The sequence below is a fragment of the Lithobates pipiens genome, unplaced genomic scaffold (assembly GCF_037356315.1).
Source record: "Lithobates pipiens isolate NorthernLeopardFrog02 unplaced genomic scaffold, aLitPip1_a1.2 Scaffold_8, whole genome shotgun sequence".
NCBI lineage: Eukaryota > Metazoa > Chordata > Amphibia > Anura > Ranidae > Lithobates > Lithobates pipiens.
The window spans coordinates 550,297,610-550,369,698 of record NW_027507903.1 but is presented as its reverse complement, the minus strand read 5'-3'; the positions used below and the strand labels follow the sequence as shown (position 1 = coordinate 550,369,698).

Below are 72,089 nucleotides of genomic sequence, written 5' to 3'. Positions count from 1 at the left end.
TTATATTGCATTTTTTTCAAAATTGTCGCTCTTTTTTGTTAAAAAATAAAGACCACAGAGGTGATCAAATACCACCAAAAGAAAGCTTTATTTGTGGGGAGAAAAGGACGTCAATTTTGTTTGGGAGCCACGTCGCACAATTGTCAGTTAAAGCGACGCAGTGCCAAATCGCAAAAAAAACGCTCCGGTCTTTGGCCAGCCAAATGGTCCGGGGCTGAAGTGTTTAAATGAGTGTAGTGCAGTCTTGCCGTGATTGTGATGCCATTTATCGCAGCAATCGCAGCAAATTGAATCGAAGCTTGTCGCCCAAAAAAGATGGCAGCAAGCTTTGCATGATCCAATCTGGAACCTGAACCTGCGTTTGTGATTGTAGTGCGGTTTGAGCTCGAGGGCAGAATTGCAGCGATCCCAAAATGCCTAGGTGTGAATGGGGCCCGAGAGAAGCAGAGGAAGTCCAGGGCAGCAGCAGAGATAGTATCTCAGTCTCTGCTGCCAGGTAGAGCAGCACTGGGGTCCTACACATTTGTTTAACAATGTCTTGCCTATAGCCTAGAAAATGGCCAGAACTGATTTGTTACATTCGGCTCTCATTGGCTTCAACGGGATTCTTCAACACGCTGTAATGTTTTACAAACCTACCTAGAATTGAACCCAGGTATGATTGACTCATCACTACTGATTAGCAAAAATGATTTACACTTGTGCCATCTCCCCTCATTCTGTAGTGAGAATGTAACACACTTTATTCAGAAATACATTGCTGTTATATTGTATTTACTACTGTATGTTTCATTCATCTGTAGATTAAAGTGCATGAACTTTGATCTGCATACGATGTCAATTAAAGAAAGCCTACCAGTAGAAAAAAAAAACAACCCTTACAGTTAGCTGTAATCAGCCTTAATTAACATCTTCTTTCACCTCTTCCCGTATATAATATACAGTATATATATATATATATATATATATATATATATATATATATATATATATATATATATATATATATATATATTTATGGTGAAGAGCCCTCTGACCGACACGGACAAGGATGATAGACAAGGACAACATAAACTCGCTACCTGAAATGGACCTGAAAGTGTGCCCTGGTCTAACGTACGGTATACCAAAATAAGGGGGCATACCCTAAAATGAAATGAATATGAAATGGGTGAAATGAGTACTCATATGAGGAGTATGCTAGAGTGAAGGCCTGATAAAAGGGGACGGGTGGGCGGGTATCGCGCACCGGAACCGACGAGGAAGATGGGCGGACGGCTGGTTATATACACCACCGGGCTCCTCCCATAATTTCAGGCCACCATACTGGCCTTTCTATTTATGGTGAAGAGCCCTCTGACCGACACGGACAAGGATGATAGACAAGGACAACATAAACTCGCTACCTGAAATGGACCTGAAAGTGTGCCCTGGTCTAACGTACGGTATACCAAAATAAGGGGGCAAAACACTCAGGTAGGGGATGCATTTTATTGAACCAAGATTGTTACTGGGTAAGTTTGACAAAGGCCTGAGCCATCTCAACTTGCGCATTGGGTACATAACGGGCAAAACAGAAGGACTTCCATCTACCCAACTTTTTGATGACGTGGACCGGGACCCCTTGGCGGGAGGCCGTTGAAGCTGCCCCGATGCGAAACGAATGTCCCGAGTAGTGCGCAGGATTGAGGTGAAGGATGCCCAGGAGTATCCTGACATGCTCCATGAACTGGGCTGCGTTGAGAGGTTTGGAGTGAAAGGGGAGAAGTGGGCCAGTCCCTGGTTGATCGGCCAAAAGGGTCAGCAAGCGGGTGAGGACAGCGACCGGACACCAGCGGTTGTGGGTCTTATAGAGATGTATGTCCGTACCTGGGCCAAGCTGCTGTGTCTTTGAGACCGCTAAATGTAGGATGAAATGGTCCTCAAACCTTACTAGATGGTGTTTGCACAGCATACGTGCCGAGGGGCTACTGCAGGTAAACTCGCCTGGCCGCAAGAAGCCGTAGAAGGCCAGGTGTATGGCTGCTTGCAGGACGACACTGACATGGAGACCGAAAGGTGAGGAGGCCAGAATGTCTGACATGTCCCTGAATACTTCGCCCGTGATAGGCAGCCGTTTGATGCTGGAAACCGGCCGACGTTTCTGAATGCCGCGCATGAGTGCCCGGACGGCGTGACAGGTGAATAAGGAGGGCTTAGTAGGGTCCTGGAGGGATGTGAAGTGTTGTACCCCGGCCAAGTACAATCGGATTGTGTTGAACGATAATGCCAAGTCCGAATGGCAGTAGGAAAGGAAGGCAAGGACTTGCTTGACCCGGGAGGTCTCTGTATTGTGGGATGATATGAAGCGAGTAAAGGCCCTCCAGGCCGACTGATAGGCCTTGCGGGTATTGTCTGAGAGGGAGTGATCAATAAGTTGAGTCGCTGCTGACAAGTGCGGGGCTAATCCAATGTCAGTTGAGACCAGTCCGGGATAGCTGCAGAAGTTGGTCCGGCTCCAGGTACCTGATCAAAAAACGAAACAAAGTTAAAGCGGGAGAGGGCATCCGCCGCCTGATTAAATTTGCCGGGGACAAAAGAACAATGAAGGTTGAACTGAAACAATAATGAGAGCTGGGTCAGTCGCCGCAGGAAGGACATAATCTGTAGAGATCTGGACCTGCCTTTATTGACAATCTCCGCAGTGGCCAGGTTATCTGTAGAAAAGACCACCGTCTGGCCTGACCAGCTGCGGCCCCAGGTGTGTGCAGCGGCTACAATGGGATATAGCTCAAACAGGGAGGACGTCTCAGTGAAGCCAGGAATAGCCAGTATCTGTGGAGGCCAGGGGGCTGCGAGCCAGAGGTTGCCAAAAATAGCCGCAAAGCCCGTGGAGGCCGCTGCGTCGGTCACCACCCGAGGTGAAAGGGCGGACACGGAGGGGACGAACAGGGACACTCCGTTCCAGGAGGACAGGAATTCCTCCCACATGGCTAGGTCTGCAATAGCCGCGGAATCCAGGTTGAGTACTTGCTCCGGGTCCTGAGAGTGGGATAATAAGGCCAGCAGGCGTGACACGAACGAGCGCCCCTGGGGGATGATGCGCATAGCAAAATTGAGCATACCAAGGAGGGACTGGAGCTGTCTCTTGGTACAAGTCCTGGCATGAGTAAAGTCCCTCAGGACCGACCTGATGCGGGTCAGTTTATCCGGGGGAAGGCTGGCCTGCATGGTGTTAGTGTCTAGGCAGACCCCGAGAAAGGTGATAGCCTGCGACGGACCCTCCACCTTGTGCTCCGCAATGGGGACATTAAGGTTGCTGAAGACTCCCCTCAACTTAGCCAGATCTTGTGGGGGAGAGCCGGGCGGCTCTATCAGCAGGAAGTCATCCAGATAATGAATGACTTCCCGACACTGGGCTACATGTAACAAGATCCAAGCAAGAGCCTGTGCGAAGGTGTCGAAGAGCCAAGGACTACTCTTGGACCCGAACGTGAGCTTAGTGGCAAAGTAGTACTGCTGCCTCCACTTGATTCCATGCCAGCACCAGAGGGAAGGATGGATAGGAAGAAGTTTAAAAGCATTTGAGATGTCGGCCTTGGAGAGCCAGGTACCTGTGCCTGTCTTAAGAATGGCCTGGATGGCCATGTCTACTGATGCATATTTAAGGGAGAACTCCTCAGAGGGAATAAGGGAATTGAGACTGGGGACCGTAGAGGAATGAGGCGCTGACAAATCATAAACCAATCTGAGTTTATTAGAGAACTTGCCCTTGACAAGCCCAATAGGGCTGACTCGCCAGGTGACGAATGGGGGCTGTACGAAAGGGCCGATGACAAAGTCCTGATCTAGTTCAGATTGCAGCAGTTGGTCGATGGCTAGCTCATCCGTGGCTGCTGAGCGGAGGTTCTGGCACTCGTGTGTGACGTGAGGAAGAGAGATGAGTCCAGTGTGAAAGCCTTCCGTGAAGCCCTGGACGAGGAAGGTGGACAGTGAGGGGGTAGGGTGGCTGGATAGGTAGACGCTAAGCCACGACACATTGAGCCGGCTTAGTCAGGACCTTTTGAGCTGCTTGATCTCGCACATGAGCCGGGGGTGAGCTCTATGACATTGGGTGCACACATGGAGCAGCCTACACTGGCTGAAATTACACGACCCACTGTTATAATTATTGCAGATCGAAGCACCGCCCATGGTCTTAACTGGGCGCCCTAGCTTATCGGTCTGTGGCGGGCGAGCTGGCACTTGCAGGCCCTGAGCGGCCCCCGAGGTAGATGGGCCGACGAAGGGCGGGGCTGCCACTGAGGTAGCGCACCAGGCCGCAGTATGTGTTGCTGACTGGCAGATTGTACACAGAGGGGACCGAAGCCCCGCGAAGTGGCGGCAGAACAGTTCTGTGTCCATGGTGCTCCAATCCGTAGGGGTCTGGAACTGGGAAAGCCTGGCGGCTGCTTTAGCGGAGAAGGATCGGTGGTAGTCATAAAAAGAAGATCCGCCGTATTTGTAGCCCAGGTCAACTACCACATGGAGGTACCGATCCAGCTCCTCCCTCCTGCCAGGGGAGGCTGAGCAAATGATGTCCCTCATCATGCCAAAAGCTAAGGTAAACTCAGTAACTGAGAGCTTCCTATCTAATCTAGAGTCCTTAGCTTTGAGGACCACTGATACGTCCCCCCAAGTATAGGCCTTATTCTCTGCCAGCTCATGAATTGAGATCAGCAGGGAAGCCAAATTGACGTCCTTTCCCTCTAAGATGTCCTTCCTGATGTTTGCTGACACCATATGAGATGGGTACACTATCGGTGCAGCTCCGGGGATACCTGCAGGAGGGCTCACAACTGGTAGGGATGCTGGTACAGGCGGAGAAACAGAGGGTTGGGTCTCGAGGAGGGCTACTCGGCCCTGCAGATCTGTCATCGAGGTCGTGATGGATGACACCAGGGTGTGGAGCTGGGAGATAGAAGAGGCGATGGAGCCTAAGGAGGCCTGCTGAGTAGAAGCCTCCACCGCCGCGGGAGGAGGAAACAGGAGCCGGAAAAGCTCTGCCTTTCTGGCTGTTGCTGGAAAGGGGACACCCCTGCGTCTTAGCTCGGCTGTTAGCCTGGGAATGGTCCAAGCTCTGAAGGCCCTTTGGCTGCCATTCTCTGAACCGGATGGAGACAATGGAGCCGTGAGGTCCTCGCTGCCGGCCTGGGACATGGTGGCGGAAATTGGGTCTGACGAGGCCACAAGCCCTCTGATGCGATTCTTTCTCCTAATACGGACCTATAAGGGGTGAGATGGATTACAACTGGTTGGAGACTCCTAAAGAAATACCTGTTTCAAAGAAGGCAGCTTTGCTGAAGGGCATTTCCCCGCTAGATGATTATGCTTACCTAAGAAGGCACCGTCTGACCAGGTGCAGGCTGGACCTACTGAACTCGACTGACCTGAGGAGATGAAGGTGAAGTTTGTTTGAGACTCCCACCTGACGAAGGCTAGCTAACAGTGGAAGTGAGACGTCACACACGAGATAAACGACACCAAAGAAGGAAATAAATTTTCCTCTTTCCCACCCCCCTGAATCGCCCCCCCCTTTTTTTATTTTTCTCTTTTTCCCCTTTTTTTTTTTTTTTTTTTTTTCCCCCCCCTTTTTTTTTTTTTTTTTTTTTTTTAGTGAAATGAGGCTGATGAGCAAGGCCCCCCGATAAGAATCCAACGTTGAAGAATCAACTGGACTAGAAGCGGGAAGTAATACGTGACCGTGAAATGAGTGAATCTGCCATGACAGAGATCCGAATCGCCATGCCACAAACTTGCGACCGAGCACGAAACGGAACCTGGAGCATGTACTGAAATGAGGCCAGTCCTGGGGCACGCCGGAACGAATTTGGTCCATGAACATGACTATTCGTACCGGAACGTGATAGGTGAAATGAAATGAAGCCCATGACAAAGACTGGAATCAGACGACGAGCCCAAGCACCTAACAAATGAATCCCATCTTTGGAGCATGTACTGAAATGAGGCGTAGCAGCTGGGCACACCGGAACGAATCGGTGCATCAAATAAATGCAACGAGATTCGAATCGGAGTGTAATAAGTGACAGAAATGATATCCCATGACAGAGACAAGATTCAACGACTGGACTGACGGTAGCAAATAATGAATCCGTCTCTGGCGCATGTACTGAAATGAGGCGTAGCAGCTGGGCACGCCAGAACGAATCGGTGCATAGTAACATGCGACAGGATTCGAATTGGAGTGTAATAAGTGACAGAAATGATATCCCATGACAGAGACAAGATTCAACGAGTGGACCGATGGTAGCAAATAATGAATCCGTCTCTGGCGCATGTACTGAAATGAGGCCATTCCTGGGGCACGCCGAGACGAATTGGTCCATGAACATGACTATTCGTACCGGAACGTGATAGGTGAAATGAAATGAAACCCATGACAAAGACTGGAATCAGAAGACGAGCCCATGCACCTAACAAATGAATCCCGTCTTTGGAGCATGTACTGAAATGAGGCGTAGCAGCTGGGCGCACCAGGACGAATCGGTGCATAGAGGAATGCGGCAGGATTCGAATTGGAGCGTAATAAGTGACAGAAATGATATGCCATGACAAAGACAAGAATCAGGGACCGAGCGTGAACCTGCAAGTGATTCAGTCTCTGGAGCATGTACAGAAATGAGGCCGAACCCTGGGGCACTTCAAAGCGAATCGGTGCACCAGCGGTGCGACAGGATTCGCGACGGAGCGCGACTAGTGACAGAAATGATATTGGAGCAGCAGAAATGACTGGGACTGAAATGTTTGAACGAGGTGAAATGAGACACATAACATAATTGCAAGAAATGAAGAGACACATTCGAACTGGAGCAGAGCAAGCGAAACGTGCGGACTGATTGCCTTGTCGTAACAAGCAGTCGGCTGTGGGTCGAACGATTCGACCGCTACAATAGAAATGCACGGGCAGTCGAACGGTTTCGAATGCCGTAGCTGCGAATGAATCGCCTGACGTGGCGTAATCGAACGTGTCGAATGATGACAACACCTGCGTCGAAAGTAGCATACAGTGACAAGCGTACGAGGCCACCGAAACATTCGATATGACAGAACAGAGCGGCTCGTGCGTACAAGCAAAATAACGGTACATCGAAAACGTAATGAAAAGAGGGTGCCGAAGCCCTACCTGCGACAGCCGGCCCGAGCGACAAATTCGATGGGTATAGCGACGACGAATCTACGGCCGCTGATGGACGAGACGGGATTGTCGAATTGAAGACGAAAACGCGGGAACCGCCGAACAGGCTCGCTGCGTCTGATCTGGATAGTCGGCCCTTGATATCTGACGTATCAGGTATCGCGCACCGGAACCGACGAGGAAGATGGGCGGACGGCTGGTTATATACACCACCGGGCTCCTCCCATAATTTCAGGCCACCATACTGGCCTTTCTATATATATATATATATATATATATATATATATTCCCCTGCTGGTTTTTTTTTTCTTTCTTTCTTTTTTTTACCCATTATTATTCTTTTTTTTTTTTTAACCATAATTTGTCTTGTTTGTTAATTTTTTATATCTTATTCTATCTAGATTTGAACAAACAAAATAGGTTTTAGATATACTTTAAAGAGGAAGTAAACCCTGATGAGTTTACTTCCTCTTTCATTCCCTGTAAAGGCAAAGCATAATGGACTACTATGCATCGCATAGTAGTCCATTATGTGTCACTTACCTGACACAGGAGCCAGCGAAGTCACCGCTGTCCCCTGTAGTTCCGAGCGTCCATCTTCTTGGTGGGTCTCGCTGCTCTGGCGCTGTGATTCGCCGGAGCAGCGATGACGTCACTCCCGCGCATGCGCACGGGAGCCGAGACTCGCGGCATTGCCGTCATCGACGATGCCCCTCTCAGTGCACCTGCGCGCCGCTGTCTACGGCGCATGCGCCGTAGATAGCGGTGCCCGTCTTCGGGCAAATATCTCCTAAACCGTATAGGTTTGGGAGATATTTTTTGGACCTACAGGTAAGCCTTAATCTAGGCTTACCTGTAGGTCAAAGTGGTTTGTAAGGGTTTACAACCACTTTAAGTTGCAGAGGAGGAGAGGAGCTGCATGGGGTGAATTGGTATGGGGGTTTACGCATGAATTATTGATTAAATACTTTTGAAAAGTTTTTAAATACTTTTGCCCAAACTAGAAACTTGTGCAGTGTTTTTCCCTGATATTCATACATCTTAATATATTGTGAGCATTTCTTATTTTTCTGCTGCACTCTGTAGATTGGCAGCTAGATGTCAGCAGTGCATCTTTCTATATTTTTTCAAAGACCATACTGTCCTAAGCTAGCATTTATACACTTTAAGGCTAGGTTCACATTGCTGCGATGCGGGAACGCCGCGAATCCGCGGCGTTTTCCCGCATCGCATACCTCCCGCCGGCAGTTCACACTGCCCTATGCGGACGGCTGGGGGTGTCAATGTTATGTTAATGACACCCCCAGATCCGTCGGCATATCGCAGTGCGATCTGCCGACTCGCACAGGAATCGGATCGCATGGTGTGAACCCCCATGCGATCCGATTCCGTTGCGGACCCAAAAAAGGGTCCCGTGCGAGTTTGCTGCGGGACCGCTGCGAGTTCAGCCATACTATCTGTATGGCTGAACTCGCAGCGCTACGGAGATCGGATGTGATTTGCTGTGCGAATCACATCCGGTTCTCCCCCCGCAGCGGTGTGAACCCAGCCTAAAGCAGAACAGAATTTTTTCCCCCATGTCTTTGTTGCTGATCTCCTACCTTAATTAACTTTGCCATCCATGTTTTTCTGAGCTCTGTAATTCCTCCTGTAATAGGCTGCTGAACTTGCTGAAAAACTGTTATTGCCTGCTGACTTCCTGTTTGTAAGACCTCTAGCTTCTATCCCTTTCCTAATCTCAGCCAGCGGTCTGACATGCCCCCTTGTAGTCCTCTGATAGGGCAGGGAGGAAGCTGACATGTTGTGGGCGGAAGGGGTCTCCCAGCCCGCCCGGTCTGTGCTGCCCATGGAGGGCGCAGTGCACTATCAATTATAACGGCCGGAGGCGGCACATCAGTGATCTATGTTCTGGTATACTATACCTGACACAGTGCAAGATCCCCATTGTATCATACAAGTGATTACTGATAATAATCCCTGCTCTTCACAGGTGGGACTGACATGAGGGACTGACATTTGGCTTTAGTGGTCCCTGACATTTGGCTCTGGTGGTCCCTGACAGTTGGCACTTGTGGTCCCTGATGTTTGGCACTGGTGGTACCCGACATTTGGCACTGGTGGTCCCTGACATTCAGCTCTGGTGGTCCTTGACATTCGGCACTGGTGGTACCCGACAGTTGGCTCTGGTGGTCCATGACACTCAGCCCTGGTGGTCTCTGACACTCAGCTCTGGTGGCACCATGACGCGGCCGCCAGGGGGCATTACCGAGACATACACTCAGTGTCTATGGACGCAGTGTGTATGAGATGGGAGCGCGCCCGGAAGGTAACCCCCTCGGGAGAGAGCTCCCGAGACAACCGCGATGGGACACCAGAACAGCAGGATTGGGGCCACTCTGTGCAAAACAAACTGCACAGTGGAGGTAAGTATAACATGTTTGTTATATATATTTTTTTAAAACGAACCTATACAACCACTTTTAATGCATCCTATGCATTAAGGTGAAAAAACACCTTCCAGTCACCAGCCTCCTAGCCCCCCCCCCATTTTATTTACCTGAGCCCCGAATTTGCATCGGCACATCCCCTCCATGGGTTCCCGGCTCTTGAACCTTCTGTTTTTTTCACCTTAATGCATCTCTTATGCATTAAGGTGAAAAAACATCTGATGGTTACCGGCCCAAAACCACCCCCCCCCCCGGTTTACTTACCTTCTCAGCTCTTCTTAGCCCAGTGTTCTCGGCTGTTGATTGGATAGATTGATAGTAGCGCAACCATTGGCTCCCGCTGCTGTCCATCAAATCCAATGACGTGGCCGCCGAGGAGAGGGGGCCTCTACAGACAATGAATGCTGGACTCAGGAGCACGCCCGCAAGGTAACCCCCTCGGGAGAGCCCTTCTCCTAGGGGGAGGAGCCGCAAGAGCCGCTGAGGGACCCCAGAAATGGATGTTCGGGGGCACTCTGTGCAAAAAGAGCTGCACAGTGGAGTTAAGTATGCCATGTTTGTTATTTAAAAAAAAAAAAGACTCCTTTAGCATAACTTTAAGAATTAATGACAACCTGTGCATCTGCTATGTAGCAGCATGATTGTGGTATGAGGCAGTGTTTATAAGAAAGAGGCGTGAGGTAATGCATGTAATATAGGGGTATGAGATTGGAGGCATGAAATACTGTGTTTAAAATAAGTATAAAGTAGTACATGTAGATAGAGAGGCACGAGGCCCTTCTATGTAACAGAAAGGAGTATTGGGTAATTTGTGTCATACATAGACATGAAGGGTTGAATGTAAGAATGTTTGTTTCTCAATTTTTGGACTCTTTGACTTGCATAGGAACCTATATTTTGTCGGGAAGTATAGGCCTTGGATTACCTAGGAAGACGCACTTAAAACCTTAATTCCAGACAATATTATTTTTAATTTTTTTTTTTTTAGGTTTGTGGGGAAGATTTTTGTCTATGACTCTACTTGAGGAACATCCTGACTGCGACATCTATAAAACCTGTCAGGTCACCTTGAGGCGAGGTGACAGATGCACACCGTAAGGATCAGGAGTGCACCGCAAGGTTGTGGACCCTACGGCTGACTACTACGGACGGGAGACAGGTCCCACCGGGGTTAGAGCGTAAGATTCCCTGGGGCGCGGAGTCTAAGAGCCAGCAGGTGTTCACCAGAACCTCGAGTGGTGAGGATGGACTTGGCTGCAACTGGCTCCAGGTCGCGACCCCCAGGGTCCCCCAGCTCACACCCACAGTAGGAAACAGGAGGATAGGGATGGTGAGGGACAAAGCCAAGGTCGGGTCCACAAGCAGACAGGAATAGTGAGGGACACGCCAAAAGGTCAGGATCACAGGCAAACAGGGATAGTCAAAGACACGCCAAAGTCGGTAACAGAACAACAGAAAAGCACACGACAGGTAACAGGAAGCTAACACACAAAGGAATACACAATGGTTGATCAGCAGGGATGGCCTGCAGTGCACAGGTTAATATAGAGTTCCCTGATAGGAGCTAGGGTGGAGTCATGCCAGAGGATGGATTACAAAAGCAGCCAGGTGAGGGTCGGCTGGTCTCTAGAGATGAACACATGGAAACAGGTAAGCAGACCAAGTCTATTGCATAACCATGACACAACCAATAGTGGGTGGTTCTCATCGGTATAGGAAACCATGCCATAGACGTCAATACCAACATGTTTTTGCCTGTACTTTTATTGGAGATTTTCCACCATTTTCTGCCCTATACTAAGTATGGCAGTGTAGTACAAAGGGGAGGTATAGCGGAGGTATAGTACCCATTTACAGTGCATCCAGAAAGTATTTACAGCGCTTCCCTCTTTTTCACATTTTGTTATGTTACAGCCTTATTCCAAAATGGATTAAATTCATTATTTTCCTCCAAAATTCTACAGACGTACCCCATAATGACAACATGAAAGAAGTGTGTTTGAAATCTTTGCATATGTATTAAATGTAGCACCCTGATGTTTAGGCAAGGTTGTTCCTAAATGTACTTGCCAGGTATAGTTACCTTGGCTCATTGTTAGGGAAGAGTGATTTTACCCTAAGTCTAGGATTTCTGCACTTCTCTCTTCTGTCGCTAGGTGGCCAGGTACCTGGTGGCATTAGATAAGACAAGGACAAAATCCCAGCCAATGGTCAGGGGTTTTCTTGAATCCCTTGTCCTGCTGGGAGAACCTATATATTTGGATGGAGTCAGGTGATCAGTGTTCTCTGCCACCTAAACGGCTGTCTGGGTGGATGTGTGTTCTACTGCCCAGGCTGCTGGGCCGGAGTTTGGGCCTATCCCAGGTACATCTGGCTGCTAGGCTGTCTGTGGGCCTATCCAGAAGCAAGAGAGCAGCGCAGGGTTGGGATTGTGGCTTGCAGTCCAACCAGAAGTAACGGTTCTGCCGGCCAGAGAACCTGTCATGGTCAGAGGTAGAGGGGAAGGAGAAGCTGTTGCCACTAAGGGACCATCCACTTTATTAACAGGGACCACAGTAAGTAGCTGAAGCACGTATCAGAGCAGAATTCTCACCAAAGAATCTAGAAACCTCAGTGGGTATAAATTCAGGCACCCAGCCAGCGAAGGTGACTATTGCAGAGCAGCCTTGTGTGTCAAGCAAGGGACCGAGCAGGCCAGTGGGGCGAAGCTTGAGAAGTATCTGGAGTGCCTAGCCAGGAACCCAGCAGAGAAGCTGAGGTGACGCTTGAAGAAGATACTACAGTGAAGATTGGAAGACCTCAAGGGATTCAGTGGCAGTGAATCATCTAGTCTAGAGAGAGAGACTGGGAGCTTAGTGGGTTGAAGAACTACAAGAAGTGATTGTAATGGAAGTGACAGAACAGTTAGACCTTGTTTTAGAAACTGTTAAAGACTGTTGCCATAGGAGACGGCAATCCTACACATGCAGATGTGGCCTCCTGCCGGATGCCTTTCCCTGCATGGCTGTATACCTGAAGAAGTCTCGGAGTCTGCCAATTAACATTGCAACTACCTAAACATGTTCTCACCCTAACCCTCTCTCCCAAAGTTCTGTTTAAGAGAAATAAAATCTCTTTGCATTCAAGAAGTGTCTTGTATCTTTGTTTCATCAGACCAGAGAATTTTGTTTCTTATGATCTGAGAGTTCTTCAGGTGCCTTTTGGCAAGCTCCAGGTGGACTGTCATGTGCCTTTTACTGAGAGGTGGCTTCTGTGTGGCCACTCTACCATACAGGCCTGATTTGAGGAGTACTGCAGAGATGATTGTTCTTCTGGAAGGTTCTCCTCTCTCCACAGAGAAGCACTGGAGCTCTGTCGGAGTGACCACCGGTTTTTGGTCATCTCCCTTACCAAGGCCCTTTTCCTCCGATCGCTCAGTTTGGCCTTGCCAGCCCACTTTAGGAAAAGTTTTGGTGGTTCCAAACTTTTTCCACATATAGATAATGGAGGCCAATGTTCTCATTGGGACCTTCAATGCTGCAGAAATGTTTCTGTACCCTTGGCCAGATCTGTGCCTCAATACAATCCTGTCTCAGAAGTCTACAGACAAGTCCTTGGACTTCATGGCTTGGGTTGTGCTCTGACATGCCCTGTTAACTCTGGGACCTACAGACATGTGTGTGCCTTTCCAATTCATCTGAATTTACCACAGGTGGAATCCAATCAAGTTGTAGGAACCTCTTAAGGATGATCAATAGAAACAGGATTCACCTGAGTTCAATTTGAGTATCATGGCAAAGGCTGTGAATACTTATGTACATGGGATTTTTTTTGTTTTTTATTATTAACAATTTGCAAAGATTTCAAACAAACTTCTTTCACATTGGCATTATGGGGTATTGGTTGTAGAATTTTGAGGAAAATAATGAATTTAATCCATTTTGGAATAAGGCTGTAACATAGCAAAATATGGAAAAAGTTAAGTGCTGTGAATACTGTCCACATGCACTGTATGTACTAGATCTGCTGTGCCTTTAGATGTAGATCCTCCAAAGAGAATACTATTGCCTGTGGTGGTGCATATGTACTAGATTTGAGGTGGCTTTTATTGCACATCCCCCCAGTAGTATATTGCAGTCTATATAGGAGTAATATACACATATGTACTCGGTCTATTATGCCTTTCACTACACATCATCCCAGCAGTATATTACAGTCTACGCAGCATGGTCTATGACTTGTTTTTCCATAGGTTCTGAAGAAACCTGAGGAGTGTTAAGCAGATGCTGTGTCTCCACATCAGAGCCCTTATCCAGACTGCTCTCATGTACATACTGTACGTAGCAGCACCTGCTAGTTGTTATAAGATAGGACAGACAAATATTCATTTTCCCTGACTGAAGCTTCTCCAAGCAATCTGAAGAGCTCTGCTGGAATCTAGCACATAGATTATTAAAATGGATCTATACTTAGGTTGAGTTGATTGTAAACATGCAATGAATAAATAGAAAGCAAAAGAATGTTTAGGAAAATTTACTTTTCAAGGTGAAAATGCTGCCCCAGGCTCCTTTCAGTGTTGGCCAAATATCTGTGGGTCATCTGTGCTATGTAAGAGGATTGATTGATCCTTGTCTTCAGAAGAGATCATATATTCCAATGTGCTTGAATTGCAGCAGAAAATGTACCATTAAGGTTTTCAGCAATGTAGATCAGCTTTTGATGAGATATTTTCCTCTTCATACCATCTGTTTTGAAACTTTTCAAAGACTTACCTCAGACCTTCCAACTTTTTGAGATAGGACACCTATTAGAAAAAGTATGTAGGCATAAGACATACCCCTGCTACGCAAGGAGACTTATACAATAAAAATAAAATAAAAATAAATACTTGCCGACCAGCCACCGCAGTTGTACAGTGGCAGAAAGGCATGGCTGGGCGAAACGACATTATGTAACGTTGCTTCGCCCTGTGGCTACTAGGGGCACGTGACCCCTGCTCACCCACGGAGCGAGTGCCCAATAGTCGCGATCACCACCAGGCTCCCGCGATCGCTTGTGGCGCACCGAGAACCGGGATAAACACAGTTTCCGGTTCTCTGAGGAGAGAAGAGACAGGTCGTCTGTTCATACAGCGTATGAACAGCGATCTGTCATCTCCTATAGTCAGTCCCCTCCCCCTATAGTTGGAACACACACTAGGGAGCACAATTAACCCCTTGATCGCCCCCTAGTGTTAACCTCTTCACTGCCAGTGACATTTTTTTTACAGTAATCAGTGCATTTTTATAGCACTAATCACTGTATAAATGCCAATGGTCCCAAAAATGTGTCAAAATCGTCTGACGTGTCCGACATAATATTGCATTCCCGATTAAAAATCGCAGCTCACTGCCATTACTAGTAAAAATAATAATAATAATAAAAATGCCATAAACTATCCTCATTTTGTAGATGCTAAAACTTTTGCACAAACCAATCAACATACGTTTATTTCATTTTTTTTTACCAAAAATATGTAGAAGAATACATACATTATTCAACCCACTGCAATAGCAGGTTTGGCTGCAATGGCCCTAAAAATGCCATTACTGATCATACCAATAGTCTAGATAAGAAAATAACTTTAAAACGTATTCTAGAACCAAGAAAAATGGTGAAATTAGACCACCCAGCTTATAACATAATTTGTTGTTGTTCCCCTGGCCATGATTCCTTGTGAATTCCTTAGCTTCCCACCACTCTGGTCCCAGGCCTCAATCTTTAAGAACTTCAGTCCAGGGTGTAAATCTGTAACATCTGAGATCTGGACCTTCTTCAGTGTAAATTCCTTGGCTCCCCACTTTAGGGGTCCAAGGTCTTCTTTGTTGGAGCTGTGTTCTGGTCATAAATCTGACATGTTCTTTGTGTTGGAGACTTGTGAGTTCCTTTTCTCTCACTGGGCAGTAATACCTGGCACGCCAAACATGAAATGAATACATTATTTTCTTGAGCAATCAAAATCGCTGAGAAAAAAAATGTTTTATGTAAATATTAGACACAACAATGTTCCCCGCAGACACACAAAAAACTGGAGGCATGTATAACATTACACAGGAAACCATTTACTGCTTAGCTGTTATTGCACTATGATTGTCTCCATTCAAAACATTCCTTCTGCAACATTCCAAAAGTTCAAGAAACTTAAATACAGATGTGAGTCAGCCTTAAACCCCATACACACTATCAGATTTTCTGCTGAGTTTTTCCTTCAGATTTACCAAAACCATATAATATTAGGCCAAACCTTAGGAGATTCAATTTGTATACAATCAGGCAGGCCCTTGCACTACATGGTTTTGTCAATCTGAAGACAAAAATCAGCAGAAAATCTAATAGTGTGCATGGTGCTTTAGCTTATCAGATACAAACAGCCAATGTTTTTATCACGCAAAGAAGCTTCTCTAACTACAACTCCCAGCAGACACAGCTGTGTAGTAAAAAGTCTCAGCTGTGTATGAATATCTCTGTCTTGTTTTCCTGGGATTTCCTCCATCACAGAAAATGTAATCATATATTTATATAGGATGTATTCACAGCTGTTGGGAGGAGGCTTTGCTCCTCTATAGCGAGTGGTTCACGGGGTAAAACGCCATACAGCAGAGTAAAAGCTTTCCCTAGTGGCAGCTATGCCGTGGCAAAGCATGAATTATTTTCCAGATGGTTCTCCACAAGCATCTCTCAGATGGGTCTCACTAACTGTTGGGCTACACTGCCCTCCTGGTGTGCCCTGCTCTAGGTACTGTCTCAGGAGCCCAGGAGGGTTGCCAACCATCATGTTATTCAAGTACAGTTCGTGAAATGTATGATTTTTTTTTACCTCTCTATGAATGGCCATAATGGACAGTTGGCAACCTTGATCGGTAACACTGAGGTGGTTACGGTTTTGTTTGAAGTGTTGCATGGGAGTTTTGAAGAGGAAGTGGAAGAAGCGGGTACCTCTGGTTTCTTACATGTGTAGCCATGGTGTGAGCACTACTGACAAACAATCCACCAAATCACCCCACTGCCAAACTTCATACATCTTTTCCAGAGACAATGAACAGTCATTTGCGACCTTTGTTTTTGTTGTTTTATTGGGGGGTACAACTTGGATAGGGATTGGGATATGGGATGCCCATAGGGTAAATCATTGCCATTATATTTACAGGTTTCAATATACTTTGATGATAATTAGAGCCGGAAGATAGGAAGCGAACACTTGACTACGTACAAGTCTTCTCCTGCAGACTGTTACTCCCTCTGCATCTCCTATGCAGACTATTGCTCCCTGCATCTCCATGCAGACTTCTGTTAACTAAGAGTTCTCCATCCATCACCGTGTGAGGGACCGAAACATCACTTTTGACCATGTAATGGTCTAAGTTCTCTTCACCACCTGCCCAAACTTGCATCTCCTTGCACACTTGGTTTCCTCCTGCACAACTTGTAGTTACATTAGGGTATAACACATCCTCTTCTAATGGGTATGAAGAACTCACTCTGAATAAGCCCCTCTACTGGCTCTGGTGACTCGCTGCTACTAGTCCTGAGGCCTGCAGAGCCTCCCCCCAGAGGCCTAGTAGGTTAACTTCTATGTTCTAGGAAATGGACTACTGCTCCTAGCCAGTCCAACTTGCAAATCATGTGTTCCCCGGCCACACTGATTTGACACACACATCCCCACTGTCTCTTCTCTGATCCAGTGTTCTCCATCATCCACCATGTGTATTGATGCAGACTCCAATAGTGACCGTGTACTAACAGAATTCCTTTCACAGACTCCCTGGCACCTCCAGCCATCCACTGTAGTAACACTCACCGACCTTCCAACCTTCAAGCCCTGAGTCCTTGATGAGGAATTTGCCAGGACCATGCGTTCCAACAACTTCTCCTGCCCTCTCTGCTCCAGGAGTTCCCTGCCACCAACCGTGTGGTGACAGAGACATTGCCAATGACCATGTGAAGGCAATGTTCCCTCGCAGATCTCCCCAGGGAATCTCCTGTGATTTCACCCCCCCCCCCCAGATGAGGCTGCGGTCCTGTGGCTGACTAGCACTCCATTCCTCATTTCATCCAGTAGACTCTCCTTCCCAGCAGCATGTGACCTCAGCATATATAGGAGGCCCACACCCACTGCTACTCTAAACACTCCCAGCCCCAGAATCAAAACAGACAGGCCTAGCACGCAGCATAAGCCTGCCTAATTTTGCCTGTGCTGAATAAACCTAGTAAAACAATCCTTACCAGCATCTACCTTCTGGTAGAGTGTGCTACACATGCTATAAACTGACTATTTTCAATATAATATATGGGACATTGTTGCACTTGTTTATGATGATGTGTGTCATTTTAGCACACCCATGTCGAATATTGATTTAAATAGATGTTGGGTGTATGCACTTAATGGAAACATATTATATTGGGATCTATATAATTGAGACATCACTGTATTTTGTTTTTTATTTTATTTTATTACACAATTTTTTTTATTAATGTTTACTTTTACATTTTAAATGAAATGAGATGACTCCTAAATTAGGAGAACAAATACTTTTTTTCAGAACTTCCGTTCCAAGGTTCAGATGAAATTCTTTTAGTGTATGGCCATCTTGGCCACACTTCATTAAAAGTGTTCCTCCATCTCTAAGGCCGCGTACACACGGGCGGACTGTTCGCCCAACTTTGTCCGCTGAACAGTGTTTGGGCGGACAGTCCGCTCGTGTGTGGGCTTTCAGCGGACAGTTTCAGCGGACAGTTTGACGGACAAGGTTTTTCGGAAATTCCGTAAAACTGTCCGCTGAAACCTTGTTTCAGCGAACAGTCCGCTCGTGTGTAGGCTTGTTCGTCAAACAAAGTTGCGCGCATGCTCAGAAAGGATTTTCATGCCGAAAGTTATAATGCAGTGTATAGGACGTCGTATTTTTCGCCCCGTCGTACGTGCCGTTCACGTCATCGCGCACAGTTTCAGCAAACTGTTCGTCCGTCGTGTGTGGCCATGTCCGTCCATGCTAAGTTTGAGCGGACTGTTTGCCGAAACTGTTGGACGGACAAAGTTGGGCGAACAGTCCGCGCGTGTGTACGCGGCCTTAAGCTTGGTAGGTATACAGAAGTAAGAATCTTTTGACCAGTGTAAAGCAGATCAACCATATCCCAGTGGGCAGTATTGTATTTGTAAAAGGGTTCCATGAGGTTGTTGGGTGTCAATAACACATATCTAAATGCAGTTTGTGTTGTATCGTAGATTTATTGCAGAATAATAAAGAGATACAACATCCAGACTGTGTTGTACTATTCATAGATAATCATACTGTACTTATATCAGGGGTAGGTGATCCCCAGCATCCAAAGCCTCTTTTGCCGGTGTTCTGGCATATAGCGTCCATCCATCGGATAGTGTCCGCCCCGTACTGCACAGGCGCAGCGCTTGCGCAGTAGGGAGCAGAAGGAGATTCGGAAAATCTCCGAAGATGAACGGCGCCTGCACCGTGAGTGGAGATGCTAGCCCCACCATCCAAGTGGACATAGGGCTGCAAATATTAGAGGGCCACTCGCGGGTTTGCTTCGCTCGCCACAATTCGGGCATGGCCTCACTGCGCTCGGCTCTTTTTATTCCAGCTCTAGGTCCACTTGGATGGTGGGGCTAGAACCTGGACTCATGGCGCAGGCGCTGTTCATCTTCGATTATTTTTGGAATCTGTGTGTCCTGTGTACTGCGATGCGCAGTACACAGCGGACACTATCCGATGGGGCACACAATGTGATAGGACATCGGCAACCGACTTCCTCCCTATCAGCAGAGTAGCGCAGGGAAGTGTCAGTGAGACATGAATGCATTCCAATTTCAGAGTTCCCACACCGCACCTGCACTGAGGGGAAGCACTGCGCCCCCACACATTGTAAAAGATGGGAAACATTGTTTGGTTCTTTAGTTTTGCTGTAGCTGCGATCCTCAGCTTTTGTGATGGGCAAAGAGATTGGGTGTTCTGCTGTGGGGGGGGGCCTGTTTCCAGGAGGAGGAGGACTGTCATTGGCCACTGCTAAAACCAATCACAGTCCTGCTAGCCCCGCCCACCACCTGGAGGAAGATGACTTGCTTGGTTTGCCACTACCAATCTCAGAAATAAGGGATTTCACTGTGATTGAGAAAACCACAATCAGGTGACAGTTTGTGGAATTACTGTTGAGCTTCTGGGAACTTTGTTGAAATTTTTCCTGAAACTTTGTGTCATTTACTACTGAACCCCGGCACTCTGTGTCACTTTAAGCCACAGCCAGTATTCATTGCAATGAAAATCACGCCCAACCTTTCCTGTGGCTCAGCGCGCCGCACTTTTTCTCAGCTGTGGGAGCCCAACTTATGATCCTGCACACAGGCCCACTGCTTTCAGAAAATGCCCCTGACCTGAGCTCATCATTGCGTGTCCATTCCAGATGCTTGTATGTGACATCACATACAAGCACATGGGCTGGAAGCAAGAGGTGGATCAGCAGGATGAGTGTGCCATGACCAATGTATACAAGATATCACCAACTCTCTGTAACCACCTTACCCCCACCAACCTTCCTTTTACCTATTCCCCCTCCCACCTTTTACCTTCCAGTCCTAACACCATTGAATAGACCACACAGAAGTTTGGAATGTAAATGGCCATAGCAGCCTTTATTAACAAATATTCAAACCAAAACTTAAATAACTTTTATTAAATATATATAAAACACCATTTGTAAGGGCAATTTTAAACTCCCTTACAAATGGTACCATCAAAGTTGGTCTTTGATGGTACTCCGACTTCACCTTTTCCACTTAACACTTTCCACCAGTACAGTGCGGGACCAAATTTTACCATATCAGGCCTCTGGACATTTATCAGCCCAAAGACAACCCCCTTTCCCGCAGTGCCACCAATCCCGTATTCCAGCCTACCCTTCTGCTGGGATACACCGAAAAGGGTGCACATACCACCTGTACCCCCCCCCCCTCACTTCCATCACATCAGTTTTCTTGCCACCATCAAAGACCAAAGACACCGTTGTTACTGCTGCTATGACGACCCCAATCACCGACATCCTGAAAGAGAAGTAAACACAGACAAACACAAAAGAAACAACAACAAAAGGAATACAGTTATTGCCATAAACAAAAAAGGGGAGGGAGGATGGGAAACTTCCTCCTCGCTCTGCCCCACGCTTGCCGATAGACTCCACCCCCTCCTTTTATAACTCTCCACCCCTTCCAGTTCTTTTTCCAAGTCTCCACCCCCTCCTCTCACCGTGTCATTCTTTAACCCCTGAGTTCCCTCACTCTCACATCTGTCATGCCCGACCCTCCATCTATGTCCTTTTATGCTTTTATTCTGGGCCTCCCTGGACAGGTAGATGTGTCTCATCTCTGCTTTCTTTCACCACTCTGCATATCGCGCATATCCTAGATGAGAAAAGGGTACAGTGATGGAGCAGATGAGTAGGCGGGTACAGTGGTGGGGAAAATGAGCAGGAGGGGTTCAGAGGTGGGACAGATGAGCAGGAGGGTACAGTGGTGGGGCAGATTTGCAGGGAGGTACAGTGGTGGAAGAGATGAGAAGGTGGTTCAGCAGTGGGACAGAAGAGTAGGGGGGTACAGTGTTGGGGCAGATGAGCAGGGGCGGGTTAAGTGTTGGGCCAGGTTAACAGGGGGTTCAGTGTTGGCTCAGATGAGCAGGGGGGTTTAGTGCTGGGGCAGATGAGAAGGGGGTTTAGTAGTGGGGCAGGGGGAACAGTGGTGGGGCCAAACAGCAGGGGGGTACATAGGTGAGACAGATGTGCAGCAGGTATGTTGGTGGGGAAGATGAGAAAGTGGGTTACAGTGATGGGGCAGATGAGGAGATGGGTTCAGTGTTAGGACAGATGAGAAGGTGATTCAGTAGTGATAAGAGCATGGGTATATGGTGGTGGAGCAGATGTGCAGGGGAGTACAGTGGTGGGGATGATGAGAAAAAGGGGAACATTGATGGGGCAGAGGAGCGGGGGGGTTACAGTGATGGGACAGAACAGCAAGGGGGTACAGTGGTGGAGCAAAAAGCAGGGGGGTACAATGATGGGGCAGATGAGCAGGAATTTTCAGTGATGGGACAGATGAGCAGGAGGGTTCAGTGTTGGGCCAGACAAAAAGGGGGTTACAGTGGCGGAAAAGATGAGTAGGGGGTTCAGTGTTGGGGCAGAAGAGAAAAGAGGTACATTGGTGGGACAGATGAGCAGGGGGTTACAGCGGTGGGGCAGAAGAGCATGGGGGTACAGCAGATGAGCAGATGTGCAGGGAAGTACAGTGGTGGGACAGAAGAGCAGGGGGTTTAGAGGTCGGGCAGATGTGCAGGGTAGTACAGTAGTGGGGCAGATGTGCAGGAGGTTACAGTGGTGGGGCAGATGAGCAGGGGGTACAGTGGTAAAACTGATTTGCAGGGGGAATAGTGATCTGAGGTGTGGAGTTGCTGGAATTGGGGCTGATCTGAGGTGTAAAAGTGCAGGATGATAATTTCTCACTACTATAGTAGTTTACAGCATTTAGTTTATAACAAATCCTTTTCGTGATTTGAACATATGAAGTTGACTTTTTTGTTATAAAATCGGCACGCTCAGTTTTTTTGAAAGCAGTTTATGACACACTGTGCTCAAAAGGTTGCCTACCCCGACATGTATAAAGCAGTTCATGCAGGCTTCTGCATTCTCACAGATGGTATCTAATAAGGCTCGGTTCACACAGGGGCGACTTGTCCAGGCGACTTAGCCGCCTGACAAGTCTCGCTCCGTTCTGTACTATGGAACCATTCTAATAGGAGCGACTCAAGTCGCTCCGACTTAGAAAAAAGGTTCCTGTACTACTTTTGGGGCGACTTCAGGCGACTTGCATTGACTTCTATACAGAAGTCGTTTTGCAAGTCGCCGCTGAAGTCGTTTGCAGGTCGCATCTGTGAGTCGCGCTGCAAGTCGTGCCGCCCCTGTGTGAACCGAGCCTAAGGCAGTAATTGGGAAAATGTAGCAGTTTCCTTCAATTGTGCCTAGCTAACAGGGTCCCTTGATATATAGCTCCACTGAGCAGAATCCAGGCACTTCAGAGGAGCCTTAAACACGATCAGTGTAGATCAGATGTCCCCAACTTTCCTTTTTCCTGCCCGACCATAAGAACTCACTCCACCCCTTCTCATTACCTAGATTAACAAGACCAAACATGAAATGGAGTACAAATGGCCATAGCAGCCTTTTTATTAGCAAACACTTATTCAAATAACATTATTTACAACAACAGCTGAAACCAAAATAAACAGTCCTCAGGCCTTATTGGTCTATGATGGTAACCCCAAAATTCCAAAACATGTTCCACTGCTACACTGCGGGACCTTTACCACGATAAGGCCTCCAGCCGTGACACACCAGCTCGGAGACAACCCCACTACCCGCAGTGCAACTATTACCCTCGGTATTCGGTCCACCACTTTATTGACTTTAATGCGAGTCTTGTTGAGTCTTGCACATGCGCCAAGTCACCCGAGCCACCACGTCGGACCTCAAGACCAGCAAATCGGGGAAGGCTGTACGGATGATAAGCTCCCTACTGGAACGAATCCCTGGATCATTCCCTCCAACATGGAGCACTGTAATGTCGGGTGACCTGTCAAGGCGCACAAAACAATGTACCACTGACACCACCCTGTTCCACATCATCCCTGGTACGCCTAGTGAATACATGCTTCCCTCCTTAAAAAAACATAGCTGCCTGCCATCGGTCTTAACATCAGCTCGCTTGGCAAAATAAGTATGAGTGGCCCAAAATCCAGACGAGGTGTATCTGCACTCCATTTGAAAGAAAAGAAACGAGAACCACAGGATAACACCAAGACCCCCATGACTCACTCACATGCAAGAACCACAGCGACCTATCCTTTATCGGTCACCCCCTCCCATGATTGGCTAATCAGCTAGCAAATGTGGGCAAATGTAGGTACGAAATCTCCTTGAGTCCCACCTACCAATCTTCCTCACAGCCGCCTCTTGTCCAGCCCACACAAAGTGGCCTCCATGGCCGCCCCGATATGGAAGGAGTGCGAGGCATACTGTTTTTCTTCCAAACCCGTTGTCTGAAGACTCTTCCTGAAAATGGCGATGGACTGAAACTTGGATAATGGCGACCCATTCGCACCCTTGCGTACACATTCAAGAATTCCCATACAACCCCCACCGGACACACCGGGGAACCTGGCAGTTGAAACAGTTGTACCCACGCGCCTTTGCCCATCTGGTCTGTCTTGGACCCGCGTAGCAATACCTGCACCCTGTCCCTCTCCCAAATCACATCCCTCACCAATATTCCCCCCAGGACCCTCCTAGAAGGACTGACCAGCTTGCTGATCCAGAACGCCCCAAAAAAATGCCAAAGAAATAGCCGCTTTAAACAAGGATACTCCATACCTGGAAGTACAGATGGTGCCCATTTGCACAAAAATGGCCTGCAAGATAGTAAAGGACATGGGCCGCCTAGCATCCTTGCATGTATGCAACTTCCGATACCTCTTTGAAGCCTGGCAAACCCAAAAATCTTTTGTAAAATCAACCCCCCCCCCCCCGTAATTTAAAGAAAAAGGCCGCCAGTTTCCGCTCAATGGCAAACACCGACACGCCCCACTCCAGGTTCCTGGAAACAAAGTAAAAGACCATCAGCCTTACCTCTGATTCCTGCTGAACCCCTTCTGTGTTCTGCACCAACTCCAACCATTCCTACCATACCTTGGTATATGCCGCCCATGTGGCCTCACTCACTGACCTTCTGATCCATCCAGCGATGGCTCCAAGGCAATCTCTCACAGCCAACCCGGACAAGGAACCCCCTGTCGTTCTGCTGCTGGTGCCAGCTCTTGGAAACCTGCCCCACTGAAACCAAGACAAGGGATCAACCACAGTATTGTCTATCCCCGGGAGGTGTACAGCATACGGAGAAATATTCATCTGCAGGCAGCGGAGCACCATGTGGCGCAGCAGCCGTATCACAGGTTGCGACGACGCTGAGATGCGGTTAATGACTTGGACCACACCCAGGTTGTCACAATTCAACTGAAGTTTCATATTTCGAAATGATTCACCCCATATTTCCATCGCTAGCACTACCGGAAAAAGCTCCAGGAGCACCAGGTTTACAAAGGAATCCCATGTCTGACCTTGTGGGATTCCGTGCTCCAGTGACCCTGGTAGAATGCCTCAGCATCTGTAAACAACTCCAAATCAAAATTACTCACCGGTCCGGACATCCAAACTGATCTCCCATTATAGCTTTCCAAACTCATAAAATGGGTAGAGGACCTAATCCCTGCTGTCGCCGCCAACAGCCATCGGCAAAACACCCTGCCCATAGGAATAATGCGAGATGCAAAGTTAAACTTACCCAGAAGGGATTGTAGCCTCCGAAGCTGAATCTTGCGCAGTCCTATCCCACGAATCTCTCTCTTGAGTGCCAGCAATTTATCCTCCGGCAAGCAACACTCCATGGCGTCTGAGTACAGTACTATGCCCAGGAAACTGAGCAAGGTCGTCGGACCCTCCTTCTTGTCCTCAGTCAAAGGAATACCAAAACTCCCTGCAATGTGCCACAACGTGGCAAAAAGGATCGCACACACATTAGAAGCAGGCGGCCCCACACAAAGAAAATCATCCAAATAATGAATGATAGAATTCACCCCCGACAGATCCCGAACTACCCATTCAACAAAAGGACTGAATGTCTCGAACAGAGGGCAGGAAATGAAACAGCCCATGGGGCAAGCAGCGATCAACATAAAATTCATCCTGCCAACAGCACCCCAGCAATCGAAAACTGTCAGGATGAACTGGGAGCAAACGAAAAGCAGACTCAATGTCAGATTATGTCATTAGAGCCCCTTTACCGTAGCGGCAAACCCAGCTCACTGCTGGGTCAAAAGAAGTATACGACACCGTACACGCTTTCGGATCGATTGCATCATTGACAGAATCTCCCTTCTGGAAGCACAGGTCATGGATCAGTCTGAACTTTTGTTGTTCCTTCTTAGGCACCACCCCTAGTGGCGAGACCACCAAATCTGGCACAGGCTTCACAGCAAAAGGCCCACCCATGCGACCCAGTGCCACCTCCTTAACCAATTTTTCAGATACCACCCATGGATGCTGCAATGCTGAATGCAAATTCTGTGCCATAGGCAGCACGGCCGCCAAGGAACATGGGATGCGAAAATCTTCCAAGAATCCCTCAACAGGCACGCAGGCACACAGTATCCTGGTCCAGATATCTACTTAGGAAAGGATGCATCCTTTACCCCCTCACTGGCGTCATTCCCCTTGTTTGCAAAATCTCAGACACGGCCCTTGCCTTTTTTAAAGCATCGGGAGACAGGGTGTGAACGTCCACAGCCTGAACATTCATGTTTAAATTGGCATGATCCCCCAACTTACATGATCCCTCATTGTATTGCCAACATTTACCCCATTTTTTTATTGCCCGGTTGCCCAGTTGATGCTGCACCACCCCCCTGGACAAAAAAATTATTTGTGGCCCGCGCTGAGGACATGAGCCGCATCCAGAGCCTAATGCCCTTGTGGTCCCACCGAAGAGACGGCCGGCTAGCCCTACGCTGCCTAAACTGCCCGTCATGACGTAGCCAAGCAGTTCCCCCATAGACACTGTGAGCTTCGCCGATGGCGTCCATGTAGCAAAAAGTGCCGAACAGTGTTCTGGATTCTTATCCCCGATAACGCTCGCCATAATGGCAAATGCTTGCAGCCAGGTAAAAGTCTGCGGAATCAATCGATACCGCCGCTTCTCCTTGTCCTCCTTTTTAGTGTTGTCAGGCTTGAACCTGTCCAGGTTAAACTTCTCTAAAGGCAGTAAGGAGAAAATCTCCACATAATCACCCTTGAAAATCTTTTCTCAGAGTTCCTGTTTTAAATACCACCCTAACGGACCCTCCAAGCATACATAAACTTTGCATTTTGCCATGTCGGCTAACCGCACTGAGACCTCCTGCGACGCTCCCATCTTCTCAGGCACCATATTAGCTGCCCCCACTGTTGGGGGTGACACTGAAATCCCTGTAGCTACCAGGCCACCACTGGGACCGAAGGGAGAGGGGTGGGCACTGCACCGGACCCCGGACTTGCCCCATCTACCACTGCTCCTCTACCTGGCTGAACCCAAGGTGACACCTGCGGGGACTGTAACCCTTTTCCCTTGCAGGCCAGCCACTGAACCCCCGGCCTGTGGCACGACCCTGACGTCCACCAAATCCCCCCATCCCTTACATGCAAGAACCCGCCCAATGCAGCATTTAAAGAGGTAGTAGATATAGAGGCAGACTTACCAGGCTGACCAGGGGAGACCCCAACAGCCGCCGCTTCCAAATCCACCAGTCCCGGCTGGTTCCACGACTCCTCCTCCTCAGAGCATGACAGCTCTCCTTCAGATCGCTCTGCTGGAAGCTGCTGTTCCTCCGCTCTTAGCACCCTAGGCGTGGAGGTCCTGGATGCTAAGGACCCATGCCATTGCTGGCCCCTCCTCACAGCACCGGATCCGCCCCCACACAGCTTCTGAGTTGTTCCACCCATCTGTTGCCCCCGGAAACCACCTGTGCTCTCCTGTTTCTGCCCCACCGCCTCCTACAGGGGGACCTGGCCTAGTATTGGAGCTGCTGGCCATGTCTGGTAATGGCCCGGCAGCCGTGGCTGATGGGTCCCGTTCGGGGCTCCTGACCTGGCGCAAAGCTGGGGGGGGGGATGCTCCAGAGGCCGAAATCTCTGACCGTGTGGGAGTTCCCACCCCCCGTTGCCGACCCAGATGCCTGGCCCTCTATAAGGGACCCTACCTGTCTATGCAGCCACTCTGGCCCCCTCAGGGCGGCAGCCGACCGCAACCGGGCCAAAATCCTGTCCACCTCTGCCATGACTGTTGCTGTTCAGCATGTAAACTGCCTGCTTTTTTACCTGCTGACCCTCCAATAATGCCCAAGAGCCCCGTCTCCCTCCTAAGTAAACTACCAGACCCCTCCTTTTACTGCTTTTCCCAGCCAATCCTCTCTTTTTCCTGCTTCTACAACTTTAACTTCCTTAACCCCTTCATTGCCACCCCTTCTCACTCTGTCATGCCAGCCCTTCACTATTTTCATTACATTCCTATCGCTCTGGGCCACACTCTTGGGCTGCTTATATGGGTATCTCCTGCACACTTTGCAAACCTATTCGCAATGAGCACTGCACTTTTAGTTCCCGGACATTCTTAGACAGCCTCTCACTGTCAATAACTATTGTAAGAGCTGCTTGGTAGATTGTGTTTTTTCTTCTACTGTCTCGACGCTGAGAACAACCTCAGTCCCACTGACACAACGGGTTAAGCAAATGGATACTGTACTGCTATTGGGAGAATTCATTTAGATACCCTGCATGCAAATAAGGTTCATTATCAAAAAGCAAACATCAGACTGTTTCATGGTAAATGAACCCAATATATTGTCACGGGTTTCAGTAAATAGCAGTATGCATGTAAATCAGTAAGTAAAGAATTAGATCAATCACAGTTCACTATACAACATGATCACTAGACTATAATAGCATAGAATTGAGTTCCTCCATATTCAGCCTGTGAAAATACAGCCATATCTCTCTTTATACCCGTCTCGCATTGGGAATTGTAGTTGTATAATCTCATTGACTCCCATAGCATGTTACTTCCCCTGCGCTACATCTCCCATAATTCAGCACTGCCCACGATCAATTCTCTTTAGCTCCCCCCTAGGTGGGGAATGGAGGCTAGGTAGTGTTACCTCATTCAGCTGAAGTCCATTGGGAGCACAGAGAGCATTGCAGCACAGTGTCCTAAATCTCTCTCTGTCTCTCTAGTCAAGCATCTGGCTACACATGGATTGCTGCAGCATTGAGGAGCTTCCTGAGATCTGTCACATGTGTGTAGGCAGATGTAGTCTTCTTTCTCCACTGCAAGCGACACTTAACCGTAGCGGCATTGCAGAGGGAGAAGAAGTCAAGAGGAACCTAGTTCCTCTATGGTTTCCTGGGTGACAGGGGCAGCTATCTGATTGGATGCTGGCATCCCATGTGACTCTGGTGGCCATCTTGAGTCAGGCAGAGTCTATTTTAGACCCTGGTTCCCAGGTTTTGGCCGTGCATTTCGTGGGTAAAGTAGGGACAGGTAACTTGTCTGTTAGGGATATACTTAGCGTCAGGGAGAGATTGCTGAGGAGTAGGGAAAGTGCAGGGATACACCATCCTACCTGGAAGCCTCCCCACTAGGGTACGGACTGGCCAGGCCACATTCTGCTCCTCAAGACAGAAGCTCTAGACATGCCTGTGACCTTCTGCTACTGACACATTGCTGTTACATCTGTGAGTGCTACCGGTCTTGTTGCCTTCCCGTCGAGCTTGTTGTGTATTCCCAAACTTCAATTACAGTATTCCAGTTACTGTGCATCTGGATTGTTTTCTGCCACCACACCACTCTACACCTAACAACATGTGCCTTCAAATAGGTCCTGTCATTCTTTACATATGCAGTAGGTGCTCTATCCTTTTCTGCAGTGGGTATCACCAACCTGAGCTTATCTTCTGCTCCTCTGTCTTCTCTACAGAAAACCTCTTTATTTCAGACACGCACAATGATTACTGTAATAATGTCAATGCCCTTTAGTGTATGGTGGTATTCATATGTTCTATTAAAATCGCAGAAGGTCAATGCAGAGAATATAATAAATTGCCTTTGGGGTATTTGCTCATGGTGCCTAGGCTAGAATAAAGCCTGGCTATATAAAGTCATTAGACGTTGCCTTGCACCCAGAAGCAGATTGTATGTACAGAACAAATGACATGCCACATGAATTTTCCTGCCTTATACTCCTGTATTATGGGAAACCATGATCAACTGCAGATTAAAGTGTTATAATAAGGATCCTGTTTACATATCTTACAGTAATCCAAATGTTCTGTTTCTTTTCACAAGAGGCAAGGATATTTGGCCAGTGATTGAACAGGAAATATAATTTTCTGATCATTTTTTTGGGACATATCTTTTTTCAACCGAACTAGAAACCTGAAAGTGATACCTTGTAGCGGGGCTGCATCCGGACTCCAAGGGCTGATTGCTCATTTAGTCTAGGGGAGAGTAAAAACACTTTTACTTACCTGATCCTCCACTCCCCTGGCAGGTGGCCCTCCTCCATGCTCCAACACTGGACTGTCTCTGAGAGTCATCCTCTTCAATGCAGGGGTATAGACCACGCACTGGTCTTGATGACGTCAGGACCTTTATTCTGCTGGATCTTGGGGCACAACATGCTGTGGAGACTGGTCTAGCAGTGCAGAGGATCAGATAAGTAAATTTATTTTGAGAAGCTCCACTGCAAGAGATAATTTTCATGTTTCCCAGAGACTGGGAAGGCTAGGGCTCTGAGGAATAGGAGATCCTCCCTCGAAACTTGTCAGCAGGGCTCTGGGGAAGAGGAGATCCTCCCTCGAAACTTGTCAGCAGGGCTCTGGGGAAGAGGAGATCCTCCCTCGAAACTTGTCAGCAGGGCTCTGGGGAAGAGGAGATCCCCCTCAAAATGCGTCAGAGGTTTGGATAGCCTTTTCGTGCTTGAGACTTGCCTAGGTGACCAGGCTGCTTCAAATATATTGTGGACTTTGATGTGCCTTATTGTCAATGTTGTTTGTGAATATGCATCTGTCTTTTTTACACAATAAAGCTATCACAAAGATGATAGGTTGGTGTGCCCTCTGTTACTTGTTTTTGCAGTATTTCCTTTGAGTTTCCCCAGCCTGCAGGGGGCAGCAAAACCTGTGAAATAGTTGGATCTGCTGAAGAGTATGGATTGTCTTTGGCTGGTGCACCTCTCTTGAGTCCAGGAGATTTGTCTTGTTTTATCAGAGATTGACTATTAGGTTGAACTCCAGGCAGAATGCTAAGCACATAGTTTAAATATATTTGTGAACCCTTGTGCCTATAAAAAAGATTTACACTTCTGTTCAAACTTGTACTTTAGACTCCCCTGCCAGACAGCACAGACAGGTTGGTGATCTCTACCTCACTGTAATAATCAAATTGTTTTATTCTGGGATCAGTCCACATTCCATATGTAGACAAATTACACAACCAGGGAATTTTTAGGGTGTCAAGAAATGGTGTAGACATAGTATTAAATCTCTAAAAATAGATTGTTTTTACAAATTCACTTTAAAACCAGAATTTCATAACATTTACGGAAATCGTTTTAAGGGATCTCTTAGGAAGATTTCGATGTTACAGATACCTGTATACTACCCATATACATAAGCTCTCTACCATCCACCTGTTGGTGCAGAATACATCAAGTTTAATAAAAATGAGATGGTGACAATGGGGTTGATTTACTAAAGGGAAATCCACTCTGCACTACTGCACTGTAGATCTGATGGGAAGCTGTTAAAATGGGGGAAGCTCTGCTGATTTTATCATCCAATCATGTGCAAGCAAAAATTCTGTTTTTTATTTTAATTTCATGTCGCCCTCAGATCTACAGCGACTGCACTTGAAAGTGCTCTTTCAGTGCAAAGTCTATTTGCCTTTAGTAAATAACCCCCAATGTGTTACATGTGTCTGAGAAACAAGCCTGCTTCCTTACTCTAGCTATTAATCTCATGCAGTCTAAGTATATATTTATAAAAATTGGATCACATATCCAATATACATCAAAAGCATCACCCATTGTATCCAATATCACTTACATATGTAAGGTAAGAAGCAGACTTGCCGCCATCTTACTGTTAAAGTAGAACTAAAGGTAAAACTTTTTATTAATTTGGCTAGATTAACCACTTCAATACTGGGTGCTTTCACCCCCTTCCTTCCCAGGCAAATTTTCAGCTTTCAGCGCTCTCGCACTTTCAATAAGAATTGCGCGGTCATGCAACACTGTACCCAAATTTTTTATCATTTTGTTCACACAAATAGAGCTTTATTTTGGTGGTATTTATTCAAAAATCTTTTCTTTTTTTTGTTTTGTTTTTTGGAGATATAAGCGAAAAAGGGCAGACGTTTAAAAAATATATATATATTTTCTACTTTCTGTTTTAAAAGAAGTCCAATAAAATCAAATTTTGTCATAAATTTAAGCCAAAATGTATTCTGCAACATTTCTTTGGTAAATAAAATCCCGTGAAGTGTTTAACCACTTGACCACTGGGCACTTAAACACCCTTAATAACCAGACCAATTTTCAGCTTTCGGTGCTCTCGCATTTTGAATGACAATTACTCAGTCATGCAACACTGGACCTATATGAAATTTTTGTCCTTTTTTTCACACAAATAGAGCTTTCTTTTGGTGGTATTTAATCACCGCTGGGTTTTTTATTTTTTGTGCTATAAAGGAAAAAATACCGAAAATTCTGTAAAAAAATGAATTTTTCTTTGTTTCTGTTAGAAAATTTAGCAGATTAGTAATTTTTTCTTCATAAATTTTGGCCAAAATTTATACTACTACATATCTTTGGTAAAAATAAGTACAAATTGGTGGATATTATTTGGTCTTTGTGAAAGTTATAGAGTCCACAAGCTATGGTGCCAATATCTGAAAATTGATCACACCTGAAGTACTGACGGCCTATTTCAATTCTTGAGACCCTAACATGCCAGAAAAGTACAAATACCCCCCAAATTACCCCTTTTTGGAAAGAAGACATTCCAAGGTATTTAGTAAGAGGCATGATGAGTTTTTTGAAGTTGTCATTTTTTCCCACAATTCTTTGCAAAATCAAGATTTTTTTTACTTTTTTTTTTTTATTCACAAAATTGTCATATTATCAGGTTATTTCTCACACACAGCATATGCATACCACAAATTACACCCCAAAACACATTCTGCTATTACTCCCGAGTATGGCGATACCACATGTGTGAGACTTTTACACAGTGTGGCCACATACAGAGGCCCAACATGCAGGGAGCGCCATCAGGTGTTCTGGAGCATCCAGGACAATTCTGACATTTCTCTCCTACATGTAAAAATCATCATTTATTTGCTAGAAAATTACATAGAACTCCAAAACATTATATGGAGAATACAATGGTGGTCTTTGAAACTTTTTATCTCGCACGGTATTTGCGCAGTAATTTTTCGAATGCTTTTTTTTTCAAAAAAAAACAGTTTTGGGCTTAAAAAAAAAAAAAAACAGTAAAGTTAGCCCAATTTTTCCATAATGTGAAAGATGAAGTTACGCTGAGTAAATAGATACCTAATATGTCACTCTTCAAAATTGCACACGCTCGTGGAATGGCGCCAAACGTCGCTACTTAAAAATCCCCATAGGCGACGATTAAATTTTTTTTTTACTGGTTATATGTTTTGAGTTACAGAGGAGGTCTAGGGCTAGAATTATTGCTCTCGCTCTAACGTTCGCAGCGATACCTCACATGTGTGGTTTGAACACCGTTTTCATATGTGGGCGGGACTTACGTATGCGTTCGATTCTGCATGCGAGCACATGGGGACAGGGGCGCTTTAAAAAAAAACATTTTTTTTTTATTGTTCATTTTACTTTATTTATTTTAGTTTGACATTTTTTTCCCCAAAAATAATTTTTTTGATCACTTTTATTCCTATTACAAGGAATGTAAACATCCCTTGTAATAGGAATATGGCATGACAGGTCCTCTTTACAGTGAGATGTGGGGTCAATAAGACCCCACATCTCACCTCTGGGAAGCCTGAAAAAAAAAGATTCTGTCTTTGATCGTATTAGCGATTCGGTAGAAGCACCGGAGGGCGGCGGGAGGGGATGTCTATGGCTGGGTATTGCAGGGTATCACCGACTATGGCTGGGTATCTCAGAGTATGGCGTTGCAGAGTATTGCATTGCAGGGTATTGGCGGGTGTTGCAGAGCATTGCAGAGTGTTGCAGGGTATTGGCGGGCGTTGCAGAGCATTGCAGAGTGTTGCAGGGTATTGGCAGGTGTTGCAGAGTGTTGCAGGGTATTGCAGAGTGTTGCAGGGTATTGCAGAGTGTTGCAGGGTATTGAAAAGCGTTGCAGAGTGTTGCAGAGTATTGCAGAGTGTTGCAGGGTATTGCAGAGTGTTGCAAGGTGTTGCAGGGCATTGCAGAGTGTTTCAGGGCATTGCGGAGTGTTGCAGGGCATTGCGGAGTGTTGCAGGGCGTTGCGGAGTGTTGCAGGGCGTTGCAGGGTATTGCAGAGTGTTGCAGGGTATTGCAGAGTGTTGCAAGGTGTTGCAGAGTGTTGCAGGGTATTGCAGAGTGTTGCAGGGTATTGCAGAGTGTTGCAGGGTATTGTGGAGTGTTGCAAGGTGTTGCGGAGTGTTGCAGGGTATTGCGGAGTGTTGCAGGGTATTGCGGAGTGTTGCAAGGTGTTGCGGAGTGTTGCAAGGTGTTGCGGAGTGTTGCAGGGTATTGCGGAGCGTTGCAGGGCATTGCGGAGTGTTGCAGGGCAATGCGGAGTGTTGCAAGGCAATGCGGAGTGTTGCAGGGCAATGCAGAGTGCTGCAGGGTAATGCAGAGTGTTGCAGGGTAATGCAGAGTAATGGGGGTATTGCAGAGTAATGGGGGTATTGCAGAGTAATGGGGGTATTGCAGAGTAATGGGGGTATTGCAGAGTAATGCAGAGTAATGCAGAGTAATGGCAGGGTATTGCAGAGTGTTGGCAGGGAATTGAGGGGTTAATTTTCGGTGCGCAGCGATGTGGGCACTGCAGATGCAGCCCACATCGCTGCTGACACCGATCTCTTCCCCCTCCGCTGTACCGATCGGTACAGAGAGGGGGAGGGAGGAACCGGCGTCATAACATGACGCCGGTTTGTTTACAAGTGATCACTCCGTCATTTGACGGAGCGATCACGTGGTAAACGGCCGCGCTGAGCGGCCGTTTACCGTGATTCGTGATGCGCCGGGTCCTGTGGACCCGGCGGTCACGGATGCTCTCGAGTGCGCGCCCCAGTTAAACAACTGCCCTGAAGCCGTTAATCGGCAATGGGCGGTTGTTAAGTGGTTAATAATTGGTTTGTGTGATCATGGACATATGTGTGCAGATGATCATTGGGACATATGCTTTTACTGTTACATAAGTGGGACAGGTGTTTTTACTGTGTGGGGATATGTGTGAGGACATGTGTGTGGGGACAGTGTTTTGGGGACACTACATAGGAGACATTGTGTAAAACTGAACACTGTAACTAGTGCATACCTGAACTCTGCACATAACGCACTCCTAGTATTTATTACGTGTACTGCACCTATTCTCTGAGAAAAAAGCCATGGATAAATGTATATAGTCTAAAACTCAGTACACGCATGCCGAATGCCGGGCATCACATCAGCCAATTCAATAAAAAACATCCGACATTCGGCTCATGTGTATGCCAGCTGGTCCGACAGTAGCCAGCTTCTGTCAGTCAGAAGAGCATGCTGGAAGACCAGCAGCCAATCGGCTTCCCATCAGTGCTGACCGGATTGTTCTGGTGGGGGGGGGGGGGTGTTCCCGTCAGAACACAAACAACTTGTTGCTTGTTCTGTACTAACGTTGGATTGTTAGTACAGCGTCCCCCGACCGGAGCTGACAGTGTTTTATCGTTCAACCCGCTAGTGTATACCAGGTTTTACAGATACAACCGGCCCTTGGAGGACAACCATAATGCCGATCCAGCCTGTGATGAATTTGAGTTTTACACCCCTGCCTTAAGGTAATGAGCAAGCTAACATTTCATGACAGGGCTAAAATGGGGGCATTTAGACAGAAAATTGGGCACCAGTCACTTTTGTCTTTTTCAAAGTTTAAGGCCAGGTTCACACATATGTGGCCACAGGTTTGTGCCTGGGATCCGATAAATCCCTGTTCACCGGTTCAGGTGCAAATCAGGTCCGAGTTTATGCCTGAATTTGCACCTGAATCAGACCCAAAGACTCACAGGACCCTTTTTGAATGCGGACCGTGGTCGCCCGAACCTGTGTGAATCGGCTCCATGGAAAGCAGGGAAACCCGCATCCAATTCACATATGTGTGTGAACCCAGCCTTAATGTTAAACTTATGCAAAGAAAAAAGAAAGTGAGGGTTAGGGGTCTCAGAAGCCACAGCAGGTCACTTAGAGACTCTTCAGATCCAGAACAAAGTTTAGCTTCATTGGACCTTTAAGCCGACCCAGCAACACTGCAAGCACAGTTTCAGATTCCAGTGCTTTTTCCAAGCGAGTCACCAGGCCCTTTGTGAGAGACCAGCCTTCTTCCTGGCTCTCTGAAGCAAGGAGGCTTCCCCTGGGTTTTCTCACCTTGGCACAACTTCCTCCACACCAGGCATGACAATTTCAGGACCATCTCGGTGTACAAAGGCCCCAAATAGGCTTCTTGAGCTATTCACAGGATTCCCTCTAACAACACCTCCCTAGGCCTCAGCTTAGGGGAAGAGAGCAAACTCATGGATGGTCACAAATATATATATCATCCCCCAGCATGCACCAGTGGTCATAAACCTCCTACTGGGCTGGCTGAAGGAAATATAAATATTCATAACTCCTACAAACAACTGTGAGAAATTCCCGACCCAACTGAGCTTAGGAAAACCCAAATACCATCTATACAATTATTCTGAGCTGCCCAGCCAAAAACTACATTCATTATTGTAACCTGTGTTTAGGACAAGGGGGCTACAGTTGTGTATGTATTGTGTGTATTGTGTATGTTGTGTGTATATTGTTTGTGTATTGTGTATGTTTTGTGCATATTTTGTGTGTATACTGTGTTTGTATTGCACATATGTTGTGTACATACCTCCCAACTTTCTGAGATGGGAACAATGTACACCTATTAGCAAAAGTATGTAGGCATAGGACACACCCCCTATCACGCCCCCTCAAAGGAGAATTCTACAAAACAAATGATTAGTTAAACCCACAAGTGTTTTTTCTACCACTACTATTCCTTTATACTGGCTTTTGACATTTACAAATGCAGTCATTTAGAAATTGAATGAAAGGTTTACCACTGGGGAACACTTTTTGAAAGATAAAAAGTGCATTTTATATATAACTATATAGATCAGACCAAAATGAGGGGCAAATGAGGAGAAAAGGGGGACTTTGTGTCAAATCAGGGACAGTCCCTCGAAATCAGGGACAGTTGGAAGCTATAATTGTGAATACTGTGGTTATATTGTCTATGTACTGTGCATGTATTGTGCTCAGCAATGAAAGTTCTGATTGGTAACCATGTTGCCTTGCAGCTTCCTCCAATTGGCAGTAGACTCTTTCTATTAATGCCACACCCGCCCTGGGGGTGTTGGTGTGTATGTTTTGAACCTTAAAAGATGAGAACGTACAATGTAAATTTCCTTTTTAAAGTCAGTTTAATAGCACATAAAATAGACATAGTAAGGCAATTCTATTTAAGTGAACAAAGGCGGGTGCCAACCTCCCTGCCCTTCTTACATGCTGTGACATCTCTGAACAATGATAGCTGAAATTATCGGGAGCAGAAATAAGACTTAATTTCTCTATGTGTAAAGTAAACAGATTCCATATTTCATTAGAGCGTAAACATCCGCTTACATCCAGCTCATAGGGATACATTGCCGTCTGTTTTTGATGTGTCTAATCATCAAAAATGAACTGACAGTATACCTGTGTGAAAGGGACCTAAATGTGGGATTTAGTAACTGAAGCATAGATAGTCAGCAAAGAATTGGTGAGATTCCATCCATAGAAGAAACTGCAACTGGCATCTACTAAACACAGAAAGTGCTTAAAGGATCAGTCCACCCAAAAGTTATATTTTCAGTAAAGGTGGAGCTTGCCAGTCCCTGCATTCTTATATGTCTTAGATATTCACATTGCTAAATCTCACAGTTTTGTGCCCCTCCTGCCCCCAACCCTTTGAGTGTTCCAGTTCCTATTGCAGTTGACATAGCATAAAATAAATAAAAACCTACAGCAGGAATAGTGGGAACCCCTCATAATGGTCAGAGGAGATGTACAGGCCCAGGGACTAAGACATAAATATCCTCCCTGCAGAATAAGTATATTTTATTTTTTTCTGTTTCTCCACACAAACAAGCATTCAGCTTTAGCCTGGGTTCACACTCGTGAGTTGAAGACACCGTATGTGATTTGCACAGGAATCGCACTGCAATCCTGTGCACATCACATGTGATGTCTGTGCGGCGCGATTTGAGCCATACATTTGGCATGGCTCAAATCGCATCAGCAAAAAAATGGTGCAGGACCCTTTTTTCTGCATCTGAATTGCATTGCATGGGTTTTCACACCCATGCGATGTGATTCTGGCAATCGCACTGTGTTTTGCAATCTGTTTTGTTGTGTCGTTATTTAACATTGACACCTGCAGCAGATGACATGGATGCCATATGATTGCAATGCGGTGCAGGAAATGCACAGGAATCGCTGTGTTTCCCGCATCGCATCAGTGTGAACCTAAGTGGTAGTTCACAGGAAGTGATCAAGACTGCAGTTTTATCAAGGTCATCAAGTACTTGGCTGGAAATGTTGTTGGGAAAAAACGTATGCAGCCACCACATCTAAGGACTGATAAGCTGCAATATATTACATTTATGTTCTTAGGTCTACAGTAGATATACTTTAGTTTCCATTTACACTTTTTGGGTGTGTTAATTTGCACTGTGCTAAGGCAGCACATTAAAAAATGTCAAAATATCAAAAATCAGACATGACCTATTTTTTTCAGCAGGAACCGTCCGAAGCTTCAACCATTTATTATTCAACTTGGGTACATCCAGCCTGATTTGATTATCGCGAGAGGCTGCTATAGCCACTAGCGATAATCACTGTCTTCTCCCGGTGGGGACACCCGTGGTTGCAGGAAAGAAATTTGCACCATGTATGGCCTGCCTTAGTGTGTTAAGGTGCCATTGGAACCAACAATGCATATAAACACAAAAGTCTAAATGGGCCCTAAGGGTCTATTTGTTTTCAGACGGTGTGATCAGCATAGAAGAAGTTCATAGAGGAGCTTTTAACATTATGGCTCTCACTGTGAAAACAAGAGTTCTTTGTCTGGTTTAGTATCTAACAGTGTAGGAAAGAGGAAGACGCATGACTTGTGAAATAATATAATGTTACAGCTCTGCTTATCATATCGCATGCTCTGACAGGAGAACAAGTTTGCCCTTTGCACATATTGTGCAGTGCTTATCATTCTCAGTACATAACATTTATAACCCCCCTTCCTATAGATGTTTCATTAGTAGACAGAGACGTGTAAAGCTGGCAGGCCTTATACACAGTTTTTTCTTTGCTATGAGATCTATAGTAGTTATGTGATGGAGGAGCACTGGACCCCAGAGTGGGCCAGCATATAGCAGTCAAGATTTTACTCTCAGTGGCAGCTCTCAGTAAGGCAGGTTGCCCCATGGGAACCCCGGAGAAGTCTATAAAGCATTAGAAGGATGAGAGCCATACTAAGCTTGATTCATTCCACTAATAATTTTATTTTTCACCAAAATTTAAAAAAAACAACGCTTATCGGTTCAAAATTCCCCCTTCATCAGGGCTTGTATGCCGACAGTGGGTTTAAACTTGTACTGGACAACAATTGTAAAATCATATGGAGAATAGGATATCCAGGGTGCCAGAATAGCAGACAAGTCTGGTGACCCGAATCTCATATTATGGGAATGGTTTTACAATAGTTGTCCAGTACAAGTTTGAACCCACTGCCAGACAAACCCTGATGAAGGCAGAGTTTTGAGCCCTTGAAACGTGTTGGGTTTTTTGATTACCATTTGGTAAAAAACAAACTGAAAAGCAAAGTGTGGTCAAAGCTTTTTTGGCCATACTACTTTTCTGAGACACAGGAGTGCACTTATTTTAGCTCTCCTGTGACCCAGAATCAACTGACAATGACCTAAAGCCTGCTTTCTGCTGACATAGAGCCACTTCAGGATCTGAAAGGATCCCAACCATATTGTCAGGATCCACCCAGATACCTGGATTGACAACTGGCTGAGAGCTGAAGCCAGCTGCACCCACCCAATCTCTAGCCTGGCGCTCCAGTAAGCATTGGAGGGGAAGAGTAGAGAGCTGGGACTGAGCATCACTGCTCTCTGCTCTGTGAAGACTGAGAACTGAGCTATCGGCAGCCATGTGATCGCTCAGTTCTTGGTCTTAGAGCTGATGTGGGACAGCTGCAACTTTACACTGATGTTACAGAATTGAGGTGAGTATGTGTTTTTGTTTTTTCCAAGTCCTTACTTCTTAAAATACTGGACTGAATCAAGTTTTGTGGTGCTCCCATCCTTCTAATGCTATATGAGATGCCTTCATAAAGGAGAAGTAGGGTTCAAACCATGTTGGCAACATTTCTCATCACTGTTAAAACACAAGGCATGTCATCAATGGCTTCTCTGAAGGTGACAGTAATCCTTTGTTCAAGCAATAACATGCACAGTCCATTGTAGAGGTCACTGGTGCTCAGTGTAAGGTGCACTTAGGTATGAGGTGCTCCAGCTGGAATAGTCAGATCAGGTGTAGGCTTCTCTGAAGGTGAAGAGGTGTGTGCTGAGGATATCTCCTCATGTGCGCTGGTTTGTGTTGTGCCTGGCTCGGGCATGTTTCTCGCACACCAGGTTGTTGCCTGCCCAGAAGTGTCCCCTCATTCGTAGGTTGAGGCCACAATCTTCACACACGTAGCACACTGGGTGACGGTACTGTCCTTCTGAGATCCTCACAGCCACATCACTGTACAGACACAAAGAGGACATTAGTGCTCCCGTAATTATTACACGCATTATCTAATCAGCTATACCAATAATTAAATGGATTTGCATTTCAGTTAGAAGTCATATGTCTGTCTTTCACCCTTTCATATCTATATTCATCTGTATACTACAGCCTGATATACTAAAGAGACTATCATATGACCCCTCTAATGGATCCTATTCTATGTGAAGTCTTCAATTTCGGCAGTGGTCTTGACACCGTCTTGACTAGCAGGGGAGGAGACCTGATTCTTATCCGCTGCAGTTGCTACACTTACAGGTCTTGTGCCTCCTCCAGCCTGTGACTAGACAGTGAAAAGAGAAGCAGCAGACTATAGAGCTGGTCTCTCTGCCACTCTGCTCTCTTCTCCTATCAGCAAATCTCTTTCACTGCAGCACAACTAATCGACTCCTGGTGGTGCTTCTCTCTCTCCCAGCCTGAGCTCTGCTAGTAATTGCAAGAGGCTGATACCAAGTCAAATTTAAGTATTTGCACTTCTTGCATTTAAAAAAATGCACTTTGAGGGATAATAAAAGAGAAGTTCGGCCAAAGCCTTTTTGGCCATACTTCTATTTTGGGTGAAAGGAGTGACACAGAGCTTCTCCCTCGGGCTTTCACACTGGAGTGAATGGAGCTGCTTTTTTTAGGCGCTATGCAGGCACTATTTTTATTATAAATGTTATAGAACATGTCATAATTTTGCATGGCACTCCGCTGTATGGAGGCAACACAAATGCGTTGGTGGCAGTACACCATAGTCTGCTGCATTACAAATTTTGTAGCACATTCAAATTTCAGGACCTTTAGGTGTGTTGGCAACGTGGTGAATCAATGGGTTGCCTAAACATAGTGCACATTAAATGAACCAGCAGAATGTAAATGAACCCTTAGGCCTGGTTCACACCTATGCATTTATTAGTGCATTTTCAGTTTTCATACTACAGTCCATTTAACATGGTTTCCTATGGATGCATATCTCCCAACATTTTGAGATGGGAATGAGGGACACCTGCTAACAAACATATGTAGGCAAAGGACATGCCCCCTGCCACACCCCCTTAAAGGAGAATTTAAAAAAAAAACAATTAAATCCACAGGGACCTTTTTTTTACCACTACTGTTCCTTTATATTGGCTTTTAAAATGTACAAATGCAGCAATTTAGAAATTGGATGAAAGGTTTAGCACTGGGAAACACTTTTTGAAAGATAAAAAGTGCATTTTATATACAACTATATAGATCAGACCAAAATGAGGGACAAATGGGGGGGGGGGGGAGAGAAGGACAGAGGGGCATTGCTCCAAATCAGGGTCAGTCCTTCGAAATCAGGGACAGTTGGGAGCTATGTGGATGTAGTTCCCATCTGTGCATTTTATGGTTCCATAGACTTCAATGGATCAAAAACATGTATTGAAAAATGCAAAATGCACCTGGATTATTCAAACTGCAACTGGCATAGGTGTGAATCGGGCCTTACTCTTTGATGGTAACACACTGACTACAACTGGATGTTTCACAACTTGGTAATTTCATAGAAATCTGTACTAGGAGTACTATAAAAGATGTCATAATGCTGACCTACCTCTTAAATCATCAGAGGCCTAAGTGTTTATAGCTTCCATACTAAGTTATAGACTACAAACAACGTGTAGGCAGTAGTGCATTTAGGTTTTGTGCTGCCCTAGGCTTGACTAAACCTGTGCACACCCTAATTTAAATATGACCCACCCCTTCCTGTCAAGGCCACACCCCTAGCTGTTTAAGACCTGTCCTGAAATTTTCGATTGGAGACACTAGTTCTGAGGGCCTGGGGGGCAATGGATTCCCTTAATTTGCATAGATTTCCTCTCACTTCCTGTTTGGCTATGGGGCAGGAAATAAAGGGAAATCTCTGCAATGGGACAGGTATAGTAAAAAAATAAACTGACAGGGATTATAACCCTCCCTTACTCTTTCCAAAATGAAAAAAAAGTGTTACCTATAGTTCTACTTTAAGCACAAATTTCTGATAAATTTATTGAGTGGACTAAGAAGATATAACCATGCCAACGGGGCATCAGAAAATATGAAGCACAGTGAGGAAGGTTTGTGGTCCAGGATGAGAGGACAGTCAAAATTAGAAAGGCCCCCCCCCCCCCACAGTTGCAGAATGCCAACCGCATACAATGGGGGCATTAGACTTATTTGCCTCTCAGCCCAGTTTGCCCCATAAGACTGGCGCTATACTAACAGCGCAAGCTGACGGGGACTCTTTCCATGCTGCCCCCTGCAAAGTGCTGCCCTAGGCCTTGGCCTTGTGGGCCTAGGCCAGGATACAGTGTTGCATGTAGGTTAGAAAGTCAGAGGGAAGTAAGATCTCCTTATCTGTATACTTCTCAGAAAGTAATGAAGTCACTGGATTAGTATGACAGTCAGACAGCCAGGGAAATGGTATTTTGGAAACTGGAGGATCAATCTTAGCCTCCAAACTTCTTTGAAAGCACCGTCAACCATGTTCACCATGGATACGACCTGTGAGTATGACCATCTGTACAGTATGTCATCATCTTCCCAGGATGGGCAGATCAGCAACTGGCTTCTGAATGCTGACTGATCGCTGTGTACTATACTGTACATATCAGTGTTGGTCACAGCACTGCCTTATTAAGCAAACCTGTTCCCTGTTCATCTGAAGGAGGAAAGTCTCTATAAACACATCCCAGATTCTCAGCATAGCTGTGATCATGATGAATATTGCTTATGGAATTCCAGTCACTGTGACACACACTGGATAAACAAATGTCATACACTCCACGTACATCACTAAGATAAACACACATTATATCATTAGGAAATACTTTCAGAAGAATGGGAGTGCCACCATAGATTTATGCCATTGTCATTACGACATACCTGGTCAGTACGCAACAGACACGCAAACTCAGATCATAAGTTTCACACATATGCTAAATGATTGAACTATATACAGGCATACCTCCCTTTTAAGTACGCAATGGGGTTTATTTACTAAAGTTAGAAAGTGCAAAATCAGGCTCACTTCTGCATAGAAACCAATGAGCTTCCAGGTTTTATTACCAAAGCTTAATTGAACAATCTGGGGTTAGAAGCTCATTGGTTTCTATGCAGATGAGAGCCTGATTTTGCTCTTTCCAGCTTTAGTAAATAAACCCCATTGTTTACATAAAAGTGTGGTATGCCTGTACATGACTATAAAGCCTAAATGCCCTTACTGGAGGTAAGGTTTTTGATGGGTTATAGCTGATAGTGACTATCCATGGCCAACAATTTTCTGTACCTCCATCATTGCACCCGTACCATAGGGTTGCCAACTCATCCCTTTAAAACTGAACACATATTAATTACACAGGTTCTGTGGCTGATTAAGGTGGTAATTAAACTCACTTGGTGCCTTAATTAGCCTCAGAACCTGTGTGATTCATTTTAAAGGAATGCGGTGGCAACCCTACTGTACCCCCCTCTCTCACCAAGCCTGTGTATGCCTCCCCCACTCTCACTCCATGCCCCTCACAACCGCTATTACCCTATGCATGCTGGAAGCATACCCTCTTTTGCACTCGATGCACCTAAAACAAAGCCCTCCTTTCTGTTCTTACCTTTGCACCTGCAACACACCTTCCCATGCTTATACCACCCTGACCTTGCCCATTCTAGAACAGGCACGCTTTTGCTAGTTCACCTTATAAAGTCTACACCCCCTTACTGGAGATAAGGCTTTTGATGTGGTTAAAGCTGACTGAGACTATCTATGCCCAACGCTTTTCTGCATCTCCTTCACTATTGCACCTGTACCAAGAGTTGCCACCTCATCCCTTTAAAACTGAACACATATTAGTTACACAGGTTCTGGGGCTAATTGAATGCAGGTAAGGCACTGAGTTTAATTACCACCTTAATCAACCACGGAACCTATGTAATTAATATGTGTTCGGGTTTAAAGGGATGAGGTGATAACCCTACCTGTACCCCCTCTCTCACCAAGCCTGTTCACACCTCCCCCACTCTAACTCCATGCCCACCCATGTTGCTACCCTATGCCTGCTGGAAGTTAGCGTTACCACCTCATCCCCTTAAACCTGAACACATGTTGATTACACAGGTTCTGTGGCTGATTAAGGTGGTAATTAAACTCACTTGGTGCATTATATGCACTAAATAAGTATCAGAACCTGTGTAATTCATATGGGTTCAGGTTTAAAGGGCTGAGGTGGCAACCCTATGAAGTGCATCCTCTTTTACGTCCAGTAAACTAACCCCCCCTTTCCTTCCCATGCTTCTACCACCCTGGGCCTGACCTTACTAATTTTGGACGAGCATTCTTTTGCTAGTTTAACTTTACAGAGTCTACATGACCTTACTGGAGTTATAGCTTTTGATGACGTAGAAGCTGACACATACTATAAAAATGGGCAGCGTTTTGTCGCTACTGAGGTGCAGGCTGAAATCTGGACAATTGGAAGAGCCAAGCTAGTGAAGACTAGGGATGAGCTCAGGCGTGTTCGCATTGACCACGTGCAGAGCCCACCAGGAAGTCGTGCAGTGCTGCGCTAATCACAGGCAGTGAGACATTGCCCGATCTCTGCAGCCGCACATCGGGACAATGTCTTACTGCCTGTGATTAGTGCAGCGCTGCGCCGACTTCTTGGCGGGCTCAGCACGTGGTCCATGCGAACACACCTGAGCTCATCCCTATTGAAGACATATGTGAGGCCAGGGGCTGACCTTGAAAACCAGACTTGCTTATAGAAAAATTGCATCTTTATTAAGCATTTTGCTGCCAGAGCCATTTTTTTAGTTTTTTGCACAAATGTTTAAAAAATCATTTTAGGCCTAAAGATTACACAAAACCCACAAATATTACATATTTTCTGAAAGAATAAAATAATGGTCATTCTAATTTTTTAGGTCACACGATATTACCGCAATGGTCTAGGAAACGCAAAAGTGAAAAACACACTAACGTGAATCTTAGGGTGAACAAACACAAATTTTTGGTAAAATATAATATAATAAAAGAAATGGCGACAAACGTGATGACAAAGGCAGTGAAATGGAGACAAACTTCAGTACCCTATATTTTCTATAGGTGACGCTTCAAAAGCCCCCTATAGGTATTAGAGTAGTGTTACGGAGGAGGTCTGGTGTTAGAAATATTGCTCTCACTCCAGTGTCCATCGTGATATGTAACATGTGTATCGTAATCAACGCTTTCACGCATAGGTGCCCCAGCGAATGCGTTTACGTTCATGGGGGTGTGTCTGTATATGTGGGGGCCTCAAAAAAAAATTGGGGGGGGGATTTTATGTGCTTGGGTATAATTTTTTTTTCATCACATAGGGGACAAACACTCCCCTATGTGATGATTTTTAGGTGACTGGTTCTCTTTATTGAGATATGCATTGTCTAAAAGACCACGCATGTCTCCCCTGTGCTCCACTGAATATTTTGTAATGCAGATCGCATTGCAAAAAATCCTTTCCTGGCTAAGCAAGGCAGGGACACCGAGTGCTCGACCCAGAAGTGATGTCAGAGATGTCGCTTTACGGGCACAAGAAGAAGGGGTGGAGAGAGGACATGTGTGTATCCGCTCTTCTCCTTCCCCTCTACCCGCCAGCACCCGCAATGGGGGTGTGTGCGAGCGATCGGGCAGCAGCGGAGCCACCCAAATGCTCTCACCTGACAGGCAGGAGGTCTGCCTGTCAGTTTCAGAAGGGATGATACCCCCTGCCGTATGACGTACAGACCTGGCGGCGAAAGGGGTTAAAAGGCCTGGCTTATTATATCTTCCGTATTTCAAATCTTCCAGGTGCAAGCTGAATTTAGTTAGTGGTGGCAGTGTATATATCAAACAACTGACATTTAAAAAATGTGGAAAATTGTAGATTGGGCCCATCAGAGGTATGGGTGTCCCTTCCTAACTGTGGAAAATTGTGGGTTGGGACCATCAGAGGTATGGGTGTCCCTTCCTAACAATACAGTGGTAACATTGGGGCATTAATTAGGTTGTATCTGATAAGTGGTTAATTGTCCCTGAGCCGGTGTAGTTGCAGCTGGGGGCATTTGATTGGATGGCAGATACAACCAGTTAATCGTGAGTATATAGGCTTTCAAAGACCTTAGACTGGGAATAAGTTGAGGTTGGTTTAGTTGTTATGCATTGACTGTATTATATGCATTAAACTTGTTTTCTTGTGAATGTTGTATTTATTGGTTTGTAATAAATGGCTGCTATGGCCATTCGACAAATAAAATGTGTCATCTGGTCATTTTGGAAGGAGGGATTGGACTGAGCCTCTACATTCTGCAGGTCTTTCAGTCATTGGTTTCCAGATTGTGACAACAGTGCACCAAGCCTGAGTAATGTGTGTTTAAATGGCCAATCGTAGCCTTTATAGGAAGCCAATATGACTGGGTGACAACATAGGAACACAATTGGAAAACAAGGAGAGAGCGTTGCCACCCTAATAATGGGAAGTGCCTGAACAAGGACCTTCATGGAAGGATCACCAGGAATTATATAAAGCAAAATGTTATATATGTTTGATAATTGCAAAAATTACCCATTGGTTCTGCCTGAAAATCAGAGCTGCCCTGTGTCCCCTGCACACTTCCTGTGTTATCTGGTTCATCTTATGGACTACAGATGGAATAGCTTTTATATTGTAGCAATCTAAACTGGGAATGGTTAGCAGTTTAGCAAAAGGCACTGGGCAAGGCTGACACCACTCAGTCCACAAAAATGCTGTACAAGAGGGCATTTCTGACAGATCAACAGGCATTTTCCTGTACTTGTAAGGTCTGTAAGGCAGATCTAAACCCTCCTCTCCTTTACAGCCATGGAAGCTGCCATCTTAGCCTCTGTTTGACCAGCAGTTGCCATGGAAGGAACAGGATAGAAAATGTTTCTCGAATGAACAAAATTCTAACTGTGAGGCTCCAATCACGGTGAGCCACGGCTCACAGCATGGGGTCCGGTGTATCCCTGTTCACCGATTCAGGTGCAAATCAGGTCCAAATTTTTGCCTGAATTCGCACCTTAATCACTTCAGAAGACACACAGGACCCATTCTAAATGCGCACCACAGCCACCCCAGAGCTGTGTGAACCGACTCCATTGAGAGCCGGTTACAGTCTCCTGTCATGCGAATTGGATGCCGAGAAATCTGAATCCAATTCGCATATAGATGAACCTGGTCTGAATGTGGTTTTTGTTCAAGAAAAATAATACTTCTTGTAATGATACCTGTGCAAAAATCCTACCAAGCAGTGTAGAATGAGCGGCGCTAGATACTCAGTGAATATGGTAATAATACACAATTCATTCATAGAATTTATTGCAACTATTCACTTCACAGGGTGTTGCTATTATAGTTTAAAGTGGTAACAATCAATGTTATTTATGTTATGTGTATACTTTATTGGATACATTTGAGTTGAGATTGTGTATTATTAGCATATTCACTGAGTATTTAGCGCCGCTCATTCTATACTGCTTGGTAGGATTTTTGCACATTATTATTTATTTAGAGTGGCAGCAAGTTTTTTGTTGTTGTTTTGTTTGTTTGTTTTGTTTGTTTGTTTTGTTTGTTTGTTTTTTTGTTTTGTTTTTAAGTGTAAGCGCAGTGGTGATACACAGGTGTGAGGGTGGAAGTGTGTATTATTGTTTTTGTAATGATACCTGTTTAATACATCTGTTTTTTTTTTTCAAATAGCAGGGTATAAAAGGGTGCTCATTTGTTAAGTGCATTAAAGATGGCATTAAAGATGGCCATTTTGCATAGATTACAGCAGTAAATTTGACTGGGTGAGTCTGTATGAATTTGATCAGAATTTTGTACTATTATTCATTTTATATAACTTTATAACAGTGTTTACTTGACCCCACTATTCATTCAGCGTTCAGATCATGGTGTCACAGCACTCACCTGATGCCTTTGTTGCACTTCTCGCATACCCTCACCGGGGAAGGCACTGTGTTGAGGATGGGTTTCTGCATAGTACTGCTGCTTATAGGTTTCTGTACACTGGGTGACAGTCTGCTAGGGAAGGATGTGGAAATACCTGGAATACAGCAAAACAAATCCCCTTATTCTGAGCTCCATACAAGACATTCAAAGATTCCAATAGGACTGAAACCTACTTTTTCCCCTATTCCTACAAATAGTTTCTACAAGTGAATGAGTCCCCTTTATTTCATTCAGAGATGTATTTCCTATATGTGCACCTTCTGAGCATGTCACATCTTCCTAGGAAAAAGATAAACTGTATGACTGTTCCAGTTGGTTCTTGGTGCCAGCCAGATCACAAGACCTTTCTATTCTTTGTTCATGTGCATCCTTCAAATACTGAAGGTTGGCAGCTGATGTGTACAGACAACAGATAACTGTTTAAATGCATCTCAACATGTTTGTTACATTTTATTAAACTGATTCAAATATAGAGGATGTAAAGGGTTATGGTTTTCTCAACCAGGATTCTTTTGAATCCCGGGGTTCCTCCGGGGATTGATAGGTGTTCCTTGAACAGTGAGTAATTTTTTCATCTTGGATAAACTACCACTGGCTCCAATGAGATTTTCATCTGTAAGGGGCTATCTTCCTACTGACCACTAATGTAAGGGAAATTCTTCCCAGTAACAACTAATCTAAGAAGCCTTCTTCCCACTGACCACCAATGTAAAGAGAATTTTTTTTTTCACTGACCACCAATGTAAAGAGCGTTCTTCCCACTGACTACTAATCTTAGCCCACGTACAAACACGGTCGGAGATTTTGCCAACCAAATCCGTCGGATTTTGCCCGTCGGATTTAGTCCGACGGATTGTGTCCGAAACTGTTGCATACACACGGTCGGGCCAAGTTGGCGAAAAATCCGATCTTTCAGAATGTGATGACGTAATTTCGTTACGATGGGACTACATTCAAGCTAGTAGCCAATAGCTTTGATGTAGGAATTTGATCTGAGCATGCGTGGCACTTGGTCCGATGAAAATGCTCTACACATGATCGGATTAGGTCCGTCCGGCCCAGTTGGTCGGGAAATATTTCCAACATGTTGGAAAATTGGGTCGGACGGAGATTCAGACGGAATCAGTCCGATGCATACCACACACAGTCGGATTATCTGACGACACGGTCCGATAAGACTCATTCCGAAAGATTCTTCGACCGTGTGTACAAGGGCTAAGGAGCATTCTTCCCACTGACCAGCAATGTCAGGGGCATTCTTCCCACTGACCACCAGTATAAGGAATATTCTTCCCACTGATCACTAATGTAAGGAGCATTCTTCCTCCTGACCACCAATGTAAAGAGCATTCTTCCCACTGACTACTAATCTAAGGAGCATTCTTCCCACTGACCAGCAATGTCAGGAGTATTCTTCCCACTGACCACCAGTATAAGGAGTATTCTTCCCACTGATCACTAATGTAAGGAGCATTCTTCCTCCTGACTAGTGATGGACGAACTTCCGACGGGACGTTTCGCGAACGCGAAACGCGAACGGGCACAAACGTTCGCGAAAACGACCGTTCGCCGCGGGCTCCATTGACTTCAATGGGAGGCGAATTTCGCAAACCTTTAGGTCGAATTTGCGGCCACGGGGTAATTATTAGGGGGTAGCACGTAGTCCCACCACCTGGACAATAGCATAATACATGTATGAGGTGAATTTGGGATCGATAACTACAAGCATTTTTTTTTTATTTGGGAAATTGTTCTGACAATTCAGGACTATGGAGCTAATGAAGGCAATGGAGGAGAGGGAAGGTCAGGGACCAGGGTAGGCAAACAAGAGGGTGCAGGAGATACAGAGCACTGACAGCAGCACCGTAATACAGAGCACTGACATCAGCACCGTGACATACAGCGCTGACAGCAGCTCCGTGACATACAGCGCTGACAGCAGCTCCGTGACATACAGCGCTGACAGCAGCTCCGTGACATACAGCGCTGACAGCAGCTCCGTGACATACAGCGCTGACAGCAGCTCCGTGACATACAGCGCTGACAGCAGCACCGTGACATACAGCGCTGACAGCAGCTCCGTGACATACAGCGCTGACAGCAGCTCCGTGACATACAGCGCTGACAGCAGCTCCGTGACATACAGCACTGACAGCAGCTCCGTGACATACAGCGCTGACAGCAGCTCCGTGACATACAGCGCTGACAGCAGCACCGTGACATACAGCGCTGACAGCAGCTCCGTGACATACAGCGCTGACAGCAGCTCCGTGACATACAGCGCTGACAGCAGCTCCGTGACATACAGCACTGACAGCAGCTCCGTGACATACAGCGCTGACAGCAGCTCCGTGACATACAGCGCTGACAGCAGCACCGTGACATACAGCGCTGACAGCAGCTCCGTGACATACAGCGCTGACAGCAGCTCCGTGACATACAGCGCTGACAGCAGCTCCGTGACATACAGCGCTGACAGCAGCTCCGTGACATACAGCGCTGACAGCAGCTCCGTGACATACAGCGCTGACAGCAGCTCCGTGACATACAGCGCTGACAGCAGCTCCGTGACATACAGCGCTGACAGCAGCTCCGTGACATACAGCGCTGACAGCAGCACCGTAAGCAGCCCCAGGAGGAAGTCAGCACAGCACAGGGATGGTGTGATCCCCTCATAATAAGAACCCCCAGGAGGAAGTCAGCACAGCACAGGGATGGTGGGAGCCCCTCATAATAAGAACCCCCAGGAGGAAGTCAGCACAGCACAGGGATGGTGGGAGCCCCTCATAATAAGAACACCCAGGAGGAAGTCAGCACAGCACAGGGATGGTGGGAACCCCTCATAATAAGCAGCCCCAGTAGAAATATGACACCGCTCAACCTCTTCAAAGAGGAGGGTAGGGGCATATAGTACGGTGTGCTTTTTTGGGTCAGGGAAGTGAGCCAAATGAATTAAGAAGGTCTGTGTGCTTGATTCCAAAAATTGTTTATAGACATATACATGGTCTACTGATCACATGTGTTGAATTCCTCCGAGATCCATGCCTCATTCATTTTTAGAAATGTGAGGTAGTTAACACTGTCGTGAGCTAGGCGAGTACGCTTATCGGTCACAATCCCCCCTGCTGCGCTGAACGTCCTTTCGGACAGGACACTGGATGAGGGGCAAGCCAACAGTTCGATTGCAAATTGGGCAAGCTCTGGCCAGAGGTCAAGCCTGCCCACCCAGTAGTCTAGGGGTTCATCACTCCTCAGAGCGTCCACATCGGCCGTTAACCCAATGTAGTCGGACACCTGACGGTCTAGGCGTTCCCTGATGCTGGATCCGGATGACACCTGTCGATGGGTCGGCTGAAAGAATGACCTCATATCCGAAGTCACCAACACATCTTCAAACCGGCCTCTTCTTGCAGGCGCTGTTGGATTGGTACCCGCAAATCCTTCTCTGGGAGTGGGAATTGCTCCTCTGCCAGCGCACGCAAAAGCAGAATGCAGCATTTCTCGAAGCAAGGCCTGGAAGTGCTGCATTCTGACAGCCCTCTGCGACGGCGGTAACATTTCCGCCATTTTGTGTTTGTACCGGGGATCTAAGTACGTTGCCACCCAGTACTGGTCCTTGACCCTCATGCTTTTTATACGGGGGTCCCTATTAAAACACTGGAGCATGAAGGCCCCCATTTGCACTCAAGCGGAAGGTATGTGGTGGTGGTGGTGTTGTTGGTGGTAGTGTCTTTGGGGGTGCACATAGCAGAGAGTGAAGAAGAGGGTGCAGATCGAGAGGATGAGGAGGGTGCAGAAGAATAAGGCTGAGTGAGCCACTCAACCAAGTCTGGTGCGTCCTTTAAAGTAATTGAACGCACCTTCTGCAACTTCCCACTTTGGCTCAAGGCTGTTGCTCCTGCCCTACCCCTACCACCCCTGCGGAAGGGCCTGCCTCTTCCTCTGCCTGTCATTTTTTAAATCACCCTGTGACAAAACTCTTAGTCCCTATACCGCTGAAGGACTGCTGCAGTATAGGGCAGCGGTCAGCAGTAGTGCACGTCAACCCTATGTATTGTGGACCGATAGCGGTCCTTACAGAACAGCAGACTGTACTGCACTCAGGCCTATGTACCGTAGCACCCTATACCAAGTTACCAGTCCTTATAAGAACTTTTGTGGACCAAGCAGGTTGTGTGTTAGTGATTAGCAGACTGTACGTCAGTCCCTATACCAATGAAGGACTGCTGCAGTATAGGGCAGCGGTCAGCAGTAGTGCACGGCAACCCTATGTATTGTGGACCGATAGCGGTCCTTACAGAACAGCAGACTGTACTGCACTCAGGCCTATGTACCGTAGCACCCTATACCAAGTTACCAGTCCTTATAAGAACTTTTGTGGACCAAGCAGGTTGTGTGTTAGTGATTAGCAGACTGTACGTCAGTCCCTATACCAATGAAGGACTGCTGCAGTATAGGGCAGCGGTCAGCAGTAGTGCACGTCAACCCTATGTATTGTGGACCGATAGCGGTCCTTACAGAACAGCAGACTGTACTGCACTCAGGCCTATGTACCGTAGCACCCTATACCAAGTTACCAGTCCTTATAAGAACTTTTGTGGACCAAGCAGGTTGTGTGTTAGTGATTAGCAGACTGTACGTCAGTCCCTATACCAATGAAGGACTGCTGCAGTATAGGGCAGCGGTCAGCAGTAGTGCACGTCAACCCTATGTATTGTGGACCGATAGCGGTCCTTACAGAACAGCAGACTGTACTGCACTCAGGCCTATGTACCGTAGCACCCTATACCAAGTTACCAGTCCTTATAAAAACTTTTGTGGACCAAGCAGGTTGTGTGTTAGTGATTAGCAGACTGTACGTCAGTCCCTATACCAATGAAGGACTGCTGCAGTATAGGGCAGCGGTCAGCAGTAGTGCACGGCAACCCTATGTATTGTGGACCGATAGCGGTCCTTACAGAACAGCAGACTGTAACGCACTCAGGCCTATGTACCGTAGCACCCTATACCAAGTTACCAGTCCTTATAAGAACTTTTGTGGACCAAGCAGGTTGTGTGTTAGTGATTAGCAGACTGTACGTCAGTCCCTATACCAATGAAGGACTGCTGCAGTATAGGGCAGCGGTCAGCAGTAGTGCACGGCAACCCTATGTATTGTGGACCGATAGCGGTCCTTACAGAACAGCAGACTGTACTGCACTCAGGCCTATGTACCGTAGCACCCTATACCAAGTTACCAGTCCTTATAAGAACTTTTGTGGACCAAGCAGGTTGTGTGTTAGTGTTTAGCAGACTGTGCGTCAGTCCCTATACCGCTGAAGGACTGCTGCAGTATAGGGCAGCGGTCAGCAGTAGTGCACGGCAACCCTATGTATTGTGGACCGATAGCGGTCCTTACAGAACAGCAGACTGTAACGCACTCAGGCCTATGTACCGTAGCACCCTATACCAAGTTACCAGTCCTTATAAGAACTTTTGTGGACCAAGCAGGTTGTGTGTTAGTGATTAGCAGACTGTACGTCAGTCCCTATACCAATGAAGGACTGCTGCAGTATAGGGCAGCGGTCAGCAGTAGTGCACGGCAACCCTATGTATTGTGGACCGATAGCGGTCCTTACAGAACAGCAGACTGTACTGCACTCAGGCCTATGTACCGTAGCACCCTATACCAAGTTACCAGTCCTTATAAGAACTTTTGTGGACCAAGCAGGTTGTGTGTTAGTGTTTAGCAGACTGTGCGTCAGTCCCTATACCGCTGAAGGACTGCTGCAGTATAGGGCAGCGGTCAGCAGTAGTGCACGGCAACCCTATGTATTGTGGACCGATAGCGGTCCTTACAGAACAGCAGACTGTAACGCACTCAGGCCTATGTACCGTAGCACCCTATACCAAGTTACCAGTCCTTATAAGAACTTTTGTGGACCAAGCAGGTTGTGTGTTAGTGATTAGCAGACTGTACGTCAGTCCCTATACCAATGAAGGACTGCTGCAGTATAGGGCAGCGGTCAGCAGTAGTGCACGGCAACCCTATGTATTGTGGACCGATAGCGGTCCTTACAGAACAGCAGACTGTAACGCACTCAGGCCTATGTACCGTAGCACCCTATACCAAGTTACCAGTCCTTATAAGAACTTTTGTGGACCAAGCAGGTTGTGTGTTAGTGTTTAGCAGACTGTGCGTCAGTCCCTATACCGCTGAAGGACTGCTGCAGTATAGGGCAGCGGTCAGCAGTAGTGCACGTCAACCCTATGTATTGTGGACCGATAGCGGTCCTTACAGAACAGCAGACTGTAACGCACTCAGGCCTATGTACCGTAGCACCCTATACCAAGTTACCAGTCCTTATAAGAACTTTTGTGGACCAAGCAGGTTGTGTATTAGTGTTTAGCAGACTGTGCGTCAGTCCCTATACCGCTGAAGGACTGCTGCAGTATAGGGCAGCGGTCAGCAGTAGTGCACGGCAACCCTATCTATTGTGGACCGATAGCGGTCCTTACAGAACAGCAGACTGTACCGCACCCAAGCCTATGTACCGTAGCACCCTAGACAGACCAAGTTACCAGTCCTTATAAGAACTTTTGTGGAACAAGTGAGTTGTGAATGATTAGCAGACTGCAGCAGAAGGGCAGCAGTCAAGTATAATATTCTTTCTATATTTGGAAGAAAGAATATTATACGTGTACAAGCCTATTACCGTACCACTGATACCAGTCCTGAAAAGAACCTTTGTGGAACTAATAGTAACAGCAAGTCTTTAAAATTATCCTCACTGCCTGACACACTGCTTCCTGCCTGTCCCTATACAAATTGGCAAAAAAGAGTAGGCTGGAACGATTAGCTGGAACAGCTCTTTTGTGGACCTGATAGTAACAGCTAATGATGATGATGATGATGATGATGAAGAAAGACTAATCTGGCTGAGCTGTCCCTAAAATAGCAGCATACAGCGCTCTGTCCCTTTATCTAAACTGACAAAAGAAACTCAGGCTGCTGACCTAACACCTATACCAGTCCTGAAAAGAACTTTTGTGTACCAAATAGCTAGCGTTTTCTCTGTCCCTACTCCACACAGGATCCTTTCCCTACAGTGACAGAAGAAAGAATGTAAAATGGCCACCGGATCGGGTGTATTTATAGGTTAGGGGGAATGTCCAAGTGTCCATGAGCTGTCATGTCTCAATTGGTTGTCCTGTAACACATGATAAACGTGTCACGAAAGGTTAAAGTTCTTGTATACATTAAACACGTAAGTCCGCCGGGGCGAACGACGGAAAAAGGCGTTCGAACCCGCGGACGGCGAAAGTCGGAAATTCGCCGCGAAACGACCGCCGGGCGAACCGTTCGGCCATCACTACTCCTGACCACCAGTGGGAGGAACATTCTTCCCAAATGACCATTAATGTACGAAGCATTCTTCCTGCACGACCACTAAGGATGAGCTTTGGCGTGTTCACACAGCCCACGTCCAAAGCCCGAGCACTGCGCTTCGCTAATCACATGCAGCGAGACATTGTCCTGATGCATGGCTGCAGAGATCGGGAAATGTCTCACTGCCTGTGATTAGCGCAGTGCTGACTTCCTGGCAGGCTCTGCACGTCGGCTGTGAGAACACACCTGAGCTCATCCTTAACCAGTTCCCAACCAGCGCATGCCGATGTACTTCGGCAGAATGGCACGGGCAGGCAAATGGGTGTACCTGTACGTCCCTTTAAATTTGCCGCCCCTGTCGGCGGCGCACTCGCGTGCTGATCGGGACCCCCGTGAGTCCGGTCACATACCCACGATCGTCTCACGGGGCGGCTGAACGAGGAACGTTGTAAACAGCATCTCCCCGTTCTGCCTAGCAACTAGTGACACTGATCTCTGCTCCATGTGATTGGAGCAGAGATCAGTGTTCACTAAATTAAAGCCCAGCCCCCAACAGTTAGTAACACACCCCTAGGAACACTTAAACCCTACACTGCCACCCCCTGGTTAACCCCTTCACTGCCAGTGTAATTTACACAGGAATCACTGCATTTATATAGCAGTGATTGCTGTATAAATGACAATTGTCCCAAAAATGTGTCAAAAATGTCTGATGTGTCCGCCATAATGTCGCAGTCACAATAAAAATCGCTGATTGCCGCCATTACTAGTAAAAAAAAAAATTATTAATAAAAATGCCATAAAACTATCCCCTATTTTGTAAACGATATAACTTTTGCGCAAACCAATCTATAATCACTTATTGCGATTTTTTTTACCAAAAATATGTAGAAGAATACGTATCGGCCTAAACTGAGGGAAAAAAATGTTTTTTTATATATTTTTGGGGGATATTTATTATAACAAAAAGTAAAAAATAATGCGTTTTTTTCAAAATTGTCGCTCTATTTTTGTTTATAGCGCAAAAAATAAAAACCGCAGGGGTGATCAAATACCACCAAAAGAAAGCTCTATTTGTGGGGAAAAAAAGAACATGAATTTTGTTTGGGAGCCACATCGCATGACCGCGCAATTGTCAGTTAAAGCGATGCAGTGCCAAATTGCAAAAAGTGGTCTGGTCTTTGACCAGCAAAATGGTCCGGGGCTGAAGTGGTTAAAGGACACTAAAGTAAGGAGCATTGTTCCTACATGACCACTAATGTAAGGAGCATTGTTCCTACATGACTACTAAAGTAAGGAGCATTGTTCCTACATGACTACTAATGTAAGAAGCAGTCATCCCACTGACCACCAATATAAGGAGTAATCTTCCCAATGACCAGTAATGAAAGGAACATTCTTCCTACATGTCCCACATGACCACCAGTGTTCTAGGTGTTCTAGGGTTCTTGTATCGCTAACCAGCAAGGGATGACTATTTGACTGACAACCAATCTTAGAGAGCATTGCAAATTTCACTGTTTGTATTTATGTTCTGACCATTATTATTTCATTTTAATAGAATTACAAATTAATAAAAAATTATATCGTATGGAGTAGCCTTGGATGTTAAATATGATAAGTACGACAGATTCCTTATTCTTTCATCTTAGAACTACAACTTATGGTTTACACTTGCAGGCTGTAGATATAAAAATGATCAGTAACCTTGCCCTGAGATCTTAAAGTAAATTCAAGGGCTGCTTCATGTTAAAAAGGTTGAGAAAGGCTGGTTTACAATAACTAACCAGTCCTTTGAGCTTCTAACCTGTACTAGAAAAATGAGAACTGAAAACCTAATAGTTGTGTAGGCAATCTGTGTGCATTTCCCTATTTACATATAAAAAAAGAACCTATTTTATTTATGCTGTAGTTCTATAAAGTATGTAAAAGTTGAACTTTAGTGCTGCGATTGCTTCATAATGTAAAGCAAGCCAAGTTTTAGTTCTTATTTCTTAAATTTAGCCCTAACCGTCCCCTTACATTTGTGTTTATGTCGGTCTACCTTAACAGTCCTGTAGAAGAAATGTCTCTGTTATCTTCAGATCTTTAAGTATATTCCTATATGTGGCAATCTATGCGGGTTATCTGTTAGTCCTCGAAGTGTCAGTACATACTTGAAATGAATTATTAGTCTCATAGCATTGAAGCAGCTTGTGTTTTGTCTGAACTTAGTTTGTACAGCTTTAGATTCAATGCCTTATAAGTCTATTTCAACCTCACCCCAGACTGCGCCAGATCTTGGGGCATTCCAATAGGTGCTCCAGCCTCAGCACTGACAGCTACAAACTCTGATCCCTGTGTTCAGTTGGATCCTTATCAATGTCACAGCCTGGGGAGTGAACACTAATCTCAGTGCTGTCTTAACTTGTTCAGAGGACATGTGACTATTCTACCAATATCAAAGCACAACGTTAAGAATTTCTAGTCTGGGTCAAATGCAGCCGTGTCATTGACCTGAACGGCGGGATCTACAGACAAACGAAAAATGCCATAGTTCCCAGCCGTCCTTCCCCTTGGCCCTGATCCCTGTTGGCTCCACAACTGTTCCTTTTTAAGGACTGATGTATAAATTGGTATAATACCAATGTATTATTTAATCACAAACAGATTTTTTTAACTAATTTCAAAATGTAAAAGTAGTGATATTGCCCATAGCGGCCTTTCCTAACTTTTTTATCCCAGAGGAATCCCTAAAATAATTTTCAGGTCTCAAGTAACCCTTAAGCCCCATACATACTAACAGAATTTCTGCTGATTTTTGTCTTCAGATTTACCAAAACCATATAATATGAAGTCAAACCTTAGGAGTTTCAATTTGTATGCAATCAGGCAGGCCCTTTCACTACATGGTTTTGGTGAATCTGAAGACAAAAATCAGCAGAAAATTTTATAGTTTGTATGGGGCTGCACGGATCATCTGTTCATATTGACCAGGGGTGAGGAGAAAGCTTATATTAACCTGATCATTCGTTTTACTGAAAAATGCCCCCCCCCCCACCCACAGTCTAGTGGTGGACTGTTCCCGGTCTATGGAGCCTACTCTGGGCTTGATGACGTCAGGAACAGTCTACAATTCAAGACTGGTTGGAATGCAGGGGTGCCAGAGGATCATAGGATTAGGTAAGTATATCTCCTTTATCCTCTCCCATAAACAAAAAAGAGCAGTTAACCTGTGCAGTGAGTGCAGATGGGCTTTAAATTAATTCATCAGAGGATCAATGGGAAAAATGCCCATTTGTTGGAGATCAGTAGTCAGAATATCTCTTACATACGTGGTCAGAATTCCACCCTTATAGACAGCTAAAAAGATCATTAGTATCATGCTACTGGCTTTACCAAGTGGCGTTGGCACCAGAACGATGCAGGCATTTTAAATTAGCAGGACAATCAACCACAGCTCAAAGAACCCCTAGCAACTTCTAGAGGAACCCTAGGGTTCCACAGAAATCTGGTTGAGAATGGCTAGCCTATTGCAGCCAAATTTCCTTTCTCATGGGTATGTGGAAGGATGTGTGTGATAGGGGTCTGTAATGTGCCTTCAAAGGCGTGTAGATATATAATATTACAGTAAAAGCAGAATGTGAATAGAAAGATAGGTGCAACTGTGAATCTTGTTTCAAATGGCAGCTATATGTTCGCCACCTAATTGCAGACTTAGAACAAGTCAGTCATCGTTTTCATAAGAGAAATATATAGGACTTTCCTTTTAAATAAAATGCTAATTGCCTGGGTGCTGTGCTGATGCTTGTAGATATAATTATAGATATAAGGTATTCTAACTTGCCTAATGTCTAAATGTTTTTTTTATAGTTTTAGATAGAAGGGCTACAACTTATTTCAAGTTTCTATTGCTGTCTGTATCGCCGCTGGTGAGATTTGCCCTCAATATTTGTTTTCGAAACCATTGTCTCCGGTACAGAAAGGAAATGCAAAATGTTTAAGTTGTCCAGGAGGTGAGGAGAAACTTCCAATGGGGGCACTTGTTCTGGTGACAACGGTCCTAAAGGGGATATCCCCTGTGAAGAGCTCTTCTCTCACTTCCAGACGCATTTCTGGGACAGAAACTACCTCCCTGGTGGGATACGGACTGCAAAAGTAAAAACCTGATAGGGGTCTTAGGTCCTATTCACACTTGCAAATAAGTCTGCAACTGATTACTTGTGAGAACCCCAGCAGGTGTTCCTGGCAAATTACATGCAGTAGGAAGCCCCATTGAAATCCATTACATGTGATGACAAGTGAGCGGCCGCAATTAGCTGTGGGAGCTCTCAACCACCCATTGATATTAATGGGGCTGCCTCCCGCATCTAATCGCTTGGAACACCCCCCGCCCCCACTGAGGGTCTCGCATATAATTGGCGATGGTCCCATTCACAAGTGGTAAGGGGTACCTAACCTACTCCAACCAAAACTACAAAAAAGAAAATGTTGGCTTTACACACACTTTATAATGGCAGCCTTCCTCTTCCTCTTAAAGCAGGTGTACTTTAACACCAGTCCTCACAGTGTGGTTGACAGAAATGGCTTAATTATTGGATGACTGACTGTGGCAGCATGCAGGCAACACCAGTTAGTAAGAACAAGAAGAGTTTTGTCAAGTGCGCTACAAAATAGGATTTTAAACCATCAAGCCAAAGAAAACTGGTATGTCAATGATGGGTGGATGCTAGTGGGATAAATCATCTACTGTATTTTTTGATGACTCCCGCAATGAGATCTCCCTACCAGAATTCACAGCTCTGCCTGACCCCTACCATGTAGTCTCACTCCTTCTGATACATACATAAAAAATCTAACAATAAGCTCCCTCCTACACAGAAATTAGATGACAGGCTTAAATGGCCATGTTTTCACTATATCTGATGACAATTTAGGTGGTCTATAAAACCCCCACATACACTGCCAACAAAGGCTCATCTGGAGAAATACTGGTGAGACAGGTTAGAAGACCTAGTTCATTTGTTATTGTTCTCCCATAGTAATCAGGCCCTTGAGGTGTCTGCAGGGTGCCTCCCCCCACCCTCACCCCCTCTGCATGGACTGCCTCGAACCCTCTAGAAGCAAAATATTCTAATTGCCATAAAGAGAAACCTTCTAGTATGGTAGCAGTGTCTTAGACGAGTAATGACAGGTACTGCCGGTGGCAGCAACCCAATTTCCTCCTTCCTATCAACGCATACCACAGACTACATCCTCCTTTACTTTGCATACCACATACTGCATCCTCCTTTACTCAGCACATAGTTAGTAAGCTATTAGTTCACTTATGCAACAGTCTTACTAATAGAAGTACTTGGTGTAATAACAAATCAACTAAAGATGGTGCTAAGCTGATGGTAACTGTCAGTTAATCTTTAGCAGTTATAGTATGTGCAGTAGTAGTAGGTTGAGGTACAGCCCTAAGTGGCGGCATGGTCTACAGGTAGAGGTATTGGTAGTTATATTTATTGGATTATTGGTATTGCTGCTCAGTGACAACCCAAACAATTACAGCAGCTATTAAAAGAACTATCAGCTAGAATGGGGCCGTATGGTAAGTGGCAGCAGTTTATGCAACAGCCCTTAGGACTTACCACCAGCCTTAGGGCTTACTACCTACTAGAGGGTGTGGCAACAGTTATAGTGTTAATTATATTACTAACACCTGATTAGATGTGTTATGTCTGCAGTGTCAGTGCTGTCTTGTGGCTGTAGTGGCAGAGTGTCCGTCGCAAATGAGGTGGTGACCACAGGCTGAAGCTTAGGGAGACTCCTAGTAGTGGTAATAGCTGTTTGTAAGTACCAGTAACACTCACATATGAACTGGTAACCCAAGGGTGAAGCTTAGGGACAGTACTAGCATTGGTAATATCTGCTAGAAAGTACTAGTAACAGTCACATATGAGGAGGTAACCATATGCTGAACCTTATGGAGAGTACTACCAGTGGTAATATCTGCAAATAAGCCAGAACTGGACAAATTCTTGGAGTCAGGTAGTCAATGCTCCATAAAAATTACAACTGGCATCTAACTCTTGAGGTTTTCTATAGTCACTGTCAGTGGAGCTAGCTCCTAAAAATAATCCTTCTTTCTCCTGGATTGGACCGATTGGCTTCTATATAGTAACAGTCAATAAAGAGATAGTAACCACAAGTTGAAGCTCAGGGAGAGTATTATCTGCTTGTAGATGCCAATCACAGTCACAGCTATCCTAGTAACCACAGGTAAAGCTGGAGTGCAGGTTCAAGCAGTGGCATGTTTAGCGTCAATTGTCAGCTTATAGCCCTAGAATTAATAGCACCCTAATACCAGGGTTCCTCCAAGGGTTGCTAGGAGGAGTTCCTTAAACAGTGACTCATTTTTGATAAGTAACCACTGACACCAATGATCATTTTAGCTCTCTTTAAGGGGACATTTTGCCCACTTGACCACCGGTGTAGGACATACAGTATTCTACCTGCTGACCACAGTGTAAGATGCATTCAACTCACTGTCCATCAGTGTAAAAAGCATTCTTCCCACTGACCTCATTTATAAGGTGTTTTCTTACCACTAACTACCAATGTAGGCATTCTCCCCTCTGACTATCAATGTAATAGGCATTCTTCTCAGTACCCAACAATGTAAGTAGCATTCTTCCTATTGACCACCAATGTAAGGAATTTTCTTCTCACTGATCACCAATGTAAGGAACATTCTTCTCACTGATCACCAATGTAAAGAGCATTCATCTCACTGACCACCAATGTAGGGAGCATTCTTCTCACTGGCCACCAATGTAAGAAGCATTTTTCTCACTGGCCACCAATGAAAGCATTCTTCCAGCTGACTACCAAGGTAAGAGACATTCTTCCCACTAACCAACAATGAAGGAACATTCTTCCTACTGGTCACCAATGTAAGCATGCTTATACTGACCAACAATGTAAGAAGCCTTCTTTCTACTGACCACCAATGTAAGGAGAATTCTTCTCACTGACCACCAATGTAAGGAACATTCTTCTCACTGACCACCAATGTAAGGAACATTCTTCCCACTGACCACCAATGTAAGGAACATTCTTCCCACTGACTACCAATGTAAGGAACATTCTTCCCTCTGATCACCAATATAAGGAGCATTCTTCCCACTGACCCCCAAGTTGTAAGGAGCTCTTTTCCATCCTGACAACAAATGTAAGTCAAATGACCATACATTCTTACCTTTGACCACCACATCAATGTACTGTGAGTTTAGGTATATAAAAAAAACAATGGCAGGGGTTTTCTGAGACCTAAAACAATTATTTTAAGGCTTCCTTCATTTTAAAACGTAGAAAGGTTGATCTATAGAATAAAGTTCTCTAAGTACCGTCAGGGTTGTTCTCCAGGGCTTCCGCCAGTATTTTGAAGCTGCTGGACTGTCTTGGGCTAGTTCTGACCTCCTCGTTCCCATGGAGCATCTTGTAGACATCGGATTGTTCTTGCGTCCAGCTCATCTTGTACGATTCGTCCTCTTCTCCTCTCTAGACTGCAATGAAGAGAGTTTGAGAATTCAGCAAACACAAAAGACTGTTTACTTCTCACACTTGTCTTTCATCCCTGTTCAGCAGGCTTCCTCTCTCACTAATTTTCCCCTGTGTAAGCATGTTTCCGCCCTGTGCTCGGCTCGGTGCTTTTCTCTCTATGCGCTTTTCTTTCTTCTCTTTAAATATTTTCTCTGTCCCCCCAGCACACACACACACTTTATACCCAGCACTCTATAATTTCCCCCCCCATCTTCACTGCTGGTCCCCACCCTGCCCTCAGCCTGTCTGTATCCTAGACTGCTCACATGTCAGACAGACGTCTCTTCTGTTGCCAGCGATGCCCCTTGTAGTGGTGCCAGTCCTAGATTCTGAGTGTTGGTCTGCTGAGTGTGTCTGCTCCTGCTTCACTCTGTCCTTCTGTCACTTGCAGTCTCTTCTTCCTGTCCTGAGGACACACCTGATTCTCTGTGTCCCCGCCTGTGTGTCTCTCCTCCTCTCACCGCAGGCACACCTCTGTCTCTTCACTCTCTACCCCCCTCTCCTTCTCTATGTCAAATTCAAATAAGCTCTATTGGCAGGACCAAATACATGTTAGCATTGGCGGCAAAGTGCAGAAACAATAAAGCTAGCAATACACAAGCAGATTTGTGAATGAACATTCGATGACTTGATGAATGTCGTTCAAAAGTACATCAACACTCTCTTTGCTCTTAACAATCGATTTTGAAATGAATGGACTTTACTGAATGTGGCCGAGAGCAGGTAAGGAGGACGTGGGACAGGAAGTCCCACTCTAAACCAGGTACCCCCCCCAGAGAAATGACATGCCAAATGTGGCATGTTAGGGGGCGAGGAGTGCTTAAAGCGGAAGTTTCACTTTTGGGTGGAACTCTACTTTATGGTTAAGAAAAAAAGAGGAGGAAAAATGCACTGGACTGCATCAAAAATGCACCAAAAACGCACTGGAACACATAAAAAACGCACATGCAGAAAAGCATCTGGAATGTATCTGGACAGCGTTTTTATGGTGTGACTGTGAACTGGCCCTTAAGGATAAGGGATGGGCCACACCAGAAGAAATGTGTTCTTCTGCATTCCTAATAGCCCATTCATTTTAATGGGCTGCCAAACGTGCACACCAAACTGCATGGTATTGTGATACTATGCATTTCAGTTTCCGCAATGCGTAAGCGCTTGCTAGATGCGTTTGGGATGCCATTTACAGTTAATAGCACCCACCTGTGTCTAACGAGGGCATCGCGTGTTCCTGTGCAGTGTGGGATTCATATAGCACCAACAGTTATCAGTGTGAATGGGCCCTAAAGGATAATATAAAAGGAATAGAAGGGGAGTCCAGGTCAGATTAAAGCTGTGCATTGGCCTCGTGCACATGTGCACAGGGGATGTACTAGGTGTGCCCCCTTAATCACTCTGTGCAGTGCCGATTCCCCCATTACCCGGGCTTCCCCTCGTGTTGCACATGTTTCAGGATGGAGAGTGGGGGAAAGAGTTAATTAATATGTCATTTTACCCCTTCCTTTTTTAAATGAACACAGTGAACACACTCACTGTGTTCAATCATAGCAGAAGCATAATAAACTGTGTTTACTATGCTTCAATTTGTAAATGAATAGGAAGCCGCTCAGCACGGAGCACTATCCCATTCATTCAATGTCCTGTGCAGCTGAGGCTGCAGAGAAAGGCATGTGTGTTTGAGCTTTGGGGTAAGCACCCTAATGCAATAGGCTGCACACGCCTGCGCACATGTGCTTTTAGATTTGGTTCACATCTACAGGTTTATATGGATTTTTTCGCATGTTCCATTGCATCGTGTGTAGGGCAGCCAATTCATTTCAATGGGCTGCCTTACTGGTGGGAAACACAGACTTGTTTCAATAAGGTGCCACACCAAACCACACAGCACTGCAGAACTACGCAGTTTGACACACACAAAAACACGCATGTTTGGAGATGTTTACGGGGGTACCATTAAGTTCAGGGTTTGAAAAAATAATAATATATGCTAACCTTGGCGGATGCGGCATCTATCTGATGCTGCATCTGTCCAGTACTGGCTCTGCACTGAGAACTGATCCAACAACGCTGGTCGCTCAGTTTTCAGCATTCTGTGAGCAGAGAGTCGGGAACTGTTATGCCCCGTACGCACAGTTGGATTTTCCAATGTAAAATGTTCGATGGGAGCTTTTTGTTGGAAATTCCGACCGTGTATAAACTCCATCGAACATTTTCCATCGGAATTTCCGTCACACAAAATTTGAGATCTGGAGCTCCCATTTTTCGACAACAAAATCCGTTGTTGTAAATATCGATTGTGTGTACACAATTCTGATGCACAAAGTTCCACGCATACTCGGAATCAAGCAGAAGAGCCGCACAGGCCATTTAACTTATTTTTACTCAGCTCGACGTATGTGTTTCTACATCACTGCGTTCTTGACGTTCGCAATTTCCAACCAACTTTGTGTGACCTTGTGTATGCAAGACAGGTTTGAGCCAACATCCGTCAGAAAAGTTGTTGGACTGTCCGATCAATGTCCGATTGTGTGTATGGGGCATTAATCTCTGGCTTTTTGCTCTAAGACCCCTCCCCCCCCCCCCCCCCCCCCTCTGCAGGCTCACTGGAGCACTAGGCTGTGGAGGGGAGTGGCTGGATTGGGTTCTCAGCGGCTCATTGAGCCAGCTGCCAGTCCAGAATTTTGGGTGGATCCCAACCATATGGTCAGGAGCATTTTTGGAGCCTGGACCAGGTCTGTGACGTGAGCCTGCTGAAACCCACTGTCAGCTGAAAACGGGTCACAGCAGTGCAGAACCAATAGGCGTGGGGCAAGGAGTGTGCCAGTTGTGATCTACCCATCAATCGCAGGCAGGTGACATGTAACCCGTGATCCTTCCTTGCTTACCCCCAAAACCTGGACAGGAGGAGCAGCAGGGATGGAATTTAGTGGAATCGTTCTGCATTTTCCTCTTGCAGCAGCAGCTAAAGTTGGTCTCTCCTCCTCTCGCCAACATTCAGCTGCCACAGGAGGAAAATACAGCGGATTGGCACCAATGTATGCCACCCACCACCCCTCCTGTCCCTGTTCCTCTTCTTTCTACTGCCCAGGTCCCCCTGTGGGCTCCCTTGACCCCTCCCTTATTGTTTCAGGATGGAGAGCGAACACACATATGTGTTGGAGCTTTGAGGTGCACAACCTAATGCGATAGGCTGCACACACCTATGCTAAGCTTTGGCCATACATCTCCTTTAACAATTGCATGTGCGTTTAGCAAACACATGGCGGTGTCATTAACAACTAATGCCAGAGTTATGTGTCTGCTAAAGGGCAGCACGTGTTGGGAAAGTGCGTGATTTTGCATGTGTTCTCGACACGCAGAGATCTGAACCTAGCTTTAGGAAAAGAATATGGATTCCTGCGGGAGACTGCATGATTTCTGCAAATAACTGCGAGTATACAAAGCAATGAGAGGCTGACAGCACATGCAGCTGTTCGTGGCCATTTGCATATAATGAGACATGCGGCGATTACAGCTTGCGACCATAGTCGATCATCCACAAGTAATCGCTGTAAGTCTGATTTCATGCGAATGGCCAAAGCTGTTCGCAGAAAACCTGCTGAGTCTGCCAATTTTTATTTTGTACCTTAGTACACATGTGAATGAAGCCATAGATGCTTTGTATTTTTGCCCGTTTAGCCCTATAGAGACATGAAAATCACTCATTTGCGCCATACATGATAGCAGCTCTAACCTGTGGCTCCTTGAATACAAGGGTTCATGCACACAAGTGCTTTTGTCCATATGGTATAAAAGCCGGGAGTATTACGGAGCCTGGGAGGCATGGGTGACCCATACAGCCTGCTGCCAGCAGCCTGTCAAAATTAATGACAGGCTAAAATATGCAGCATCTGAACAAGTAAGTACCACATGGAACAGCTCCAGGTGTGTACAGCCTCTAGGCATTTTTACCTGGCATTGATTCCGACAGACTTCAGGCAGCGGATTACTCTGGAATATGCCTGAATTTTAGGCTCCGTTCTCACTTGTGAGACTCTAAAGTGCGACTTTGCAGTGCAACTTTGATGCGACACTCTCTGGCACTCAATTCGCATCAAAGTAGTGCAGGAACCTTTTCAAAGTTGCAGCAACTTTAAGGCGCATAGATCTGAACGGGTGCCATTGGAAACAATGGGCTGCCACTTGTCATGCAACTTTATGTGTCCAAAGTCGCATGACAAGTCGCACAAGTGGGAAAAGAGCCCTACTCTTAGGCCGCGTACACACGCGGGGACTGTCTGCCGAAACTAAGTTCGTCAAACAGTCCGCTCAAACTTTTGAATGAACGAACACGCCCACACACGGCACTTTTTGAGCGGACAAATACGGCAAACTTTGTTCGTCGCACTAAGTCCGCGCAACTTTTGAAATGAGCGGACTCGCCCACACACGAGGCAACAGTCCGCTCATTTCGAGCACGTGTGCAGGTAGGCGGGGCCCGCGACGGAGACGTCGCGGGCTCCGCCGCCTGGAATGGACTTAAAGGGGAACCCCAACGCCGAAAAAAATCGGCGTGGGGGCCCCCCCAAAGTCCACAACAGACCCTTGTCCGAGCACGCTACCCGGCCGGCCAGGAAAGGGGGGCGAGCGAGCGCGCCCCCCCTCCTGAGCCGTACCAGGCCGCGTGCCCTCAACATGGGGGGTGCCTTGGGGAAGTGGGGCCACGCGGCCCCCCCACCCCAAAGCACCTTGTCCCCATGTTGATGAGGACAAGGGCCTCTTCCCGACAACCCTGGCCGTTGGTTGTCGGGGTCTGCGGGCGGGGGGCTTATCGGAATCCGGGAGCCCCCTTTAATAAGGGGGCCCCCGGATACCGGCCCCCCACCCTATGTGAATGAGTATGGGGTACAATGTACCCCTACCCATTCACCTGTAAAATAAAAGTACCCCAAAAAAAAACACAACACACGAGATAAAATATTTTATTGCACAGCTCCGGGGGTCTTCCGTCTTCGGGGGTCTTGTCCCCCTCTTCGGTTCTTCTGCCGGGCCTCCTTTTAGCTCTTTTGCAGGCGGTGGCCCGGTCTTCTGTCGCCGCCTTCCGTTCTTCTGTCGCCGCCTTCCGTTCTTCTGCCGGGCCACCGCGCCTTCTTATAGCTCTTTTAGAGGCGGTGGCCCGGTCTTCTGTCGCCGCTGTCGCCGCCGCCTTCCGTTCTTGTTCTTCTTCTTGTTCTTCTTGTTCTTCTCCAGGAGATGTTGACACGTCGCTCTCTCCGGCCGGAATGCCAGAGCCGCGCTGAGCGGCCACTTATATAGTGACAATGGGGCGGTGTCACATGGTATATGTCACATGGGTTGGTCACATGGTGACCCCGCCCCCTTACGATGTCATAGTCCCCATGTGACATCAACCCATGTGACCAACCCATGTGACATATACCATGTGACACCGCCCCATTGTCACTATATAAGTGGCCGCACAGCGCGGCTCTGGCATTCCGGCCGGAGAGAGCGACGTGTCAACATCTCCTGGAGAAGAACAAGAAGAACAAGAAGAAGAACAAGAACGGAAGGCGGCGGCGACAGCGGCGACAGAAGACCGGGCCACCGCCTGCAAAAGAGCTATAAGAAGGCGCGGTGGCCCGGCAGAAGAACCGAAGAGGGGGACAAGACCCCCGAAGTCGGGAGAAGAGGCCGGCGGCGGGGAGGAAGAAAGCCGGACTCCTCCGCTAGCAAAAGAGCTACAAGAAGATAGCGGAGGAGTCCGGCGAGAAGACCCCCGAAGACGGAAGACCCCCGGGTCTGTTGTGGACTTTGGGGGGACCCCCACGCCGATTTTTTTCGGCGTTGGGGTTCCCCTTTAAGTCCATTCCAGGCGGCGGAGCCCGCGACGTCTCCGTCGCGGGCCCCGCCTACCTGCACACGCGCTCGAAATGAGCAGACTTCCCTCCGAGCGGGAACAGTTTGCTCATTTCGAAAGTGGCCTACACACGGGCGGACTGTTCGCTCAAACCAAGTTTCAGCGGACAGTTTTTCGGAATTTCCGAAAAACTTTGTTCGTCAAACTGTCCGCTGAAACTGTCCGCTGAAGCCCCACACACGAGCGGACTGTCCGCTGAAACACTGTTCAGCGGACAAAGTTGAGCCAACAGTCCGCCCGTGTGTACGCGGCCTTAGTGGGCAAAAGCACCCGTTTTCATGAGCCCGAACAGTGACTGCGTCTGATATGATATAGTCACAGTTTGTCTGATAATTTTCCACACAGCTCAGATTTCTGCTGATTCAGCGTAAATTGGCCAAAATTGGAGCTGTCTGTGCCCAGCATTTATATATAAAGAGGGATAGGGGGGGTGAGTCTATGTCAGGGATTATAAGTTCATGATTTCTCAGTCTTGTAACCTATCATGCAGCTGTTTTCACCTCCCTCAGTCTCGCTCTGCGTTTCTGGATTTGTGCAATAAGGCACTCGGGAGACGTGTGACTTCCCAAATAACCGCATCATCCATGGATTCTTGGTCCCCCACATAGGAGCCTCTCACATCTGCTTTTGGTTAAAGAAAGTCTGAGAGACGGCCAGGAAAAGAGAGCATGAGACTGCCAAGGAAGAAAAGGAGAGCTGCGGGGTACTCCCAGAGATAGGGGCTGATTGATCAAAAATTAAGCAAGCAGATACGGTTGCCCAAGGTGACCACCAAGGTTTTACTTTTCATCTAAAGGAACTGATTGCTGTAGGCAGCATATTTCCTTCTATATCAGATTTCCCTTACACTGAAAACCGAAATAAAAGTGACGGTAACCATAGCAACACTTTTGTTTTACCCTTTTGCTCTCCGGGTAAATGAAAGCAGGCGTGTGATTGGCTGCTGGAGGCGACTGCTTCAGATTTATTCTCATTTGATTCCTAAGTCTCCCGTAGGGGAAATAAGAAGACGGCAGAGGAGGAACGCAAGTCCTGTTCTGACTTCACAAAACCAGTTGCTTAATTTTTTGGAAACCGCACAAGAATTTGCTAAAAATACAAGTTATGTCGGCAGATTCTTGTCTGGAGGGGGTGATGTTCAGTGAAATCAGATCCAAGACATTGGCATAGAGAACTCAGCAGTTCTTTATACTGGGGAATTTTTTTTTTTTCTTAGTTTTGGATAACATGTAAGTTCTCATATAGGGCTCATTCACACATGAGGTTGGGGGGGGGGGGGGGGGGCGGTAAACTAACCAGGTGGTTGAGCCTCCCAACTGCCCACATTCAACCACAGCCAGCCACACCTGTACACATGCCACGGGCGTGATGCTGTACCTTACGGCTGCGGCAAAACTCAAATAGCATGTTGCTTTTGCCAGGTGCTGCCTAATGCAGTTCTATGGGGATGCGCTGCAACCATGCCACGTGGATTGCGCGCAATTGTGCACTGAAGCAGCAACATATCGCTTCCTCACCACCTGTCAAATGCCTCTGACAAGTGGTCCAAGCTTGGAGTCCTATGAGCCCCAAATGTTGACTAGTGTTGGGGTAGGACTTCGGCTACCTACTCTTCAAATTTGGGGTCTTTGTGACCGCAGGTCGCCGAGCTATGACCCTCGAAGCTTGGATCGTTTTTTGCGGGTTTTTTTGTTAATTTTTTATGTTCATGGCAGGTGAGGCTTTGCCTCCCCTGATTGCACGTCCCCGGTGTGCAGTATTACCGCTGATTACTGTATTAGTATCACGAACAAGGTCAGTGTCAGTGACCCTCCCACCCAGTGTCTGTTAGCGCCAGATTGCCTACCACCCTATCACAGTCCCACTATAAGTCGCTGATCACTGCCATTACCTGTATAACCCGTATAGTTTGCTTTTAGGCCAAAAAGTTCAACTGACCAGAGCACCTTCTTCCACATGTTTGCTGTGCCCCCCACATGGCTTCTAGCAAACTGCAAACAGGACTTCTTATGGCTTTCTTTCAACAATGGCTTTCTTCTTACCACTCTTCCATAAAGGTCAGATTTTGTGATGTGCACAACTTATGCCGCATACAGACAATCGGACATTCCGACAACAAAATCCTAGATTTATTTCTGACGGATGATGGCTCAAACTTGTCTTGCATACACGCGGTCGTACAAATGTTGTCGGAAATGCAGAACGTCAAGAACGCGGTGACGTACAACACATACGAGAAGCCGAGAAAAATAGCCAGTGCAGCTCTTCTGCTTGATTCCGAGCATGCGTGTAATTTTGTGCGTCGGAATTGTGTACACACGATCTGAATTTACGATTTTGTTGTCGGAAAATTTGAGAACTAGCTCTTAAATTTTGTTTGTCGGAAATTCCGACAAAAAATGTCCAATGGAGCCTACACATGGTCGGAATTTCCGACAAGCTCACATCGAACATTTGTTGTCGGAAATTCCGACCGTGTGTACGCAGCATAATACTTGTCCTGTAGACAGATTCTCCCACCTGAGCTGTGGATCTCTGCAGCTCCTTCAGAGTTACCATGGGCCTCTTGGCTGCTTCTCTGATTAATGCTCTCCTTGCCCGGCCTGTCAGTTTAGGTAGACGGCCATGTCTTGGTAGGTTTGCAGTTGTGCCATACTCTTTCCATTTTCAAATGATGGATTGAACAGCACTCCATGAGACGTTCAAAGCTTGGGAAATTTTTTATAACCTAACCCAGCTTTAAACATTATCCCTGACCTTTCTGGTATGTTCCTTGGCCTTCAGGATGCTGTTTTCTCACCAAAGCTGGCCATACACCTATAGATTATCTGCAGATTTTCTATGGTTAGATGGAAAAAGTGCAACAGATTTCTCCACAAATGCTAAAC

The 72,089-nt window shown here is 46.2% G+C and overlaps 1 protein-coding gene across 1 annotated transcript; it reads right to left on the bottom strand.

The window, feature by feature from the left end:
• Window positions 1–36,975: 36,975 nt before the first annotated feature.
• On the bottom strand, window positions 36,976–63,736 carry PDLIM2 (PDZ and LIM domain 2). The gene is made up of 4 exons (XM_077469855.1): window positions 63,572–63,736; window positions 63,110–63,268; window positions 48,326–48,461; window positions 36,976–40,361 (listed from the first exon to the last, which is right to left on the bottom strand). Exons 2-4 carry the CDS (start codon window positions 63,234–63,236, stop codon window positions 40,196–40,198), a joined length of 429 nt encoding a protein of 142 aa, XP_077325981.1. The 5' UTR covers window positions 63,237–63,268; window positions 63,572–63,736; the 3' UTR covers window positions 36,976–40,195.
• Window positions 63,737–72,089: the final 8,353 nt, after the last annotated feature.

Bases quoted from the DNA above. Each gene is read 5' to 3' on its own strand.
- PDLIM2 (XM_077469855.1), bottom strand. From the start codon at position 63,236: ATGAGCTGGACGCAAGAACAATCCGATGTCTACAAGATGCTCCATGGG. The intron at 48,462-63,109 runs GTACTTAGAGAA...GCTGTATTCCAG, and splicing joins CCTGGAGAACAACCCTGACG to GTATTTCCACATCCTTCCCT. The intron at 40,362-48,325 runs GTGAGTGCTGTG...GTGTCTGTACAG, and splicing joins AAGTGCAACAAAGGCATCAG to TGATGTGGCTGTGAGGATCT.